The 51369-nt window shown below is 51.0% G+C and overlaps 1 protein-coding gene across 2 annotated transcripts; it reads left to right on the top strand.

Annotated features, from left to right (window-relative positions):
- Positions 1-812: 812 nt before the first annotated feature.
- Positions 813-50753, top strand: Anxa6 (annexin A6). 2 transcript variants are annotated; one of them, XM_006984873.4, is made up of 26 exons: positions 818-959; positions 12198-12241; positions 18488-18578; positions 20875-20969; positions 21410-21523; positions 23439-23529; positions 24938-25017; positions 25860-25916; positions 26547-26640; positions 27004-27099; positions 28571-28629; positions 30184-30306; positions 31667-31725; positions 32991-33069; positions 35009-35090; positions 36352-36446; positions 36738-36851; positions 36944-37034; positions 38504-38583; positions 39105-39158; positions 43116-43133; positions 43972-44065; positions 44979-45074; positions 47017-47075; positions 48696-48818; positions 50342-50753. In XM_006984873.4, exons 2-26 carry the CDS (start codon positions 12224-12226, stop codon positions 50399-50401), a joined length of 2022 nt encoding a protein of 673 aa, XP_006984935.1. In that variant the 5' UTR covers positions 818-959; positions 12198-12223; the 3' UTR covers positions 50402-50753. The 2 variants fall into 2 exon arrangements, with proteins under 2 accessions (XP_006984936.1, XP_006984935.1); XM_006984874.4 differs by lacking the exon at positions 43116-43133 and having other exon boundaries at positions 813-959.
- The last annotated feature ends 616 nt before the right edge of the window (positions 50754-51369 follow it).

Raw genomic sequence — 51369 nt, 5'->3', positions numbered from 1 at the left:
ATTTTTTAAACTTTAAAAATTGCGTTTTATTTCTTTATCAGAGCTAGGAAAAATGTACAACACGTGAGTCTCAGGGACCCAACTCAGGTTTGGCAGCAAGCACCTTTGCCTGCTGAGCCAGCTCACTGGCCCCTGAGGATGACGCTTTGAAGAAGCTCGGAGAAGAACCTGTTGACAAACAACAGTTTGCTGTCCACTCTGTGGCCACCAAGCAGGGAGCCATCTCTGTCAAAGCCGGGCCATCTGTTTCCTAGGGACTCCCAGAGATTGTGGCTTCTCCACACAGACCTAGACCACATGTTCTGATTTCCTAGATGGACCCTCTTCGTCCAGAATGCACTCCCTAAGGCCAAGGAATCCCCCTGAAGCCACCTGCCCTAAGTTCGATTTCCAACACCACAATCTGCAAGCTAAATGACCCGGGCGGGCGAGGCACTGTCTCCTCTGGGCTTTCCTTCCCCGCAAGGGAGGTGACTGTGCCTGTGACCCGATAGTGCCGGAAGGCGTGAAATCTGATCAGTCCGGGAAGGTCTCCACTTCGATTCTGACAAGCCTCTCTTTTCTGTTTCTCAACAAAGCTTCGGTGGGGCAGGAATGCGGGAGAAAGTGTCCAGAACAGGACCTTTGCTTGACTTCTAATTCTGATTTGCCAAGTCCCCTTCGCTCTGGAGGCGTCAGGTCTGGGGTCTCAACCGCCCCAGGTAGGAGGCAGCAGGTTCCCGGGGAGAGCGCCCTCCCCCACGCCCTTCCCCTGCAGCTGGTGACACCCTGACTCCAAAAGTGAAGCACCCGGGGTGGGGCGGGCCGGGGCGGGGCGGGCAGCAAGCGAACCCGATTGGCCCCAGCACGCCACGTGTCCCCTGCCACGGTGTGCCCAGTCTGCGCTGCGGCTGCTGCTAGGCTAACGGGCTTCGAGCTGCGCCTGTCTGTCCGCTCTGACCCAAGGCCTCCCCCGCACGGTGAGTGTGCAGAGTCGTTGCAGGGCACAGAGTCTAGGGCTGCAAGGACCCGGGACGGGCATCTGGCTGGGTCTCTGCCGGGGTGAGGCCCCTCCGGGAGAGTCGCGGTTGGGTGTGTCCCTGGAGGGAACCCGAGGTACAGGCGTGGGGTGACAGCGCCCCCGAGGGGGAGGGGAGCTGGTGGAGCCCCGGGCCCGCCGCGGGTGTGGTCCAAGTCCCCGGACGCCTGATCGCCTTAACTTCACGAGTGGAAAAACTTGGGAAGACTGGGGACGCGGGTCTGGGGGAGGCTGTGAGTTGTTGCCCAACTTTGAGAGCTTGAGGAATTGAATCCTCTGCTGAGCACCAGACGGCTTATTGAGTGGTCGCGGAGAGAAGCTCCCTGATGCCCACCGAGGAAGGCCCAGCTGTCCATCCCTAGGGTTCTGATGGTCCGCCCCCCGCCCCCCGCGCAGCTGCTTACCTGTCGGGGAGCCACGGAGGCCCTTAGCGACATGCAGAGGCCCCGCTCTTTCTTCTGCTTCTCCTAAGCCAACCCCTGTGCCTTCCCAAAGCTCCAGGGCCTTAGATGCTTTCTAATGACCTCGAACCCAGACCCTACCACCAACTTGCAGTGTGTCCTTGAGCCGGTCTTTTTCCCTCTCTGAGCTCCCTCTCCCAGGTGCGGATAAACCCCTCTTTCTAGGTAAGCAGTCGCTGGGAAAGTGGGTTGATCTGGCTGCTGGTACAGGTGTGGGCGGTGAAAAGCTCCGTTAGGAGAATGAATCTGGCCTCTGCTTCCTCCCTCCCCCCCCCCTCCTTTTGTCTAAACTCTGGTGGGTCTTCCCAGACACTTCCAAATTTGGGCATATGGCTCCTGGGTTTGTAAGGGCTCCTGGTGTCCCCTGAGAATCTGCCTTCCTCTCCTGCGTGGATCCTATCTTGACGCTGCTGTCCCCACCCCCAGACAAGACAGCCTGACTCTGAAGCCTTCTTGTCTCGTCTGCAACCGTTTCTGCCCCTCATACACCCTGCTGTTCTGGCTTCAGGCCTTGAGTCCTGCAGAAGACCCTGGACGGCCCTCTCTCATGTCCATGGGCTGCGGCTTGCCTGAGGCCCTTTGGATGGGGCCTCTTTTCTCTCTGGGCCCTTGTTCCCCATAGCAGTCTGCTGAGGAGGCTGCTACTTCCGGCGGCACCCGCCCCCCCTTGGCCCATTCAACTGCTCTGAGATTTGGGAGTTGGGTGTGGCCGGGCATGGAGGAAAGAGAAAGCCTTGCAGTCCCCTTGCAGCTGTGACTGTCGCTCACCATGTCCCTCTACTTCCTGTCCTTTTGTTCATTCGCCTCCCTCTGCTGGGATACCGAACCTATTTGCTGTTTCTGGGCAGGGGATGCAGCTGTCGCTGGACAGAACACGGGTTTGCCCCGAGAGTGGAGATGCTGGGGTGGGGGTGGGGGTGGGGGTGGGGGTGGGGCTGGGAGTGGGGGACTGCAGCACTGGATAGCTGCCAGAGACCATACATACATCTGCACTGCAGCTCCCAGAGGAGTCCTGCACGCCAGGCCCCGCCCCGCCTTACCTCTGCCCCGCCACCCACCAGCTGGGCACCTCCCCACCTTGATTCCTTCCTCCCTTGAGGAGGAGACCTGTACCCAAGCCTCCAGCTGGTAAGATGTGTTGGGCCTGGGTGATGGCTCTTGACAGTGCCATTCAGGGGTACCCCTAGCCAGCTTCTTCAAGAGACTTCCTGGGTGGGGTCAAAGCTGAGGATGTGGTCTCCACAGATTCCCCATATGGGGTGGAGGGGAAATGTATCCTAGCTTGCTGCTCCTTGGCTTGGACTCCAGCCTCTGCTATTTACATGCTGCATTCCATTTGCATTTGGAGGATTCCTCTCCTGGAGGACTGAGAAGCCCCCACGGAGGCTGGCCCTGCAGAGCTGTGTGAGCTTCTGGGTTCTATGAGCCCAGATGGCCCCATCTGTAAAAGGAGGACTGATACCTCCATGTGGTATCGCGCCTACAGATGCGAAAGTGCCTTGTAAACTGTAGAGTGCTCTGTGTAGAGAAGCTAGTGTTGCTGTGGTAACCTCAGAAGGGTGTGGTCCTCGGGAGGCTACCTGAGCCTCAGGTTCCTCTTTCTCAGGACTGGCATCCCGAGGCTCCTTCAAGTCTTTGTCACTGATGGAACCCCTCCGGCTGAGTGGACGCGGGGACCCCTTGTTAGATGCCTGCTATCCGACCGTTAAGAGATAGAGACACTCTCACCCTCAAATGTAAAGAAGTGGCTAGAAATAGGTTCCCCTACATAGGGGAAGCCCTGGTTCCTTCCCCAGGGAGACATAAACTGTGTGTGTCTGCAACCCCAGCACTCGGAGGTGGGGGCTGCAAAATCTGGAAGTTCAAAGTTCAAGGTCACTCTGAGCTGCATAGTAAGTTGGGTACAGGAGGCCCCCCCTTGCACACACTTCCTATGCGCAAACTTTCTGTGCAAGGTCCTCTTGTGCACACTCATCTTGTCTTCATTCTCACCAAGTGTGGTAGGCAATCAATGCCTTTGCTTTAATTCCAGCAGAGGCAGAGGCAGTTGGATCTCTGAGCTTGTGTGTATTATCATATGTATCTGGCCTGCTACGGAGAGAGTCCCTGTCTTTAAAACAAACAAACAAACAACAACAAAAAAAAAACCCTCAATTTGTCTTTATTCTTTATACTTTAGCCATAACCTTTATGAGAGTTACATTTTAAATGTTATTATTTACCTGTATTTATTTATTTGTATATGTACATTCGTGCCATGGTATACATGTGGAGATCAGAGGACATCTTTCCGGAAGTTGGTCCTCTCCTTCTATGTTGTGAGTCCTGGGTGGAACTCAAGTCAAAAGGCTCCTCACATATGCTGAGCCATCACGCGCAGCTGTTTTTACCCCCACTTTTTATATTTGACAAGGTCTCTCTTTTTGTTTGCTGCTGGCCCGTGAGCTATCAAGGATCCTCTTGTCTCTGCCTCCCATCGTGCAGTAGGATGGTAGAATTGGCTACTGTGCCGGGCTTTACCTGTGTTTTGGGGATTTGAACTCAGGTGTTTTGGGGATTTGAACTCAGGTCCTTCCCACCACGCGGCTTCTAAACAGCACCTTGGAGCTTTGACCTCAGGACACCTGACTCCTGTGAGTCCTAGACTTTATCATTCACGAAGTGACCTCACCCGGGATTCAAACCCACAATCAGGGGATTTCTGATCCTGGGGCAGCCTGATGAATGCCTGGGGCCCTGTCCAGCTAGGGATCAATGACGGTTGGTCGGTCGGGAGTTGGAAGGCACTGCTCTCGAAGAAACCTGAGCGTCTGGCGTAGGGGGAAGGGCAAGGGAGGGTGCTCTATCAGCTGCATCAGCTGGGACTGAGAGCTGCTCCTTCCGCCTGGAGGGAGCCCTTAAGAAAAAGAGAAGGAATTTTCCAGATTTATCTTTTCTAAGCGGTAGGACTAGAACCCAAGGACTTACACATGCTAGATGAATAGTCTACACTAAACTGCATACCCAGTCTGACAGGAGTTTTGAAAACCAAACCCTTCAAAGTACAGTAGACTTACCCCAGGAGGCACCAGACCTTTCTGGGGTACAGAAAATTCTCAGACTCTGTTATTAAAATGATTGTTTTTGAGACAGGGTCTCATGTAGCCCAGGCCGGCCTTGAACTTGTTATATAGCTGATGATGAATTTCTAATCCTCCGGCCTCCACCTCCCACATGCTAGGATTGCTTGTGTATGTTATCATGCCTGGTGTATGCGTTGCTAGGGATCAAACCCAAGGCCTTGTGCATGCTGGACAGGTACTCTACCAGCTGAGCTACATCCCAGCCTCCAACATGTACTTTTTCTATATTATTTTAAAAGCAGATTGAAGGGTGGGGAAGTGACTGCTTAGCAGGTAAAGGCTCCTGCCACCGAGCCTGAGGACCTGAGTTCGAGCCCCAGGACCCACATGGAAGAAGGAAAGAACCAACCCTCATAAGCTATCCCATGGCACATGTGTGCCCCGTCCCTGAAAAAAATTAAAAAGTTTATCATAATCAGTGCTCAGTTTTTTCCTCTGTAGTTACTGGGCAGACTTCAGTATTAGGCTGCCAGTGCCACGGGCACGGGAACCTTGGCTATCCCATTTTCTGCCCTTACCCCAGCTCCCACCAGTGAGTCTAGGTGCTGGTAGGTTTGTTGTTTTGCATTCTCATGAGTCCCAGTTAATCAGTAATTTTCTCTATGGACTTGGACAAAATTACCCAACTTCTCAGGTCATTTCCCCTGGCCACAGCCTGGGGACAAAGCAATTTGGTTCAATGGTTCCATTTTTTTCCCCCTGTGACTTCTCAAGGGTGCCACTAAAGAAACCTCTCGTGGTTGTAACTGGAGTTTTTATCCTGTAAACCCGGGCTTCTGCAGCCCTAACTGACAAGGCTCAGCCACCTGGTCCCAATAAACCAGTTAGAGACCAGTAATGGTGGTGGTGGTGGGGGGGAATATTCAAAGGAAGTTTATTCAATGTGACCAAGCTGGGAAGAAGACCGAACAGAGGGAGGCTGATCACCAAGCCCATTTTTAGGACACTGACATGAGCCTTCATAGAGAAAAAAGTGGGGCAGGAGATGAGCACAGTCAACTAATCCTGGTCCCGATGTGGCCTGGCCTTCGTTATCTCCATCTGGTCCTTCTGGGCGGTTCTTATCTCTCATCTCTGTCGTTATCAATGTCCTTGCTTTAGGAGCTCAATCTGGTTCCTACTGGCGGACAGACCACTTTTGCTGGGTGCAGCTTGCCCTCACAGAATGACTGTCCTCTTTTACAGGGAGATGGGTTCTGCGGAGTTTTGTTCTTTGGGAATCTAAGGTGACTCCAGAGGAAAGGTTCAGGACAGTACTTAGCTCTGTACTTTCAGCCAAAGCAAAGGAGACAGACAGACAGACTCCAGATAAAGGGATGCCAGGAGATACCTTGGATTTAGTTTCCTTGTGAGCAGAGTGGGGGGGGTTCTATGCTTTTGAGGAAAAGCATCCTGGAAGAATTGTTTTCTTAGCCTCTTCATGCAAGACAACCTTTAGGAAACGCCATCCCCGGCGGGAGGGTTACAGCAGGCACAATAGCTGTGCGGTAAAGTCCCCGAAAAAGGCCAAGCCATGAGTCACATGCAGTAAAATAAAAATGATCTTTCGCTCACGGTTTTATTCTACTTATAATCAATGAACTAGTCCAAGCGGTTATTAGTAGCCAGCTCAAAATGGAATCAATAGCCACCTTCATATTGAAAGGAATATGTACTCAGAGGCAAAACTGGTGTTTCCACCCAAGGGGGAAGGGAGAGACAGTGGAATGTGCAAGTTATTAGAATTGCTATGTATGAACATTAGTCACCTACAACTCACTGAGCTATAAAGAGCCTGAAGACAGAAAACTAGAATCAGATAAGATAGAAAACCCAGGAAGGTTTTCTTTGAAGATAGGGTTTTTTTTGTTTGTTTGTTTGTTTTTTGTTTTTTGTTTTTAATTCTTCCCCACAGTGCGTTCAGGGCCAGTGACCTCCAGCTACACAGAATGGCAAATCCTCGACAAGCCAGTCAAGGGAGAGTGATGTGGAACCTGTGGGGATTCCAAGGAGGGGAAATCTCCGTGGCTCCCCAGTTGAGGTAACAAGTGAGACCAGTCAGTTGGTTCTCAACTTTGTTGGCTGCTATGGCCCTGAAGTGTTAAGTCAATCTCTAGGGTTGGCCTTTGGTCATCTGGAAGGGGGGAAAAAAAAGTCTTCAGGTTGTATTCATAAAGCTAGAATGGAGAAACACTGGTCTAGGTTCCAGAAGGTTGGGTAGAAAAATGATAGTGGTGGACATTCCTGGCTTAGGCAGAGGAGTGGACAGAAGCCATGAAGGGTAGCCGAGGGCCTTGAATGCTGAGCCAAGAGACCTGGCCTTGAAAGGCACTATGGGAGGGAGACTGGGTCTATCCCTTCAAGTCCTCTGTCACCCAGCTAGATGGAGGGCTGTTGCAAAGTTTCCATCATTTAAAAAGATAATTTATTATTGGTGCTCTGTGTGTGTGTGTGTGTGTGTGTGTGTGTGTGTGTGTGTGTGTGTGTGTGTGTGTGTGTGAGAGAGAGAGAGAGAGAGAGAGAGAGAGAGAGAGAGAGAGAGAGAGAGATGCACGTGAAGGTCAGAGGACAACTCTGTGGAGTTTGCTTTCCCCTTTCCACCTTCCGTGGATCTAGAAATCAAACTCAGGTCTCCAGACTTGCACAGCAAGTGCCTTTACCTGTGAAACTGTCTTACTGGCCAAGTTTTGTTTGTTTTGAGACAGGATCACACTGTGTAGCCCTGGCTGTCCTGGAACTAACTACACGCACCAGACTGGCCTTGAACTTACAGAGATCCACATGTCTCTGCCTCGCCAGTTCTGGGACTAAAGACGTACGCCACTACTCCTGGCTCTACCTGCTAGTTTTGATTATTTTCAAATAATCTTTGAAATGAACTGAAATTATACAGTTTAGGAGGGGAAACTGTAACCATGTACCTCTGTTCATGTATTCATATGCATGGGTGCTAACATCAGGCACTCAAAGAGAGGCAAGGGAGCCTGCCTCGGGTGGGTGCACATCTGTAATCCTAGCACACAGTAGAGGATTACAGAGGGGAGGTTATCCTGTTCCAGACCAGCCTGAACCATATAGTCAGGCCCTGTCTCAAAACAACCAAATCAAAATGTGGGGCCAGATGATGGAGCCCTTCAGTGAAGTAAACAAATGGATAGGGTTGGGCTTCTAGGGGAAAAGAAGTGGCCCAGGCCTATAATGCAGATGAAATGTGTCAGGTCAGGGTGACCTGTGGTCATTTCCATCTGGGCCAATCAGACCTCCAGTGTCCTCCTGTAGACAAGATCTTTCCTGTGCAGAAAAGCGGGTATGAGAAATACCTCTGCCTGCACACACTGTCTACTGATGTGAGCAGAAGTAAACAGCTTCCTGCAAAAAAAAGCAGCATCTTGGAGCCAATGTTCTATCTGCAAAGGTCTGCAAAGGTCTGCAGTTGCTCGGAATGGCCGACTTGACATATGCCACGGAAATACATTTGGTTGGCCGTGGGTGTGGCTCAGTTGGTAGAATGCTGGCAGGTGCCCAGTCTCCAGCACTGTATAAACTGGGTGCAGTGATGCACACATGCAATCCTAGCACTTGGGAGGTAGAAGCTTGAGGATCCCCTTATTAGTCATCTGAGGATACATAGTAAGTTCAAGGATAGCCTGGCATACAAGAGACCCCGTCTCAATAAAAGCAAAACAAAACTGAGCTAAACAAACAAACAAACAAACAAACAACCTGAAGCCAGAGAGATGGCTCTGTGGTTAAGAGCGCTTGCGACTCTTCCAGAAGACCCAAGTCTGGTTCCCAGCACCCAGGACCTTTCACTCACAACTGTTATAACTCCAGCCCTATGGAAATCTAACTCCTTCTCCATACACACCTGCTCATGTGTGGCATGCGTTCATCCAGACAGACATACACACATAAGCATAAATAATAAAAAGAAATATTTTAAAAGTTGCTTTTGCAGGCCTAGAGAGGTGGCTCAGTGGTCAAGGGCACTTGTTGTTCTTGCAGGGGACCCAGCATCCAACGGTGGCTCTCAGCTGTCTGGAACTCCAGTTTCAGGGTTCTGATGCCCTCTTCTGACCTCTGGAAGCACCAGATACACAATGTGGCGCACACCCATACGTACAGGCAAAACAGTCACACACATAAATACATCTAAAAAACGACTTTTAATTACTTTCAGGTAGGCTATTTTAGTGCCCCACAGAAAGGGTGGTTTCTTGTGTACTATCTTGCAATATCCTAAGAAAACCTTACAAATTTCCCATTTCTAAGTGGGAAATGTCTAAACTGAAGCAGAGAGAAGTAACACACCCGGTTCAAAGTCCTGAACTAGGTGTTTGCAGTATCAGGATTTGAACTTGGGGATCTTGACTTCAAAGCCTTCATTTATTGCCATGTCAAACTTATCCTAATAGAAAGGATCATTTATTGCTTTTTTTTTTTCTGTGTGCCAGACAGTCTTGCTAAGCATTTTTCATCTGTTGTGTCATAGTTCACATTGGAATTCCAATATGCCTTTGCAGATGCGCAAACTGAGACTCAGTTTAAATAACTTATGTAAGTCAGCACTCAGGGGACACAGTGACCCTGTCCCATCCTCTAGGTTGGGCAGTAGGACTCTGCCCATCCCCCACTCCCAAAAATTCACAATGGTCACAAGCTACCTACACCTCAAGGTAGTGGTGATGACCACCCAGGAAAAAACCATCCAGGTCACTGCCTAGGAGGAGGAGTTTTCTGGAATGATCCAATTGGGTGGTCAGATGAAAGAGACTTAGGGCTCTTTCTGAGGAGAAAGGAGCCATTTTTAATCAGTCTTGAGCACCTTTTTCAGGCAAGTTGGTAAAACTTACAGACTGAGGGAGGGCTGAGGAGTCCTTCTGGGGAGAGCCTTCCCAGCATTCTGCTGTGGAAACCGCTCACCGAAATATAGAGAATTGTTCATATTGACTATGGGGCTTCCCAAAGATGGCGGCTGTGCATTGACCTTATTTCATTAAGGCCTGGAGAGGGAACCTAGCAGGAATCACATACCCTGGGGCTCTCCAGCTGTGTGGAAGCTTGTTGTGACCTGGGACTGTGAGGCAGGGCTGCTGGCTGAGTCCTGGCCATTGTGAAAGAGGCTGGGAGGACAGATGGTTCAGGCCTCCGCTAGGATCCTGGGCCGGTGGCTGCTCGGCCAGTCTGAGGCAGTGTGGTGTAGGTTGTCATGGGAGGGCCCCCCCCCCCCCCCCCCCCCCCCCCCCCCCCGTGCTCAGGCAGCAAGCTGCTGTGCTTCGACCTTGAGCTTTCCTGTGGGAAGGGACCGGCTTGACCCTCTGAACTGCAATCTGAACCTTAAGTTATCAAAGACAACTCACTTTCCACATACCCAGGAGGCAGGCCCTCAACGGGCCCACAGAAACTGCCCTTGGAGTTTTCCCCAAAGGCATGAGGGCCCCTCCTTGGAGCCGGCTCTTTGTGGAAAGGGGGCTCTCGTCCAGATGGGCCTGGGCGTCAGCCAGCTGCTGAAGTTTCCAGCAAGAAGGCCAAAGGAAAGTACCTCAGCCTTCAAGTGACAGGTCACTTCCGGGGCCTCTTTCACCCCCCTGGCTCTCTGGCAGTTTGGGGGTTCATTCCTTCACCCGCTGGCCCCTCAAGTCTCCAGATTTGGAGAAACCCCAGAGCTGGTTCTGGGCCCAATCCTAGAAGTCACCCCTTCTCATGTGAGGTTTCCATTTCCTGGTGAGAGCTGCACATTTTTACCAAGGGGCCCCCGGTTGCTAGGGCAACAGCAGGGTTTCCTGTAGCTGAGCTTCAATTGCAGGCAGATCTCTGTCTCCTCCACCCCCAGCTTCATCAGATGACTGACCCTTGCTGACTGCAGTACTCCGGCCGTGGCAACATGGGGGCAAACTGATAAAGCCCTGAACCCAACATCCCACCGCTTCAGTGAATACCACCACCCCGATATGTCCGCTCTGTGCTGGAAGTAATTCAGGCCCCATCCCCCAGCAGCCCTCCCAGGCAGTTTGTGCTTAGCGTAACCTTGAACTTGGAAATGAGCCCTAAGCCCTCGGCCACACAGCTCATAAGTGTCAGGGGAGAGGTCTTCTAAGTTGGGGGATGTGTAGGGCTGGAGACTGCAGAGTTGCATGTCTCCATGGTTCCATCCTCTTTTCTAGTTCATTCCTTGCAAGTAAGTTATTTTTCCTCTTACGAAGCAGTATGGAGCTGTTTTAAGGCAGTCAGCCTTCGTGTACCAGCCGCCCTTCGTGGCGTGTCCTGGCCCTCCGTCGTGGTTCCTGATTGCTTAACTTGCATCTCCAGCCTTTCTGCTGAGCGCTTGTGAGCTCAGCTCAGCTCTGCACCCGATTCGCTTCCCCTTTTCATTTATTTATAGGCAGTACACCTGTGTCCCTCTTTCTACAATGTGTCCCTCATTGTGGCTCTTGTCCCGGACACCTCCAGCCCATCATCCTCACCCAGTTTCAGTAAGATATTTCCTCCCATTTGCTCAAGTCTCTCACAGTGGTGATGGCCTTGTTCCATCAGAGTAAAGCCAAGTTTTCACAGCGGCCTCAGGTACTGGCTCAGACCATCCCGTCACCGTCCTTCTGTCTGCTGCCACCTCAGTCACATGGAGCTCTGTGTTGCCTCATACCCAGGCATCTGTTTGAGACCTCTGACTGGCCACCCAGGGTTACATCCTGTCACCTCTGGTCCCGCACACTGTCTTTCCTCCAGGTGCTTGTTGTAATCCATGTGGGTGCATTTATCCCTGGGACCCATGAAAACGGGACTGTCTAGTCTTGAGTATGTCCTGCTGTGGTCTCAGGATTCAGAGCACTGCTGGCTGGGGTGGATGGTGGGTGAATGCAACATACTCAAGCTGACATGATGTCCTCAGGGAGACACCTGGGAAGTCTTGCTTCGAGAAGACCTGGTTGGGAAGCCATTCTCAGTGACTTGGAAAGAGGGAACACAGGGGCTCTGGATTCTGGAATTCTAAGTGTCTTGATTTGGGACCAAATGTGGTACTCAGCCTTGTTCTCCCCCTCCCCCACCCCTGCTTTTGTGCTCTCTCTCTCTCGCTCTCTCTCTCTCTCTCTCTCTCTCTCTCTCTCTCTCTCTCTCTCTCTCTCTCTCTCTCGTTTTTTGGGTTTGGTTTGTTTTATTTGAGACAGGGTTTCTCTGTGTTGCCCTGGCTGTCCTGGAACTCGCTCTGTAGACCAGGCTGGCCTGGAACTCACAGAGATCTGCCTGCCTCTGCCTCCTGAGTGCTGGAATTAAAGACATGTGCCACCACCGCCTGGGTGGTCTCCCCTCTCTTACAAAGGGCACCTGTTGCCTGTAAGGATTGCTGAAAAGATAAGGGCAGATAATAGGCACACAGCAGGGCCTGGATCAGTGTTAGGTCAGTGGTCTTACCCAGCCTCCCTTCTCCTCCAGGTCCCTTTCCCACCCTGCTGTGACTGACTGTGCACTATCTAGTCCAGCCACTGTCACCTGAAAAGCAAAGTTCCTGGCTCCACCAGGTCTCCGGACATGAGACCAACAGAATGGAAAACAAGGAGCCAGAATGGAGAGTTACAGAGTACTAGGGTGGTCTCTCAAATTCTCTTTCTCTCTCCACAGCGTTTTTTGCTGCAGAACCCGACACCATGGCCAAAACAGTCCAGGTAAGGGTCACTCTTCCTCAACATCCTGCCCTTAGGTCTGGGAACCCCAGTATCAATAAGCCAGAGTCCCAGGTACCCTCAGCTAAGTCAGGTACCTTCAGCTAAGCTCTGCTATCTTCAGCTAACCCTTGGTACCCTCAGCTAACCCCTGGTATCTTCAGATAATCCCTGGTACTTTCAGCCCCAAAGGAATAGAGGTGATTCCAAACTCACAGCTCTCCATATGCAAGTCACCAGTGATGATACACAATATCCCTAGTACACAAGGATGTGACTTGGCTCAAGTCCTGGGAAGTGCAGGGCTTCGGGACTGGCTGGATCTAAGAGCTTAGATGATGGAGTGAGGATTCTGCTTCTGTGGGCAGCTTTTTCTAGATTGCTTCATTCCTGAGAGGTCCTTCGTTGCCTAGGATGGGCATCATGTACTTCCAGGCTTCCATTCTCCTGTCTTCATAGACCCAGATACAAAACTTATTTCCAGTGGTTCCAGGTTTTATTCTTGTTGGCTGGGCCTGGGTGACATGCTTTTTGGAGTGGGAAGTTGAACTGACCCCACCGGAACTGTGTGGCCCCAGGAAGGGAGATGGGCAACTAGACAGACACCACAGTGAGGTTGCTTATGCCCTGAAGAGGTGTTTTCCATGTCATACCCACTGGGGTTAAATTTTCCTGGCCAGGAAGACTCTAACCTCGGTCTTTCACACTGTCTGACCACTCTGTTGGGGGATAGAATTTGAGACCAAATGGAACATTCTCTCCTGTGTGGCTAAGGGTGGTGTGAGGGCTTCCTCTGTATTAGGGTTTGCCTGAGAGAGGTCACAGTTGGCTACCCTTACAGTGCAAACCTGGCATTGGAAGGGCAGGATGAGCTGAGGGATCCCCAGCTGACCCCCTTTTGTTGCTTAATCCATCTCTGGAACTTCTGATCACAAAGCAGGCCTCTTACCCCCTGGCCAAATTGGGAGCCAATTTCTTTTCTCATCCCTCATGCAGAGTCATGTTTATATGATACAAGGCAGACCCTCAAAATAGCTCTTGCCCAGCTTCCCTCCACACCCCTGAGGAGCGTGCTTTGTCCCACAGCCTTTCTGATCAGGCCGGTCGGGGAAGAGTGTTCATTGTTGTGGGCAAAGCTCCAGGAGCTGTTGCTGCTTCCCTCTTCGTGTGTGTGTGTGCGCGCGCGCGCGCGCGCGCGCGCGCGCGCGTGCGCACTCTAGAGTGCCCGTGCAGACAGTCATCTGTCTAGGTAATGTTTATCTGTGTTCTATGAGTCCCAGGACACCTGTAGTAGCTGGGGTGGGGCCTCACAAGCTGGAGCCCCAGGGCCCAGGCTGCTCACCACCTGGCAACAGGGTCTGCTAAATATTTCAGGGTGGAAAGCTTTCAACCCACTCCCTCCACCTTGAGTATCTGCATCCAGAATCCTATCTGCACGGGGTGGGACAGGCTGATGACAGGTGGCCTGGGCCGCTGCACACGTGGCATTTAGGAATATAAACTTCCACAATGGGGCGAGTCATGGCCTGTGGGAGCTAGGCCTAGATGGTTTGAGGGAATGTTTCTATACCTTTATGTTAGCAGCCAGAGCTAAGGCCCGCTCTGCTTGCCGTACCCATGACCGTGTGACATCCTGGATCATGGGGCTAGCACGCAAGCACTGAAAAGACTTCTCCGTCACTGTGCAGAGCAGCATGGGAGGCTGAGCTAGATCCCCATTTGGTTTGTCTTTCCGTGAATACGTTGGCCAAGCCTGTGCGGGCCATTGGCCTCTTGTCTCCACTCAGCCCCTCCAGGCAGCTTTCAATCCTATGATCATAGAGACCTTGGGTATGTGACTGTGAGCTTTTGGGAGCCATCTCAGAATCTATCCTGGCACTTACTGCCTCTAACACATCCCCTGTAATGATTCATCTCAGTTGTCAGCTTGTTGTGCTCTAGATCCACCTAGGGAAATGGTCCTCTTGGCATGCCTAGGGAAGGATTCTCTCCCCGCCTCCCCCTTTTTAATTGAGAGTCTTGCTATGTAGCCCTGGCTGGCCTGAACTCACTTTTTAGACCAGGCTAGCCTTGGACAGACAGAGGTCTGCTTGCCTTTGCCTCCCAAGTGCTGGGATTAAGGGGGTATGCCACCGTGCCCAGCTCTGGAGGATTACCCTAATTAAGTTCATTGAGGTAGGAAGACTTACCCGCTATGGGTAGCACCATTCCCTAGGCTGGGGTCCTAGACTGTATGAAAAGGAGAAAATGAGCTAAGCACAAGCATTTATTGTTCTCCGCTTCTCGACAGTGTAAGGAGCACGGCCAGCTGCCACCCCAGCTTCTCCATCATGATGGACTGCACCAAAATAAGCCCCTTCTCCCTTAAGTAGCTTCTGTTCAGGGTATTTGATCACAGTGACAGAAAAGAAGCTAAGGCATCCCTGCTATTGACCTTGAGAAAGTTTGAAATGGCTGCTGCTGCTTGACTGCTTTTAACCTACACAGAAGATGGGTTCCACGGTTAAGCTTCCCGGAAAAAAAAAATGCAAAACCCCAGAAACAGTATCATGAGGAGCATCTCTGTTGAATGAGCAGAGACAGCAATGCCAGGTGCAGGAGCCTTGCTTTGCCTAGGCCCTGACTTAGGTGGCATGCCCAGGGTAGCCAATAGGACTGTACTCTCCCTGACACGGCGACCCCATCTCCTGCTTCAGTCTCATTGTACCCCACACAAGTTGACAGACTCTGGGCATCGGCTCCTAAGCCCTGTAACCTGGGCTTCCCTTCCCCAATGTTCTCACTGTCTCCCAGGCCTCTGCCATGTCTCCTCTGTGTGGTAATTTCCACAGCCTCTCTCCCCAGGGTGGAGGGCCGCTGTTCCTCATCCTGTAGAACTCACAGGAACTCAGACATCATCTCCAGGAAGTCAGCTCTAATCTGCTCAGGATGTATTCTCAGTAATTCACTCGTCTATTTCTGAAGCAAATACCAAGGTGTGCCTAGATGTCCTAGGTCCTGTGCTGGGGGCTGGGATACCTCAGTGAGCAAGATAGATGCAGTCCCGGCCTTCACAGGGTTTCTGGTCCAGCCCTGTGCTACTCTTAGCTGACTGGATTGTGGCTGCATCTACCATGTGGTTCCCTGCCAGCTGTGAGTTCTTACAGGTTCCTGGGCTTAGCACATAGTAGGTTCTCATTGAGAGATGGATGGATGGATAGTTGGGTGGATGGATGGATGGGCATGAAGATACATGGGTAGCTTGGTAGGTAGATGGAATGGCAGATGGACAGATTGATAGATGTATGGACAGATAAACAGACAGTTAAATGGATGGAAAGATAGACTGTAGCATAAATGGGCAAATGGTGGATTGGTGGGTAGATAGGTGGATGAATAACAGATGGATGAGTGGGTGGCTCTGGTTTCCTTGGAAATGAGAATCTGTGTGTTGGGGTCTAGGCATGGTGGGGCACTGATGCCTGCTTATAGCTTGAAAGTGGGTCACCTTGGCACAGAGAGGAAACAGGTCTCCAGAAGCTGCCATCCCAGCAGGGGAGGCAGACAGTGCAGTACAGTAACTCCATGTTTGTCTTCAAGGAGAGGCAGGTGGGTGTCATTAGCTGAGGAAGAAGCCCTAGGCTATGTGATGGTCAGTCCTTCCCTTATGACCCGCCACACCATCCTGGCATCGGCAGGGAGGGTGAAAGCTGGGTGTGCTAGAAAGAGCCATCTTTCCCCTTCCCAGTCAGGCCTCTGACATGCTGGCTGGTCACATGTCACTTGTCCTCTCTATTTTGGGTCTTTGAAATTTGAAGGTGCATTGCCTTTTTTCTCCAAGTGAGCCCCAGGATCAGTGGCAAGGAGATTGGATCTAGAGAGATGTTAGACATGTGGGCTCAGGCAGGTGGAGAGGAAAACATCATGAGTCATGGCAGCAGCTGGCTGACCCGGATAGACAGACCCCAGAGGACCCGGCTCCCAGAAAGCTATTTCAAAGTTGGACATTCCAGTGCTGGTCCCAGCATCTCCAATGCTGAGCCATGGGTCTAGGAATCCATGCTAAGGAGTCCAACTGCTTTCCTCCCCACACCCTCACCCCACCCTCCACCTGTCTCCCTCTTTAGCATTCTTCACCTCAGAAGAGAACCTCTTCATTCCTTCATTCAACTCAGTTACATTTAGCAAGCCTCTCTGGTCTCCATTGCTAAGCCTGTGCTAGATGTGGGGATCCACTATTCTCCTATGCAGTCATGTCCCATTCCTGACGGCTCCTGTCCTTGTGGAGTCAAGAGTCAAAGAGCTGAGTGGTGTCACTCACATGTAATCCCAGCACTCAGGTGGCAGAGGCAGGTGCATCAGGAGTTCAAGGTCAGCCTTGGCTATATAGTGAGTTCAAGACCAGCCTTGGCTACATGAGACCTCATGTCAAACAAACTAGCGAACAACCCAAAAGGATCAAGAAGGTTAGACTAAAAGTCTTTAAGGCCCTTTGCAAAGCAGACATCCTGGTCCCCTCTGCCCCCTTTTTCTCCACCCTAGAAGCTGATGGCCATTCTTTTTTGACATTGCTAGACTAGGATATACAGAGAGAAACACCAAATGGTTAGGAGGTAAAATTCCAGCTGGACGCTGTCATTTTTCCGATAACAGGGATTTGAGGGCCTCTTCTGGTCAGGCCTGACACTGGACCCCAGGTCCCTGGATCAGACTCTCCAGGGTGGCACTGTGCAAATGCAAATGTGGCAGGCCTCCCTCAGAAGGGCTGAAGAGGGGGGAGGGAGTCTAGGCAGGAGGTAGGGCCAGCATGCGCCTGTCTGCTGTCTGGCCTGTTTTCTCCTTCTTTGCCCAGGGCTGAGATCAGGTTGCAGGGGATTCACGAATGGCGGGAAGAAGGCCGTGTCCCTTTCTGGCCACCTGCCCTTTGAGAACTTTAAATAGCAGCCCTGCACCCACACATGCATGCCTCTCAAGAGTCAGCTCAGTGACCGAAGGCAGAGGGCAGACAGATGTCTGGCTGGATTCTGTGGTAGGAGCCACCAGGGGACACCGGACCATGACAGGACTCCCGTTTTGCCTGTCTGTGTCTCACTCCTTGGAGGCATAATCTGTGGGCTCCTTGGTTTCCCACTGAGCTCCCCAGCCTCCCGCTGCTCCTCCGTCCACAGAACTATTTCTGGTCTCCTTTTGGAGCTGGTGTTGGGCTTAGCTGTTCTTCTGTAACTTACCTTTCTCCTTAGGTGTTTACTACAACCATTTACAGCTCATCTCTGCCACTGGGCGAGGGGCTCAACAAAATGAGATCTTTGGTTTTTCTGAATCCTTAGCCCTTGGCCCAGGGCCTGGCACGGATTATGTGCTGTGCGCCTGCCCAGTGACAGCCCCTGGTGTCCTGGATTTGCCCGGTGGTTCCCTCAGACCCCATACTTCTCCATACTGTGTGGCTGACCCACATCTGACTCCTCCGTGAAGCAGTCCATTGTGCGTTCAGCTTTTGATCTGATGTCGGAGGTCTCCTGGCTCTCTGCCTTCCTCTTCTGGCCTGCAAGGACCCTGCCAGCTTGTCCTCAGATGCCATTGCACAGCTCAGTTTACTGGGCCCCCAGGACCAATGCTCATCTTGGTATTGAATTTGAGAGCAGCTCTAGGTCCCCGTGAATAGCTGGCAGCTGAGGGGAGCAGGGAAGAGGGGCGGGTCCGTGGGGTTCCTTCTCATGGTTTGGTTGTAGACCTTAAACACTCCTGCAGTGGCTAATATATCTGTGTTAATGGAGAAAAGAAGCTTGGTAAACTGTAAAAATGCTGTGAAAAATGGCCACATAGTGAGACCCTATCTCAAAACAAACAAAAATAAGGAGGGGTGACACCTGAGAAACAACACCTGTGATTGACCTCTGACCTCCAGCTACACACACACACACACACACACACACACACACACACACACACCGCAGGTGGGGCTCTTGTCACTCACAGGGCTCATTTCCATCCAGCCACTCAGCCACACATTAACCTCTCCTGGTGGTGCCAAGTGATGAAGGGTGGGAAGCCTTGGCCAAGCTGCCCTCCCTTGGAGGAAAGGCACTGTCCTTTGAGCAGGCTGCATCTGATAGTTCTGAAGAGTCAGCCACACCCTTCCCAGGTGACCTCAAACCTTGTTTTGTTTTTTTTTCTCCTCTGGGGAACAGAGCTCAGCCTGAACCAGAACTAACGGTCTGTCCTGGGTCCAGGCCCAAGGTCGGAACTCACCCTCTGCTTCTCTCTCCACAGGGTTCGATGTACCGAGGCTCCGTCCATGACTTCCCAGACTTTGATCCAAATCAGGATGCCGAGGCTTTGTACACAGCCATGAAGGGCTTCGGTGGGTGTCGGCTCCCCAAGAGTGGGTCCTACTGGGAGGACGGTACATGGGAGATAGCCAGTCCCCCCAACATGTGGCCTACCCTCAAATCATTTTCGGTATTCTGTGACTTTTCCTAGAGAAAGATGAACAGACTTTACCCAGTTAGGGCACTAACAACAAACCAAAGACACCATTCCACTCATCTAGTTTGATAAACCAGTGAGTTTATTGAGGTTACTTACAGGAGCATAGGTGACCCCCAAAATAGCCACATGACTAAAAAACCCACTCACTGGAAAGCTGTGTCCTTAGTAATGCCTGTCTCCCTGCAGACATCTCCACCAGAGAGGCTTGCCTCTCTCCAGCCATTGTTACTGCTTTTAGAATCTTGGAGCCTTATGGTCCATGTCTCAGTCTGGGCTTTCTGAATCTGCTAAGGTCCCTGAACTTCTGCTGAGCCTTGTAAATTTCATGAGCTTCCAAGTCTTAGGAGCCTTCCTCCTCCATCTTTGAGAGATTGTCTCCTTTCCCTGGAAATGGATCCAACAAATAGTTGTTGGTGGGGGAGGAGCCTGGAATGTCGCAATGTGGTTTTGTTTTGTTTTGTTTTGTTCCTGTTGCTAGGGATTGGACCCAGGATCTCATGCAGGCCAGACAAGGGCTCTGCTTCTGAGCTTATTTAATTAATTTTTTTTGCCTCTTTTCATATTTTATAAATTTACAATAAAATGTGTCAAACCCAAAAAAAAAGTATGTGTGTGTGTGTGTGTGTGTGTGTGTGTGTGTGTGTGTGTGTGTGTGTGTGTAACCACTAAAGAGATAAAGAATACTGAAGCCTTACCCACAGACCTGAGCTTAAGGAATGGACCTGGTTAGTATAGCTGGGAACCTTGAGTTGGCACGCTCCTGGTGACTCCCTGCCTTTCTTCAGGGTGACCACTGACCTGAATTTGTGCTTATCGACACCTTTGCTTGTCTGCAGTTGGCAGAACACAAGCTGTTAGGACACCTGGGTTTTTCTAAGTCAAGTGCATCGTGAAGCCTTGTGAAAGTCCTCATCTGTCTCTGTGCTCACTTTCTGTATCTGTGCCACAGAGAGCTCAGTCAGGGACCCTCTGAGCTCAGGTGCTGTGAATGCAACCAGTCCTCTCTGTGGGGACTTAGGTCCCTGTAGACCAGTGGCTCTCAACTTTCCTGATGTTGTGACCCTTTAATACTTAAAATAATTTTGTTGCTACTTCATAACTATAATTTTCTACTGTTAAGAATTTTTTTGGTTTTTTGTTTGTTTGTTTGTTTGTGTATTTGGTTGGTTGGTTTTTGTTGTTGTTGTTGTTTTTAATATTTTTTAAACTTTATTTTATGTGCCTTGGTGTGAAGGTGTCAGATCCCCTGAAACTGGAATTAAAGACAGTCTTGAGCTGCCATGTGGGTGCTAGGAATTGAACCCGGGTCCTCTGGAAGAGCAGCCAGTGCTCTTAACTGCTGGGCCATCTCTCCAGCCATGTTTGTTTGTTTTTTGAGACAGGATTTCTCTGTATAGCTTTGGAGTCTGTCCTGGAACTCCCTCTATAGACCAGGCTGGCCTTGAACTCACAGAGATCCGCCTGCCTCTGCCTCCCACTTGCTGGGATTAAAGGTGTGCACCACCACTGCCCAGCAACTGTTTTGAATTGTAATCGAAATATCTTATACTCAGGATAGCTGATTTGAGGGGTGGCCCACAGGTTGAGAACCAATGCTGCCGCCTCCTTGTTGAGAGCAGAAGATTTCTGCTGATAACCTGCAGGAGCTGTAAGGCCTCTGCTTGATAAAGGAAGCAGCCCCGGAGGGCTTCCTGGAGGCAGGCTGGGCACGGTGACAGCATAACCGAATACAGTAGGCTTGCATCTTGCCGAGCAAGTCGAAATATGCACAGTAGAGATTGGTGGAGGAAGATTTATTCCCTGCGGCAGGTGAGGAGGCTGGCAGTCATTTTCAAGACAGCGCTCTCGCTGAACAAACCAAGCATGGGCATTTTAATGCAGGCCTGTACAGATTCACACAGCCATGGGAGTGAGCGTACCCTCGGGTTAGGGGTACAGTCCCAAGCATGCTCACTTTAAAGTGACATAAATGCCTCTGGGCATGCTTCCCTCGAACCATGAAGCCTTTGGTGCAAACAGTCGAAAGGACATTTTTTGGGTTTTTTTCATTTTTTTGTTTGTTTTTGGTAAAAGGACGTTTTGAAAGCGCTTGAAGTTAGCACGGGAGTCTGAGCCTGAAGGCCCTGTCTTATTTAGTCACTAACAACAAGTGCCCTCAACTCTTCTAGGCAGTGACAAAGAGTCCATACTGGAGCTGATCACCTCCCGCAGCAACAAGCAGAGACAGGAGATCTGCCAGAGTTACAAGTCCCTCTATGGCAAGGTAAACATGGTGGCTGGAGGGCCAGGGGGGAAGGGGACCGTCACTTCCTGTCTTGTCATTGAGGATCCTTTCCTGGCATTCCTCTCCACTCTGCCTGCATGCTGGCTCTTCCCACCCTGCTCTTACTTGTCCTTCGGTCTCTCGCGTCATCTGAGTACCCTGTGCTGGGCACTGCAGGTGTTAGGCCATAGCCACTCTCTGCACTCCCCGATCCTAGAAAAGACAGACAGTGGAGGGGGAGGATGTTGAGGGCATGTTGAACCTGCGTAGCCCACATGCTAGCTACATGACTTGGGGCAGCGGCCTGAAGTCTCTAGAATCTTCTGTAAGGGGCGATGGTGGTGTCCCCTCCCGAGAGCTGGATTCAGCAAGGCCTTGGACCAGACACAGAAAGCATTCACTTATCACCCATTCCTACCGTGGTGCTCCTCCACCCCCAGGACCTCATTGCCGACTTGAAGTATGAGTTGACCGGGAAGTTCGAGCGGCTGATCGTGAACCTGATGAGGCCGCTTGCCTATTGTGATGCCAAAGAGATTAAAGACGCCATCTCGGTAAGAAGCATGGGTCTGAGTGTGCACTGGGGGCGCAGACAGGGGTGATAAGTTCTTGGCTCTGCCACAAGCCCATCCAGCCCATGTGTCCTGCTTTAAGAGGCAGCCTGTCCCAGATGGGTTTCCTAGTCTTCTGCAGCCTGACAGATGTGGACAGATGTTAGGGAAAAGCAGACCCTATAAAATGGGGCCTTTATTCTGATCTGCATGCCAGAGGTTATAGTCCTGAGAAGGTGGAGACATGGAGACAAATGCTGTCCAATACACTAGAAGCTTAAGGGCACAATAAAAACTAATTATTGCAAGACACTGGGTCTAAGAGGACCAAGTTGAGCCCAAAAGCCTGCAGAGGCTCTGGTGGATAGGAGTGCAGGGGACATTCCAGGCTGGGGGCTGTGTGTCCAGGTTTCAGCAAGACTTAGCCTGTTTAAAGCAGAGGGATGTCCTCTAGGAAGAGGGGCCAAAGGCCCTTGATTAGGTGTGGTAGTGCAGGCTAGCAGTCACAGCACTGGGGAGTGGAGGCAGGAGGATGGTAAGTTTGAGACCATAGCCTTGGTTACAGAAAAGACCAAAAGGGGGGAGAGGGGAGTGGGGCGTTGGGAAGATGGCTCAGTGGGTAAGTGCTGGCTCTTGCAAGCATGAAGACCTGACTTCAAATTCTCCATAAAAGCCAGGCACCTGTAACCCCCACCTTGTAGAGAGTGGGAACAGAGATCACCAGAGCCTAGTGGTTAGTCGGCCTAGCCAGAACAGCAAGTTCTAGGTTTAGTAAGAGATCCTGTTTGAAAAAAACTAAAGTGGAGAATGGTAAAGAAGACACCTGAAGTTGGCCTCTGACCTCTGCATGCATATACTTGCTTGTGTACACACACACAAAGCCCCCGATTTAGGGTGTGTGACTCTGTGGTAGAGTGCCTGCTTTGAAGCTCTGGGCTGGTTCCATCCCTAGCATCCTGAAAAATGTACACAAAGCCCTTGATTATACCTGGCACTTTATAGTTTATAAAGTCTATGACCTCTGCCATCATTGAGTTCCCACACATAGGTTCAATTCATGAGTGGATACACTTGGCTATGCGAGAATGTATTGTTTTCTTGGTCAGCCTTAGAATTTGGCAGCTCAACAAAGAGCTTTCCCATTGTATGGATGAGAAAATTATGGCCAGAAAGATGAAGTCATTGTTGTTGTTGTTGAAGGTTTTATAAACGTTCCCTTTATGTACAAAGTGCCGGCATGCTCCCTCCATTGGGTGGGTAACTTGGAGAATCCATTCAAAGATCACTCAGTCCGACTTAATGAACACCATGTACTCTACAGACGGGACTCTGGCAATACACATTGAGGCTCTATTTTCCCATCAGGCTGTGAGGATTTGTGCAGGAAATGTCAACCCTGGTGTGATCTCTGCAGTAAACTTTTACTATTCTAGCAAAGTTGCCAGTGCCCCATCTTGCTTTCGGTGGTGATTCTAGAAGGAAAAGAATGCAGGATTGTGTTGGTTTTCGAATTTTTATTTATTTACTGAGTCAGGGTATCATGTAGCCCAGGCTGGCCTTAAACTCCTAAGCCTTCTATCTCTGTCTCCTAAATACTGGAACTAGAGGTTTGTGCCTATTATGCAGCACTGGGTCAAACCCGGGACCTTATTGCATGCCGGGTAAGAACTATACCAACTGAGCCACATCCTTAATCCCAAGATTGCATTTCTTAGTGAGAAGTCAAGACAGCTGCTGTACACGTGGGACTAGAACCCATGCCTTGAGTCTTAGGGTGTCATCTCCCAAATGATGCCTGAGAGCTGAACCAAAGACACCATGACTACAGGAGGTGTCACAGCCCAGGCTGCCCCAGGGTCCCCTTGTGGCTAAGGGCTTCCCATTCTGCTCTACCCCACATGTTCCTTCTCTCCTGCAGGGCATTGGCACAGATGAAAAGTGCCTCATTGAGATTTTGGCCTCCCGGACCAATGAGCAGATGCACCAGCTAGTGGCTGCGTACAAAGACGGTGAGATGGGTGGGAAGGACACTCAGACTGCAAGGGTGGGGACACTGAGACTAACCACCCACCTTCCCTCTGACCATCCATCTCTCTACCCATCTATCCATCCACTCATCCTTCTAGCCATCATCACACTACCCATCCACATACCATCCATCCATCCAACATCCTTTATCCTCTCATACATCCACCCATCATCCATCCACTCACTCATCCATCCATTCGCCATCCACCCACTCATCCATCAACCCATCCATCTACTGTTCATCCATCTATCTTCCCATCCATTTACCACCTACCCATCCTTCTACCCATCATCTACCCACCCATCTATACACCTCTTTTTTTTGTTTTGTTTTGTTTTGTTTTTGTTTTTCAAGACAGGGTTTCTCTGTATAGCTTTGCACCTTTCCTGGAACTCGCTTTGGAAACCAGGCTGGCCTCGAACTCACAGAGATCCGCCTGCCTCTGCCTCCCGAGTGCTGGGATTAAAGGCGTGCACCACCACCACCCAGCTGCATCTATACACCATTTATCCATGCATCTAACACCCATCTATCTTCCTGTCCATACACTCATCAATCCATCTATCCACCCATTCATTTATCCATCTACTCGTCCATATCCATCTTCCCACCCATATATATTCCTCTATCTATCCACCATCCTTCTGTCCATCCATGCAGTAAGTACCTGTTCTGTGCCGGACAGTGTTCAGGTTCTCAGGAGATGGTGGTAGATAAAAGCAGTGTAGTCTCTAATAGCTGGAACTTGTAGCCTCGTGAAATAACAATGAGTCTCAGAGAAAAATAATGACAGACAGTGGTCAGATTTTACGAAGGAAATGAACAAGAATCAGACATTCCCAAGAGAGGACCAATGTCAGAAAACCTTTCTTAGGAGGAAGTGAGGTGCTTGTTGTATGGAGAATGGGGTGACAGATTGTCCTTCTGGCAGAGGGAACAGCGGTACATAGACCCCTCTGCAGAAGTGAGTTAGGTGGCCCAGATGAGGCTGAAGAGGTAGAGGGTCAGTTAGCATCCCAGAGGACTTTGTAACCAAAAGAGCACTGACATTTTACTCAGAGTCCAGTGACAGGTCAGGGGTGGGTGTTGCAATCAGATATGAACTTTATGACAGCTGCCTCGTCACTGTGGGTGGAAGAACCCTCTGTCCAGGTGAGGATGATGATCCAGTGGGATGGTACAAGGGGACAGAAGTAGGAAGAATCCACTTCATTGTGTCCTAGTGCTAGCAGCTGTGAAGAGACACTTGTCAGGGCTGCCATGCAGATTGGATTGGGGTTTATAACAAAAGCTAATCATACGGGGTGGGGGGAGCAAATGACCTCTGTTCTGGATCCTAGAGGCTTGGGGTGGGGGAAGAGACTAGAGCCCCTGTGTTCCTTCCACAGCCTATGAGCGAGATCTGGAGTCAGACATCATTGGAGACACTTCCGGCCACTTCCAGAAGATGCTGGTGGTGCTGCTCCAGGTGGGTCTGTGTGCAGACGTATGCCCCTTTCTACAGCTCTCCCCATGCAAGCCACAGGGTCCTTTCACTGCTTCTCAAACAAGTGGCCCTGGAGGACTGCAGGGTGTGAGGGCCCCCTCTAGGCCGGCCTCCTTCACTGCCCATTCCCATTTGTTTTATCCTCTGGAGCCAGAGAGGCCACTCTGAAGCCTAGGCTCAGTCTGTTGGTCTGCCCTTGTCCCAACGCCATGCTTTACACAGGCTTGTGCCCTACGGAGACCCAGATGCCTCATTCACAGCCTCCTTCCCCTCCTCATGTACCTTGAACTCCCTTCTGGGATTTCAGACCTTAGAATACAAGTCCCAAATCCTCATGGGTAAATTCTTGGGTTAGGGGGATGGGAGGCCCTAGTTTTAGCACACAAATGTGCAGTTCTAGGCTGGACATGATTATATGTCTAAGATTCCAATGCTCAAGAGGTAGAGGCAGAAGGATCAGTGTAAGTTCTAGGCCAACCTGGTCTACGTAGTAAGTTCTGGGTCAGCCAAGGCTACATAGTAAGACCCTGGACCATCCTTTACCCCTTGGGCATTATTGCCATGAAATGACCTGGAGAGTGCCAAGACCTGTGGCCTTGCCCTCTAGAGCTCTGTCTTCAAAGTACAGGGCTTTTGTCTGCTGCCCTGGGATGGAGGTACCAGAAGGACTTCAGTCTTTCCCAAGACTCCTGTTTGGTCAGGGAGAAGCTCCCTACAACTCTCTACAAAATAGACACTGGGCATTTCTCCTGCTCAGTCTCTCTCATGGGCCTCCCCCTGGCTCCATACACTGGAAACACACACTCCCTTGTCTCTCCATCCAGGGAACCCGGGAGAATGATGATGTTGTGAGCGAGGACTTGGTCCAACAGGATGTCCAGGTAAGCGATACTGATGGAGAGCTCTATGGCTCCGCCAGGAGCCTTGTGGGAGGGGAAAGGTCAGGGGCTTTGAGGTGGGGTGGGGGTGAAGTCTTGTATCGAGCACCAAAAAATCCCTGAATCACAGTGTGGTTTTTATAGGATTTCACCAGGAAAAGAGAGGTAGGGTTTCTTTCAGAGGTAGCATGTAGTGTGTGAAGTCAGCAGGTGTGTTGGAGGGAAATGGTAACCTGCATTTGATCCCCAGCACCCACGTAAAAAGCTGAAGACATCACCTCAGAAAAACCAAAACAAAAAAAATCAAGCAAACAAGGTGGACAGTTCCTGAGGAACAAAACCCGAGGTTGACCCTCTGACACCCCTCCACCACCCATGCCCACCCACCCAGCCACACACAGAGAGAGGAAAGCATTCATCTAACAGACCACGGGGGTATTTCTGGAAGAAGGGAGGATGTCCAGCCTGGGCAGTGAAGGTTGTGTGGGAGCGTCCACAGAAAGAGGGGGGTGAGCAAAGGTCAAGAGGTCACCCGTAACTGCTGCGTTCCGGATCAGGTAGCTGCTCGGAGGGTGTCCCGTCTCCCCAGGTTTGTTCTTTCCATTACATCTCACCCCACTTCTTCCTTCTCAGGACCTGTACGAGGCGGGGGAACTGAAATGGGGAACGGACGAGGCCCAGTTCATTTATATCTTGGGAAACCGTAGCAAACAGCATCTCCGGTTGGGTGAGTTCCCGAAAACCGCAGCTCCTCCAAGAGGGACACCGAGAACCCCTTCCTCTTTCCCTTTTCTACTGATGGAGCAGGGGAGCCACTTCATCTCCAGACCAAATACTAGCCCTGCTGTGGCTGTGTCCTTCTTTACCTGAGTCCTTGCCAGGACAGCCCTGTCTCAAGAGTCCTGGACAGCAAATAAGACACAACTGTGTCACCTCCCAGCCACCGCACCAAAGTGCCAGCCCCAGCCTCCCGCTAGCATCTGATTATTGGCTATTATGTCATCCCCTTCGAAAGTCTCTGGTCTTTTGTTGTTGCTATGGCAACACTGTTAGATGTCATGTCTGTCTGTCTGTCTGTCGTCTCCCTCAGTGTTTGATGAGTATCTGAAGACTACGGGGAAGCCCATTGAAGCCAGTATCCGAGGGGAGCTGTCTGGAGACTTTGAGAAGCTGATGTTGGCCGTGGGTATGTACTGGGGGCCGCAAAGGAGTCTGGGATGTCATCCCAGAAGTAAGGGGACAGGAAGGAAAGGGATTCCCATGGGGGTGGAGTTAGAGAAAGCAGGAAGTAGAGGATTGATTGAGCAGCATGGCTAAGGCTGGGGATGGGAAGGAACTCAGCCTTGGACACTGGTGTCCTGTGTGATAAGGGTAGAAAGCATCCACCTTAGATTGGGAGAATCTGCTCGCCAGGCACCACGCTGTATTAGGTATCCCGCTCAGCTGGGGCAAGTCACCTAGCCTAGCCGGACCTTGGTTTCCTCAGTGATTAAATGAAGGTGAGGGGGGATGGCTGGATTTACTGAGTTCTTCACCAGTCTGGTATTTTAAGAGTCGGCATAGACAGGCCACAAGTTAGTTGGTTTTTGCTTTTGAGACACGGTCTCATTTGGCCCAGGTTGGCCTTGAATTATGAGGTCCGCTGAGGCTGACTCTGGACCACCTACTTCTGCCTCTGCTTGTGCACACACGACACCATGCTTGACTTTGTTGGTGCTGGGGACTTTGTGTACAAGGCAAGGACTCCCTCTGCCACTGAGCTGCATGCCCAGCCTCGTTTCCTGCTTTCTTCTCTTTTCCTTTCTTTCTTATGTTTTTTTTTTCTTTAATTTATGTGCATTGGTGTTCGGCCTGCATGTATGTCTGTATGAAGATGTCAGATCTGCTGGAACTTGGGTTACAGACAGTTGTGAGCTGCCATGTGGGTGCTGGGAATTGAACCTGGGTTCTTTGGAAGGGCAGCCAGTGCTCTTAACCACTGAGCCATCTCTCCAGCCCTCTTCTTTCTTTTGACTTAATTAATTAATTAATTTGTTTGTTTAATTTTGAGGCAGGCCTTAACTCACTGTGTAGCCAAGATGACCTTGAATTTCTGACCCTTTTCCCTCCATCTCTAGAGGGCTGGGATTATGGTGTGCATCACTCCCAACCAACCACACACACACACACACACACACACACACACACACACACACACACACACTCACACACACACACAGGCAAACACGCTTCCCTTGTGTTTAAAGCTGGAGGTACTCTTGAGGCTGAGGACAGTCAGAAGCCAGGACTCCTCCTGCCTTTGAACTTGGTGGCCCCCAAGAGTTAGGAACAACTGGTAGCACCATGTGCAGTCCCATCACTAGAGACACCTGAGGCAGCCAGACTGCAAGTTTAAGGCCTGCCTGGGCTACAAGAGTAAATGTGAGGCTAGCCTGGGCAATTTAGCAGAGACCGTCTCAAAATAAAAATGGAAGGATGTGGACTCTGTCTCAGTCACTTCCCAGCACACCCATGGCTAGAAATGGAGGAGAGGGAGGGAGGAGGGAGGGGGAAGGGAAGAAGGAGGAATGGGGGAGGGAGCCCCCATAGGTACCTTCCCTTTTCCGAGGCAATGGAGATAACTAGTCCTCATCTCCCTTTTCCCTCCCTTTTTCCAGTGAAATGCATCCGCAGTACCCCAGAATATTTCGCTGAAAGGCTGTTCAAGGCCATGAAGGTATGTGGTGGGGTTAGTGGAAATGAGGTTGGGGGAGGGAACCCTCTGCCTGCACCCTCAAGACTGCTGCTGGGATTTTACCAAATTCTTGGTGTCCAGTGCCTAAAAGAGCCTGTTGTGTGATAGAATACTGTGACCAGGGGTGGGGAGCAAAAAAAAAAAAAAAAAAAAGATTCTGACCAAAATCAACTTAGGGCAGGAAAGGATGTATTGGCTCATACTTCTAGGACACCGTCCATCGTGGAGGAAAGCAGGGCGGAACTGAGTAGAAATCATGGAGGACCTGCTTGCTGACACACTCAGGTTCATGTTCAGCTAGCTTTCTTATATAGCCCAGGACCATCTGTGTAGGAAGTGGTGCCTTCCACAGTGGTTAAGAGCACTGGCTGAGCCAGCAGCGGTGACACGCGTCTTTAATCCCAGCAGAGGCAGAGGCAGGTGGATCTCTGAGTTCAGTGCCAGCCTGGGCTACAGAGCAAGTTCCAGGACAAGTTCAAGGCCACACAGAGAAACCCTGCCCCCCCCCCCCAAAAAAAAAGTAATTAAAGCGGAGCAAAGTGGTCCATACTTACAATCCCACAGCTTGGCATGGTGAGGCTGTGGATTAGTAGTTCAAGGTCATCCTGAACCTGGTCACAAAAGCACAAAGTCAGGCTGGCAGGTACTTTAGTTCAGTCCTTGGAGCCATCATGGTGGAAGGCAAGAACAGTTTGCCAAAGGTTGTCCTCTGACTTCCACACACACTCCATGGCGTGTGCGTACCCACCCACACAAATAAATAAATGTTATTTTTAAAAGTTTTATGAGTTGGAGATATGGCACAGGGGTTGGGGCACTTGCTACTCTCCCAGAGGATCTGAGTTCAGTTCTTAGAGCCTATATCCAACAGTTCACAGCTGCCTGTAACTCTAACCTGATCTCATGCCCTTTCCTCTTCAGTCTCCTACACACATATGGCATGTATACAAATAGATACAGAGATAAAAATCAAAATATCTTTGAAAAGTTTTAAACTAAAAAAATAAGTAACAAATCAGAATATTCCTACGTGTATCAGACCATTTTAGAAAACACTTTGGTGGGGCTGGAGAGGTGGCTCAGTGGTTAAGAACACTGACTGCTCTAGAGGTCCTGAGTTCAATTCCCAGTAACCATATGGTGGCTCACAACCATCTGTAATGAGATCTGGCGCCCTCTTCTGGTGCACAGGCAATCCAGGCAGAACACTGTAAATAGAATAAATTAAAAAAATATATTTTTTAAAGAAAAAGAAAACATGTTGGCATCTGTCAGTAATCTCTCCACATTCACAATGCTGATCATTGTGACCAGGCGGCTGGTTTCCCTCTAGGCATGTTCCAAAGGACAGCATTTCCCAATCTTTCTCTCATATGACACCGAAACCTGTGACATTTCCTTGGCACATTAGAGTAAATGAACATTTGCTATGAGAGATCCAGGAGCATGCGCTGTCCCAGCCCTTCTCGGCTACTCCAAAAGTGCAGAGCGGATGGTCAGACATTCCCCGTGAGCACTGTCCCTCCTGTCCTCCAGGGCCTGGGGACTCGAGACAACACCCTGATCCGCATCATGGTCTCCAGGAGCGAGCTGGACATGCTTGACATTCGGGAGATCTTCCGGACCAAGTACGAGAAGTCGCTGTACAGCATGATCAAGGTGAGCAAGCTTTGGGGGGTGAGGAGGGGAGCAGAGAGTTCCCACCACCACCAAGGTCTTGGGAACCTTTACACAGGAGCATGCAGGTCTTGAGCCTTCCAAGAGCTTTTGCTTTAGGGCATTTTTTGAGGAAGTTGAAGCCCCAGGGGAGCTGCTAGCAGGAACAACTTGAAAGAAGGCACGGAGGCTGGAGAGATGGCTGGGCGATTAAGAGCACTGGCCCCTGGCGGTGGTGGTGCACACCTTTAATCTCAGCACTCGGGAGGCAGAGCCAGGCTGATCTCTGTGAGTTCGAGGCCAGCCTGGTCTCCAAAGCGAGTTCCAGAAAAGGAGCAAAGCTACACAGAGAAACCCTGCAGCCAGGTTCGGTTCCCAGCACCCACCTGAGGGGTCACAACTATCTATAATTGTAGTTCTAGGGGACCCAGTGCCCTCTTCTGGCCTCTGCAGGCACATGTGGTGCACATGCGTACATGCAGGCAAACACTCGTACATATAAGTAAAGATAAATAAAACTTTAAAAAGTAAGGCATGACTGGATCGTGCAGGGCTTGCAAAGAGATTTAAGGACCAGGATGCTGTCCCAAGGGCAGTGGGTGTCCACAGTCTCAGCAGAGAAGTTCACTGAAGAACACAAGTGAGCACTAATTAGAGAACCCTAGAGCCCGCTGGGTAATTAGTACTATCTCAGGGGTGGCCATCCCACGAGGCCTTGCCAAGGTTTTATAGGCCGACAGGGGAAAAGATCCAATTTGTACTCATAAATGGTGTCTAAAGAGGATTTTTATGGGTGTCATGCCCTGGACATTCCACGGGGAAATAAGTCTGGAAGAGTCCAGAATAAGCAAAGATACTGTCGCACAGGGTCTCTGCCCTAGAACTTCTCATAGCCGTTAATATTTTGAGGTCCATTCCAAAGCCTCAAGGACTAAGTCATCTACATCATCATATTTGCTTGACTTTGAGCATTTTCCCATGGGTTTGTTCATGGAACTGTGCTTCCTTGAAATGTTTCCCTTGGATGTGATGCACCAGGGACAGTGGAATGCCAGGGCCATGGGAAGACAGCAAGTATCTCAGAATTCCATGATTAGTGAAGTCAACATGTCAGTGAGTCGTTATTACCGGAAGTATTCATACCTCAGGAAATGTGGCAAATGGCATACTCCAGAGACTCGCTCCTTCCTGTCTTTCCCAGAGAGCTGGTGGCTGGATAGTGACCGGCCCTGCACTGTTCGGTGGCCTCAGCCACTGCAGGCGGGAGGAGAGGCAGGGCTGGTGTGAGCGTTCTGCCCCTCCCCCTCTTCTTGTCCAAGAAGAGCCAGGGCTGTGTTTAAGGTCACCTTTCCTCTCTCCCCAGAATGATACCTCTGGTGAATACAAGAAGGCTCTACTCAAGCTGTGTGGAGGAGATGATGAGTAAGTGGGTCCCGGACCCCAGGACGGAAGGATGGCCTGACCCTTCTGGGGACCATCCCCCACGGATGGGTCGATTGCAGGAGCCTGGGTCTCCTCTGAGGCTGGAATGCCAAACGAGGAGGAAAGTGGCCTTCAGCATTCCAATCTCTGCTGTCTTGGGGTCTGAGTGTCTGCACAAGTGTGGTCTACTGTACGCGGATCTCTGCTGAGTGAACTTGTAAGTCAGTCTGCCGTCTGGACCAGGGATTAGAATTCAGGGGATTTAAGCTGGGCATGGTGGCACACACCAGAGGTAGACAGATTTCTCTGAGTCCAGCCTGGTCTATGTAGCAAATTCCAGGCCAGTCAGGATTGCATAGTGAGACCTTGTCTCAAAAAGTGAAAGGAGGAGGAGCCAGGAGAAGAGAGCTTTGAGAAGCCGCCTCTCAGAAGGCCTGGTGATGAGGACTGGCCTGGCTTCTTCCTGTGACCGCCAATGCATTCTGTGGAGAGCTGGGGAAAGAGGTGAGGAGGCAGGCGGGCTGAAGGGCCCTTCCTAGAATATTAAACTAGGTGACTGTGTCATGACATGACGATATTTATACCAAGAGAATCGTGGGTGCTTTGACTTCCTTCTCCAGGGTTCAATGGCCAGTTAAGGAAGGGACACGAAAGCTTCCTGTTGATTGCACTCAGGCCACAAGTCCCGTGCCATACACACTGGCCCCTCACATGTCCAGGTGCCTTGCAAAAAGAGATATGGGAATGATACAACCATATCGGGCCCTTGGCTTATGTGAGAGGGGATTTGGACAGATGTTACCAAAGGACTATAAGGAAGAAAGATGAGATTGAGGGACTCTCCTACCTGGGCCTGGGACCACCGAGGCTGCTGAGGAAAGCCCCGCTGCACAGGTTAGAGGGAGCTCAAGAGAGGGCAGGAGAATCTCTGGACTAGAGGCTCCTCTGATGAGCTCAGGCTGGAGAAGAAATAAAGCGAGAGAGGTCTGCGTTGGTGTTAGAGGGGTGTGTGTGTGTGTGTGTGTGTGTGTGTGTGTGTGTGTGTGTGTGTTAGGATACATGTGTTGGGGTGTACATTTGTGGTTTCACCAAGAGTTCCTGTGTGTCCTTGGGTTAGAATGTGTGTGAGTGTCTCACCCTGTGTTGGTTGTACTTGTGTGTGTGTTGACTGTGTGTACGTGCTGGGCAGAAGAGTGTGCTAGGAGCGTGGGGTGTCGCCCCTGATGACATTCCCTCCCATCCTCTCCCGAACCCCTCCATTCCAGTGCGGCTGGCCAGTTCTTCCCGGAGGCAGCACAGGTGGCCTATCAGATGTGGGAACTTAGTGCAGTGGCCCGAGTCGAGGTCAGACCCTCCCCACCTCCTGCTTGGCCTCTTCATCACTGGCTTCCTCTTCTGCTTGCACCTTTCCCGCTGAGCTGGTTGGCCCTCGGCTGCCCCCTGGTGGCCAACCTGAGCTGAGGCGTCTTTCTTCTGAAGCTTCCAGGTCCTTGCCTTGGTTCTAACAGCCCGGGGAAGTGTTCTGCCTGCTCTCTACTAACAGGGCTTCCTCTAGTGAGACTGACTAGGTTGGTTCCTTGGGGGCCTCTGCATCCTGGACCTGGCAGCTGGGCTTTGCATACTCGGCTGCCCCCAGGAGAGGAGAGGGTGCTCCTGGGTATATTCCTACAGGGGTCAGGGATGTACTCCTGAGCACCCTCACACCTGGGGGTCCACGAAGGACAGGATGAACGATTTCACAGAGGCTCCTGGCAAACCAATCTAGACACTGTCGGGTCCTCACCCTCCTCGTGGCCTCTATGCCTGAACCTTTCAAAGGAGGGCCTTATACACAGCAGTCCTGGTGGCCTAAAGGCTCTTGACCTCTGATGTTCTGCTCTCCCCTAAATTTGAAGGCAAACACTAGCACTGCAGGAGATCTCAGGTCATACAAGGAAGGAGCTTGGCCTGGCAGACGGAGGTGCCTCCCAGGGCATTAAGTAACACCCAGCCTCTCAAAGAGAGCCTACTCCTTTTCAGTTCCACCAGCCTCTCTGATAAGTAAAGAGAAATCGGCTTGGTGCCACACTGGTGCTGTGCAGGGTGGCTGCCCTTTTACACAGAGAGCCGAGGGAGCCGGCCTCAAGTCCCGTGGTCTTGGCAATCAATAGCGTCTTAACTTTGGTGACCTTTAACCTGAGTGGGGGCGGGCATTACATTTATTTTTATGGGTGACCATCTGTTAATGACATGGGATACATCCTTTCTAGTTTGTGATAGTATATATAAAGTATAAAATTATTTTTATCTCAAAACTGGGGATAGAGCTCAGGAGTGTTTGCCTAGCAAGCACGGGGCTTTCCGTTTCATTGCTACCATTGAAAAATATTTTTTCACCTATTTATTAATTTGTTAAGTATTTTTTTAAGTGTCTGTTACGTGTCAGGCACTTGTTAGCACACAAGAGGATATAAAAAGTATATACAAAAGTTTAGGCATGGTAGTACATGCCTTTAAACCCAGTACTCACAAGGCAGAGACAGATCTCTGTAAGTTCAAGACCAGCCTGGTCTATTTACACGTACTTGAAGATGGATCTGTCCGGGCTGAGATGTTGCTTGGTATGTCAAGCACCCCGCCCCCGAATTATTCTAAATAAAGCTGCTTAAGCAAAGATCAGGTATGATGGTGCCTACTCTAATTCCAGCATTCAGAGAGGCAGAGGCAGGCAGCTCTCTGAGTTTGAGGCCATCCTGGACTCTTTAGGGAGTTCTAGACCAGGCAAAGCTACATAGTGAGACACTGTCTCTATACAAAATAAAAAAAAAAAAAAAACAGTAAAACCCAAAAACCACTGAAGCAAAATAAAAAAAGAAATATTAAGACATAGCAAATACAGGAATGTTATTGAGTAATGACTAAATTTTGCAAACTATTCTGCTTCTGAGTCTTTTGGCCTCCTTACCAAGGAGCCGTGGCTACACTTGGCATCAGGGCACCGGGGCAGGGTGGGTGGGATGCTGACGGGGCGTGGTGGGGGGGAGGGCACTTCAGTCTCCGGAGCTGGGACTAAACCACGTCCAATTTCAGGAGCTGCCCCTTCCCTCTCCAGCACTCAGCTGCCCCCAGGCCTGAGACTCTGCTCTCTCAGCCCTGAGTGGCTTTGTGTGCTGTGCCTCCTCCCCCAAGGCTGCTTGGCTTGGGACTCAGCCTGGACGGCCTCTGCCACTCTGCATGCTCCTCTCTGGACCTGGTTCTCCAGGGGCCTCCACACACGTGCTGAACCCCATCCCTCTTCTCACAGCTGAGGGGTACCGTGTGTGCAGCCAATGATTTCAACCCCGATGCTGACGCCAAGGCCCTGCGGAAAGCCATGAAGGGAATCGGTAAGGTGACAAGGACCAGAGAAGACCCCTAGGCAGTGGTCCGGTGGGTTCGGCAGCAAGGGACTAGACAAGGGGAGGGATGAAGCCTCCAGCCAGGCTCTGCAGGATGAGGAGGAGTCTGTGGGGGCTCCCTCCACCTCAGTGGAAGGAAAGATAGGAGAGGGTTTGGAATGAACTTCATTGGAGTCTTTCCTGGACACCTGAGTGTCTGACCCCCAGCTTCTGAGCAGGAGCTTGGTGTAGAGGAACATACTCAAGCTTCAGGTGTTGACTCCGTAGGACTGTGGATAAGTCCCTAAACAGCTCTGGGTCTCACTTTCCCAGTGTGTAAAATGAGGTCCATTGACCTAAGAACCCAGAGCCCCAGTGCTGGGGTGACAGCACCCCAATTGTTGGCTCCTCCAGGCGGCATTGGCTGACTGTGGGAAAAGCCACGGCATGACTGGTCAGCAGCCTGCTCCCAGCTGGGCCTGTGCTTGGAAAGCCCTTGCTGGGAAGGAGAATGGGGGGTTGGTTTCTGTTGTCTTTCCTCCTCTCATATGCCCAGCAGCAACTCCCAAGGGGTCTTGCACCTCCTGGGTCTCAGTGAATTCTTCTCATGAGAGTAATGCCTACCGAGCATCTCAATGACTGGGAGACTACAGGGGAAGGGCGGGGGAAATGCTCTGAAAATTAGATCCCTGTGTCAGACCCGAGGTTGGTGGCGCTCATGTGACAGGCAGGAGGCGGTACCCCAATGCCTTCAGCCAACCTGCTATGCTGAGAGGGACTCCCTGGGAGCCACTGTCAGGGAGTTGAAGACCAAGGAAATACAGTCACTAATTGTGCTGAGATCACAGGGTTGGAAGGGTCCCTTAGTGGTTACTCGACCCTATTCATGTTAGAGATGTGGAAAATGAGTCCCAGAAAGAGAAAGGGACCTCCCCAAGGTAGGCAGCCATTGCCAGAGCCAAGGTTAGAACTCAGAGGCTCTGATACTTAACCCATGGCTTGCCACCCCAACTGCTAACCAGGTGCTCATCACGCAGTGCCCGCCACCCCTCCTGGTTATAGTTTAATCTCATCCGGTGGCATGTCAGAAGAAAGCAAGGAGCATGGGGCCAGGAGGCCACAGGGGCCAGGAGCCCACAGGGGCCAGGAGCATATGGCCACCAACCCAGGCCTTTACCCTGACAAAGATTGATGGGAACTATCAGTGGGGGGATGTTGGGGAAGCTGAGCCACAGAACCTCCTCTGAGGCATGTGGCTTTGGTGACCCAGGAACTGACGAAGCCACCATCATCGACATCGTCACACACCGTAGCAACGCCCAGCGGCAGCAGATCCGGCAGACCTTCAAATCTCACTTTGGCCGGGTAAGGGTCCTTCCTCCCTAGTCTGGGTCTCACATCGTTACACCTCCCTAGTGAAGCTCAGCCTGTCACCGCCAGCTCTGGACAGTTAGGTACCAGAGGGCTTCGTGGTAGTGAGACCTCCCACCTGGTTGTGGCATCTTGGAATGTTCTAGTCTTGGGTCACTCTGTTCCCAATTCTTTGTGACCAGTGAGTGGTGATGTGTGTGAGATGTCTTGGTGGGGACACAGTCAAAGATGGTGGCAATTCTGTGTGGATCTGAGACCGGTGTGACCTTGGGTCTGTCCTTGCAGGATTTAATGGCTGACCTGAAGTCCGAGATCTCCGGAGACCTGGCAAGGCTGATCCTGGGGCTCATGATGCCGCCAGCCCATTATGATGCTAAGCAGCTGAAGAAAGCTATGGAGGTACGGTGGCAAGAACTAGAGGGTGAGATGGGGAGGTGCTGGTAGTCAGGGTCAGAACCGCAGTGGACATGTCCTTTGTATGGACTTCCTAGGGAGCTGGCACGGATGAGAAGGCTCTCATCGAAATCCTGGCTACTCGGACCAATGCTGAAATCCGGGCCATCAACGAGGCCTACAAGGAGGGTGAGTGGGGGGGGGGCAGCTGGCCCAGTGCTGCTGGGGAACAGGGGGTCCCCCACCTGTCGATATCAGCTCACAGCTCTGACCTACCGCCTCCATGACGCTGTGATGTGTGGATGGAGACCAGGGTTCAATCTCAGGTACCATCCACCTTAGTTTTATAATTTGTGCGTGCATGTGCAAGAGAGAGAGAAAGAAAGAGAGAGAGAGAGAGAGAGAGAGAGAGAGAGAGAGAGAGAGCGCACGTGCATGTGTAGGTCAAAGGACAACTTGTGGGGTCAGTTCTCTCTTTCTACTGTGTGGGTTGCAAGTATTGAACTCGGGTCATCAGGCTTGGCAGCGAGCACCCTTACCTGTTACTGGGAGGTGACTGAGCAAGACCCACAGGTGACTGAAGGGTGCATATGGGGAATGTTTGGGGACTGACTTCATTGGCCTCACCTTACTTTTTGAGACAGGATCTCTTCCTGGTCTAAGGGTTGCCAGTTTGGCAAGGCTGATGGCCGAGAAGCCCCCGTGATCTTCCATTCTTCCCTCACCAGCTGTAGGATGACAAGTAGGCACGGCCATGCCTGTTTGGTTTGTTTTTGCCGCGTGGGTCTGAGGATCCAGCTCAGGTCCTCGTGTTCCTGTGGCAAGCCCTTTACTGGCTGGGCTCTCTCCCCGGGCCTTCTCTGGGGCTTTAACAAACCTCTTAGTGTACCCAGCTCGGCACCTAGGGAGAGTCGGCTGCCCCCACGAGAACAGTCCTGGTGGTAGAAGACAATTTGCATAGAATTTGGGGAGCAGAGAGAGCGTTTGGCCTGCTGGGGACGGGGAGGGTGGCTTCGTGGGAATGGGGCCTGAACAGTTGCACAGAGACCCGCCCTCAGAAGGGTCTCCTCCCCCCCCCCCCCCCCCCCCCGCCTCATTGTACCCTGCACTGCTATAGTCTGGAAATCCTTGAGCTTTAGTCAAGTGGCCCTGGATTGTCATTCTGAAACACTGTGACTTCTGGTCAGATCTCGAACAGCTTTCTTTCTGCAGGGCTTTGAGTAAACAGTCATTTTAAGTAGGGGACAGGAGGCACGAAGGTCCCAGATATACTTTGGGGTTCGGTGGCTGCTGGGTAGGAGGGATGGTAGAGAGTAAAGGAAGGCAGAGAGGTTCCACTGGAAGGTGTTGAGGGCTCGGGGTATAGCTCTAGATCCCTTGCCTAGCATGCACAAGGTCTTGGGTTCAATTCCTAACAATGCACCAAAATGAATGGATAATGAATAGGAGAGGTGGGGAGCTGGTACAGGAGTGTAGAGGGGCAGGTGCCAGTACCAGCTGCCTCCTGAAATCAGCAGGAAGATAGCTGGAGGCCCTCAGGAACTGACTGCACACCCCTTCATCCCCACCTCCCCTGCCGACGTGGCCCTGGCTCGGGTGTGACTCTCGCTCTCCAAGCCTCCCGCCTGCAGCTGCTCACACCTTTCTTCCTATCTCAGATTATCACAAGTCCCTGGAGGACGCCCTGAGCTCAGACACATCTGGCCACTTCAGAAGGATCCTCATTTCTCTGGCCACGGTGAGTGAATTCATGGTTCTGAGGTCCATTCATGCACAGACTACGAGAGAACATGCCCCGCCACTCACCCCCTTGCCTCCTCGGGGTTCCCCCTCAGATCTCTGCGTTCCTCTTTTTTGTCGTTTTGTTTTTCAAGACAGTGTTTCTCTGTGTAGCGTGGCTGTTCTGGAACTCAGTCTGTAGACCAGGTTAGCCTAGAACTCACAGAGATGCACCTGCCTCTGCCTCCCAAGTGTTGGGATTAAAGGCGTGCGCTACTACCACCCTGTGAAAATTCCTTTTTGATGGTTGGTATTGTGACTTTTTTGGGTCTCTTTTGTGTATCAAAGCCACATGGGTGACTCTGTCCTGTGATCCTGTAACCCAGGGCCCAGACCACGTGGCCTACCCTGGAATTGTTTCAGTATTGCAAAAGATGAAAAGGGGTGCCGGGAGGTGACTGAGCAAGACCCACAGGTGACCGAAGGATGCAAGTGGGGAATGTCTGGGGACTGACTTCTCGATGGTCCTGTGTGTGACAGGGGAATCGCGAGGAAGGAGGAGAAAACCGAGACCAGGCCCGGGAAGATGCTCAGGTGAGACTCCCGCCCATCTCTACTGGACAGCTGGCGGGTCCCTGCCAGGCAATGGCTGTAGATGGGGCAGGCTCCTGGCTGGGACATGGCTGGTTCAACTGACAGATGCTTAGTTCAGACCCCTTTACCTCCACTTGTAGAAGCAAAGCAAATGCTTGAGGGTTTTCAGAGTGGACTTGGGAGGGTGGAGCTTGCTTCCTGGCACTTCCCACGTGGGTAGTGGGCCCCTCAGAACTGTAAGGCAATCATAGGTCACCCAGGTTCAAACCTCTCAGCCTGCAGTGGGAAATGCAAGTCCAAAAGGGTGACTGATTTCTCAAATCACACAAGCAAAATCTGGCCCAGGGAGAGCTGACCCAGAAGGAATGGGTTTGGAATCTTGCTGGGCAAGAGGCCTGAGAACCAAATGTCTGGGTTTCCTATCTGAAAAATGAGACCAAAGTGAATACAAGTGACTTGGCAAAGTGTAGCAAGCTCCTGAAGGCTGGTGCTGCTGCCACTGACTGATGATGGATCCCTGGTACCCTGTGTCCAGTGATGACTGGATACCGCCGAATAGCGGCAGAGGAGGGGTCACTAGAGTCCTGGATGCTCTGCTTCTCAGGCTTCTCTGAAGCTGAGGCTGGGCAACCCCGTGCCATTTCCCCTGAGGAGCACTAATGGCTATGCGGCCCCCACTGAGGTCCTCACTACTGTCCCCGTGGACCCGAGCCAGGTCTCCATCTGTTCCATCCCCACCTGCTGCAAGAGCTGCCCCATGCTGGAGATGGGCATAGATGCCACCCACTGTAACGCTAGCATCCTGGGGTTACAGCTGGTCACTAGAAGGAGCGTTAACAAACCCAGAGTCCCAGCTTCACCAGCAGACAGGGGCTGAGACACCAGTGGCAGCTCAGCCATCCCTAGGGTAGCCTGATGGAACTGAGATTGCAAAGTCAGGCACACCCCTGTACTAGCGGGTGTGGAGGCTGAGGCAGGAAGAGCAGGAGCCCAGCCTCAGCTCCCCGAGGCCCTGTCTCCAAAAGAACAACACAAAACCCCAACAGCCCCCAAACCCTCCTTACAGTTTGGAAGGTGAGGCCTTTAATGCCCTTCTGTGCGCCGTGTTGTTTTTCCTGGGGAGGAAAGCAGCCTTAACCTGCCCACGGGGACAGTTTCTGAATGGCTTCAGTTTGATTGGCACTGAGGTCCAATTATCTCCAGTCTGGCTTACACAATACCCTCCAGGACCCAGGACCCTTATCTCCAATACTCAGCTCCTTGCTCAAGAAACTGTGGTCCAGTTGCCCAATTCTTTTCTGAAATACAATGTCAGAAGCTCCAGGGTCCCAGCCAACAGGGTGTTCTCAGTTATATTTAAGTACAGACGTTCATAGGAGCTAGCCATGGGGTAACCCCACCGTCGTTTACTGAGCTGAGCCCACATTTTACACACACACACACACACACACACACACACACACCCAGCAGGTGTTTATTTAGTATTCATGAGCAGCCTCTGGGTGTAGCAGGAGGCTTTTGATCATCTTAGGTTTCACCAGCATCCACCCTGTACCCTGACATTATCTCTAGGTAATGCTGGTGCCTGGTGCCTGGTCTGCCATGGATGTTCATGGGTCAGTGGTGGTCCTGGCCCAGCAACTGCTTTGCAAGGGAAGGGGAGAGAGAGAACCAGGGTGGAGGCAGTGGAGGGGACCCTTTGAACCATAGCCCTGACAGAGGCTCAGTAGCTTCTCCATGAATAAGGAGCAGATCCTGGTGCAATCTGTTTCCTGACAACTAGCAAGTTTTTGTCTCATAAGTAAATTGACTGCTTTCAAAAAAATTTAAAAAATAGAGCTAAAGGAAAAAAAATCTTACTCCTGCCCCCCCCTCCCGTAGTCATCACTTAATATTAATATAGCTATTCAAATTGGGCTTTGTTTTGTATATATAAATAGTTTCCTGCTCTGGTAGTTAAAATAAGCAGGCAGAATAAACCTTCCCCATAATCCCAGCACAGGCAGGAGGCTCCATGCAAGTTCAACGCCAACCTGTTTTTGCATAGTGAGTTCCAGGACTATCAAAGGCCCTATTGAGAGAAAGAAGGGGGAGTGGAGTGATACATGGGGGTCAGAGGGCAGGTACGGGGGTCAGTTCTCTCCTTCCACCTTATCCAGGCAGAGTCTCTCCTGTCTCAGCACTGCTAATGGCCCTGCAAGCTTTCACCAGCTCTCCCTGTGAGAGTGCTGGGATTACAGATGTGCACCACTGCATGAGTTCCCGGGATCACTCAGCAGGTTTTCGTGGCAAGAGCTTTGGCCAGCTGAGCCGCCTGGGGTCCGGCCCGAGTTAATCGTTCTTCGGTGGCATCCAATCCGTTCACATTGCACAGCCATTTGCTGTTACCCCGCCCCCTAGAACTCTTAACCAAACTGACTCTCTGAGCCCATGGGCCAGTGGCTCCTCACTTCTTCTCCCTCTAACCCACAGCAGCCTGCTTTCCGTCTCTGGACTTGACCCCTCTGCAAGCACCACGGTAGGGGCTTGTCTGCTTGTAGCTGGCTTACTTCACCCGGCACAATTCTCCCCCATGATTCAGCTACGTGATTGAAAGTATCAAAAACCCCGAGTAGCCCATAAGCCTTCTAAACGGGATCATCGTGGCTTGACATTTAAATCTAAGTGAAATAAAATATTTCTATAATGGGGAATATGATTGTAAAATTCCGGGGTGGGTAAAGGAGCCACCTAACTCTGGCCTGATCGAGAGCCACATTGTCCATGCATGTACTGCCTGGTGAATATGAGTATTATTTTTCATCTAGATAAAAGAAGCACTAGTATATACAATGCATATGCCCATACGGACTTGTGTAAATCATACAGAGAAGTCTTGTTTTTATGGTGCTGGGGTTCAAACCCAGGGCCTTAGTCTATCTGAGCTTCTCCCCTTTCCCAGTCTTAACCTTTAAAAAAAAAAGGGGGGGGGGATGTGTGTATGTGTTTCTATGTGCACATAAGTGCAGTGCCTGCAGAGGCCAGAAGAGGGCAGCTCCTCCCCTGGAGCTGAGGTTATGGACAATTGTGAACCATCTACCATGGGTGCTGAGAAGCAAATTCAAGTCCTTTGCTAGAGCAGGACCTGCTCTTATCCACTGAACCTCCTTTCCAGCCACCTTAATTTTTTTTTTAAAGCTTCATGGGACCTTGAACATGGTATCATCTGTAATCCCGTAACTCAGAAGGTGGAGGCAGGAGGATGGCTGTGCAGTTAAAAGGCCTACCTGGGCTGCTATTTGGTGAGCCCTTGTCTCCAAAGAGAAGAAAAGAAGCCAGGTGTAGTGGTGCATACCTGCAATCCCAGCACTCAGGAAGCAGAGGCAGGCGGATTTCTATGAGATCCAGTCCAGCCTGGTCTACATAGTGGGTTCCAGGCCAGCCAGGGCTACATAGTGAGACCCCGTCTCAAAGCTAAATAAATAAAGCCTGGGCTCTGGGTCTATGCAGGAGAATACGAAGGCTGGCAGGATGCTGGGGAAGGGACTAAGGTGACAGTTCAGGTACATGGAGACCAGCTGCATTTATTCCCAGACTTCCTGGGTCAGAGCATCCTGGCTCACAAAAGTCCTAGTCACAGCGTTCCCTCCATAGGCTATTCTTCTTAAGGAGAATGCTCCTAAGGTGTAGTGCCCACCTATGCCACGAGCCTGTGACTCCCGGACCTCAGCTGCCCTGCCTTTCTGTCTGGGACCTGAGGGGCTAAGGTGACAGTCTGGTAGTCTTCCGCTCTGAGTTCTAGCCCAGAGATTAGAGAAAGGATGTGTCCCCCACAGTCCTTCACTGTGACCCTGGAGTCTCTTGGGACCTCTGCCACTCTGAGCCAGGCCTTGGGGCTCCAGGGTCCTCCGGCCGCTCACTTTGGCCTCTGACTCTTGCCTCCCCTCTCTCCCTCCTCTCTCTCCTCCCCGCTCTCAGGTTGCCGCTGAGATCTTGGTGAGTGTTCTGTTCTTCACGGGGAGGTACCAGCCTCTGAGTCAAGTCCTGCTGTGCTTGGGCTGGGCTGAGTGGGGCAGGATTGGGCAACAGTGGGGCCTTTCCCTCACAGCTTCTCTCTCTCCCCTTCCGGGCCTTTCAAGGACTCCGTTTTAAAAGGGCCCGGTGTGATAGTGCAGGATTATAATCCGAACACGTGGCAAGTAGAGGCAGGAGGATCAGGAGTTTAAAGTCATCCTCAGCTTCTTAGAGAGTCTGAGGCTAGCCTGGACTACATGAGATCCTGTCTCAAAAAAAACAGGAGGCAGGAGCAAAGCAAGTGTTTCCCATGCTTTGGACATTCATCTCTGGCTTGATTTATGCCGTATAATTACCAGCTATGGTTGTTGCCTTTAAATCGATTCATTATCATTTTCTTTTTTAACCCCAAAGTGGGTTTTTAAAAGAGAATCCAAATAGGATCATAACTAGCTAGGGAACTGTGGAAACTTTTAGATGGTAGAATAAAATGTATTTGCCCTTGACCCCAACTGAGGGAATCTGGCTAGGACATTTTTGCTCCTTCACACACATGTCCATGCTCCCCAGAGGGATTATCTGGTGACTGGGGAGAAGTACCAAGTCCCTATACCCAGCTCCAGTCCCATCTCTGGGTCCTGAGGACTTCAAAGGGAGATGGAATGACCACTATGCTCCAGAGTTGAGAAGAGAAGGGACCAACCTCAAGCCCCTTGGATAGCGGGTCTAACCCCACCCTGCCTGCTTTGAGCCTGGGCAGAGACAGTCAGACTAACCACGGTTTTCTCATGTTAACCCTTGCCCCAACTGGGCTCTGCAGGAAATAGCAGACACCCCCAGCGGAGACAAAACATCCTTGGAGACTCGCTTCATGACGGTCCTGTGCACCCGTAGCTACCCTCACCTCCGCAGAGGTGAGCCTACCTGCAGAACCCCCACCCCTTCCAGTGTGGCAGTGGGAGCCCCAAATCTGACCTGAACCTGCCAGCCCTCTCCAGAGCCCGAGGCTGCCCTCAGCCAACTCCCTTCCCCACCTTACAGAAGCAAGCGGAACACCTAGGATAAGGAAGGAGCAGCCCCTTTCCCCTCAGAAACAGGCAGTGTGAAGGATTCTGAGGTGTGCTGTCATGGTCCGTTGGTGATGCTTGCCAGGGACAAGGCAGAGGGGGGGTGGGGCTGGCCCAGGACAGGCCACAACAGCTGTGTGCAGTGGCAACCCTGAAGTCCCCTGTCGCTGAGACTCTCGCTGCCTCGCATGTGTCTGCTCAGTCCTTTTCAACACCCAGATACTGGGAGCCTGATGCTCCGTCGCCTTGACTCCCATCCCCCACTTATCAGCCGTGTGGCTGAGCAGATGACTGAGCCTCTGTTCCTGGATCCCCTTATCTAAGAATTGGGGTTTTAGTTGTACCTCACATGGTTGCTAGGATACCAAGCCTACAATAAACATAAAGCAGTCGGCCTGTGCAGGGCACGCAGAGCCGCTTGGGTGCCATTTTGATTATTATATAGTAAGCGTGTCGGGGAATAAGAGGGAACCCAGAGAGGAAGACCACCCTGGGTGGTCCAGGTATAGTTCCTTTTGCATATCAGCCTGCGATAACAGACCTTGCCAAGCCCTGGAGCTATTGGCCAGACCTGCAGGTGCTGCTGTGACCTAGTTGGCTCCAAGCCTTAGGACAGCCCTGGGGCCAGAACCTGCCTGTCACCCCAGCCTTACCCAGTGCACAGCTTACACTGTGACCGTAGTGTGAGCATTCATGGGGTAGGTAGGTCAGGTGACCCTGCCCAGCTGGTGTTCACCTCTCCCTCACTTCTCTTGGCCAGTCTTCCAGGAGTTCATCAAGATGACCAACTATGACATAGAGCACGTCATCAAGAAGGAGATGTCTGGGGACGTCAGGGATGCGTTTGTGGCCATCGGTAACTGGCAGGCCCCAGGGGAAGGGGCTGGGGCATTGCTGAGACTGTGGGCAGGTTCCCTAGAGGAATGTAACCTTAGCATCATTCTGGGAACTAAACACCTTCTCAGGTCACCTCTCCTGCCAAAGTGTGATTGTAGGGGACAGCCTGAGGACATCTTCAAGGCTCTGGGGGTAGGGTGAGAAAAGGGCATCCCAGGGAGAGGACCAGGAGAGCAGAGAAGGGCAGTGCTCTGCAGGATTGGAGTGTGTGTGTGTATGTGTGTGTGTGTGTGTGTGTGTGTGTATCACACAAGACACACCGAATTTGCACACATGAGATTCACAGGACATGCAAGATGCATTCATTCACAGGGCACACACTGCATGTATACACTAGACACACCTTAAGCATGTTCTCTCATACCACATTCTGCCGCCGAGCTACCACTTTTTTCATTTGTTTCCCCCCCCCCCTTTGGTTTTTTGAGACAAGGTTTCTCTGTGTAGTTTTGGTGCCTGTCCTGGATCTTGCTCTGTAGACCAGGCTGGCCTGGAACTCACAGAGATCCACCTGCCTCTGCCTCCTGAGTGCTGGGATCAAAGGTATGCGCCACCGCTGCCCAGTGGCTTTTTGGTTTTTAATTTCTTGTTACATTTTATTATTTGTTTTGTGTGTGTACACATAAATGCATGTACAGGTCTGTGCGTACCAGAGAATGTGTGTGGGGGTCAAAGGAACCAACTTTATAGAGTTGGTTCTCTCCACTGTGTGGGTGCTGGGGATTGAACTCCAGTCCTTAGGCTTGGTTTCAAGTCCATTAGCCTGCTGAGCCACCTCACAGACCAAAGACGTTGACTTTGAAAAAGTGTCTTTGCCTTTTGGGTCTCATTTCTCACTGTGTAAATATGGATCCATACAGAGCTAAGCATAATATTGCATCCTGTACTTACCTTATTGTACCAGCAGGTGGCGATAGAAGGCTTTCAGAGTCTCTCTATCAACTGCAAAATGCGTCTTGAATTTCAGGAATTCTAAAATGTGGAGGAAAAGTGTTTTAGATTAGATAAATGGAGGTGTTGCTTACAACGGCTCTTTACCACCTACAGCAACACCAGAGAGAAAGGACAGCATAGAGATTGGAAGCTGGGGAGCTAAGTAGGAACTGCCACGTCATTGCTGTGTGTCCCTGGGAGAACACAGAGCCTGTCTCAGCTTCTGCACTCTGTGACAGGACATGAAAACTGGCCTTCTACCCAGTCCTCAAGTGACACACAGTTGTTAGCCCCCAACACACACATCCCACTCCCACTCAGAATATCTCTAGAGTGGAGTCTAAAACTCGTGTTGTTTTTAGGTTTTGGTTTTTTGGGGTGTTTTTTTTTGTTTGTTGGTGTGTGTGTGTGTGTGTGTGTGTGTGTGTGTGTGTGTGTATGCCACATTTGTGTGGTAGCCTGTGAAATCCAGAAGAAGGTGTCATGTCCCCTAGAATTGGAGTTAATAGGCAGTAAGTAGTAAGTGGCCCAAAGGAAGATTTGGGAACAAAACTTGGGTCCTCTGGAAGAGCAATAAGTGCTCTTAACCCTTGAGCTATCTCTCCAGACCCAGAAACTCAGTTTTTAGCCATCTTCTCACATGCTTTTAATGCACTCAATTGGTGGCCCTGCATCCAGCATCCCCTAGGGCTTAAATCCCATTTATGCATTCTGCTGCTGACCTCAGTCAGCTTCAAACATCTTCACTGTAGGAAAGACGCAGCACATGACAGAGTGGGAGGTGGACATAGGGAAGAGAAAAGGGAGTAGCACCATGGATTAAAGTGACAGCTCTGAGCCAGGCAGGTTAGCAGTGACCTGCAGACCCAGTCCATTAGTTGCAGTAGATAGAGAAGAGCCCTGCCCAGGGTCTGAGCGGCACACAGCCTCTGACCAGATTCCCTGCTTCTCTCTCCTCTTCCCTACAGTTCAGAGTGTCAAGAACAAGCCTCTCTTCTTTGCTGACAAACTGTACAAGTCCATGAAGGTATGGCATCTGACCTGTTCATGAGCACTGTCTTTCCCAAACCAACAGGCACAGATGTGCACCATCCCCCAGATGAGGACTTCAGGCTGCTGTTTCCCCCACTTTGCTATTTACCAGCATCTGCCTTTGGCCCAAGGATAGTCTTTCTCAATCGGGGTGATTTTTGTACCCCTCCACCCAGGGATATTTTTAATATCCAGATAAATTTCTGGCTGCCAAAATCTAAAAGAATATTGCTGTTGGCATCTGGGGGGAGTGACCAGGGACGTTAATATACCCTGTTGTACACAAGCTGGATCCCCATATCAAAGAATGATCCAGCCCAACTGCTTGAGAACTCACTCTGTGTCAAAGCCTGGGCCTTGTGTCTACTTCTGACCACAGCTGACCCCCATGGCAATGCTATGGACCCATGGTAACCCCCTTATTTCCTAGAACAACAAAGACAGTACAGGGCAGTTAAACTTGGCCCACGTCTATACACCCGATGAGTGGCAGAGGTGGAGGAGATGAGAGGGAGCCCTGGTGCTCACATATTCCAGATCCTATGTTAGTTTCCAAGACTTTTGTAGTGAATTTCCATAAACTGAATGACAAGAACATAATCTCTGGTTCTAAAATCAAGGCATCGGCAAGGTCTGTTCCTTCCTCTCCCATCCCTCCCCTGTCCCCTGGGGGCTGCCAGGAGCCCCTGTGTTGTGTGCCTTGGGTTTGGCTGTATCCCTCCAGCCTCTGCCTTCATCTTCGTGTGTATGTCTGTGTCCCTGCTCCCCTAAGCTGCCACCCCGTGGGTTTAGGGCCCTAATCCAACATGACTTCATTTTAACTCATGACAATGGTATGTTACTTAGCTTTCCATCTCGGTGGTGCAGTATCTGGGAGGAAAATCAAATTAAAGGATGAAAAAAAATGGATTTGGGCTCAGAACTTCAGAGGCTTCAGCCCATGGTCTTCTGGTCCATTGCTTCTGAGCCTGTGGTGATGTAGAATGTCATGGCAGGGAGCACACGGGAGAGCAGAGCTGCTCACTTCCTGGTAGCCTGGAGCAGAGAGGGAGGAAGGGACCAGGGACAAAGTCCATCCCCTAACACCCCCAGGACTGATTTCACCTTCCCCGCTTCCCAGCAATGCCACCAGATTGTATACACATCAGTGCACTGACCTATCGAGGAAGTCGGAAACCCGAAGATCCACTTCCCCAAAGCTCTAGCTCTGAACACTGCACTGGGGACCAAGCCTTCGGTGCATGAATTTGGGGAAGGATGCATCCTCCAAACCACAAAACACAAAGACTCTGTTCCCAAGGTTACATGCTGAGGTTCCAGGAGGATGTGAATTTTAGAAGGGCCTGCTCAGCCCACACAGGCCCTCTGTCTGGCCATTCCTCCACATAAGGAAGTTTGATTGGTACTTTCTGTCTGTGGAAGACACTGGGAGTTTGATTGGTACTGTCTGTGGAAGACACGAGGGAGTTTGATTGGTACTGTCTGTCTGTGGAAGATGGTGATGGAATAACCCGCCTGGTTTGGGAGGGCAGAAGCGACAGGCAGGCAGACATCTGCTGACCCAGCTCTGCCTCTCTCTCGTGCCCCATGTATCTCTCTTTCTTGACTCCACCAGGGTGCTGGCACGGATGAGAAGACCCTCACCAGGGTGATGGTCTCCCGGAGTGAGATAGATCTGCTCAACATTCGGAGGGAATTCATTGAGAAATATGACAAGTCTCTACACCAGACCATTGAGGTGAGGGAAGGGCTTCTCCTCAGGCTCTTGGATTACCGTGTAATTCGGGGAACTGCTAAAGGCAGACCCGCCTCGTTGTTTTTGCTCTGAAAATATTTCTTTTATTTTATGCGTATGTGTGTTTGCCTGCACGTAAGTCTGGTGCCCTATAGAGTTCAGAAGAAGGTAACAGATCCCCTGGCCCTGGAGCTGCCGAGTTGTGAGCTGCCGTGTGGGTGCTGAGAACCGAACCTGGGTCCTCTGCAAGAGCATCAAGTGCTTTAACCGCTGAGCCATCTCTCTGGCCCCTGGTGTTTTAGTTCTTGTAATTTTGTTAAAGTATAGTTTACAAATTGGTCAGGTGGTAGCAGATTATCAGCACTAATTGTGGTGTCAATCATGCTAAAGTTTAACTTACATACCACAAAACTGATCTTTTTTAAGAACACAACTCAATATTTATTTTCTGTTTACTGGTAGTGGGGACTGAAACACATGCTAAGTATACACTGGACCACTGAGCTATAACACCAGCCCTTCTTTAAAAAAAATTATTTTGAGACAGGGTCACTATACTGCCCAGGCTGGCCTTAAATTCACTTTGTAGCCCAAGCTGATGTTGAACTTGCCATCCTCCTGCCTCCACCTCCTATTTGCTGGGATTACAGGTGTGTGCTACCACACCTGGTTCATACAGTGCTAGAGATCAAACCCAGGGCTTCATACTTGGTAGACAAGCAGTCTGCTAACCGAGACACACTCCTAGCCCCTCTTTTAGAGTTTTGATTTATTTGATGTAGTGCTCTGCATTGAAGCTAGGCCTTCACGCATCCTAAGCGAGTGCACTACCAATGAGCTATATTCCCAGCTCTGAATTTTCCAAGTAGCCGTGTATCCTTAATCTGGAAGTATCGATAGATCAAAGTCATTCTTGACTGTATAGTGAGTTGGAGGCCAGCCTGGGCTACATGAGACCTTGTCTCCAAAACCAAAAACATTCTAAGTAATAGAAGCCCCTTCTAAATGGGGATCTGTGCCACTCGGGAGGGTCTGGCTTCCTGGCCTGACTACAGACAGACTCTTGTGGTGTATCAGAGTAAGTGGTGTTTACCAGCTTGGTTGCTGGCCTGGGCCTTGGTGCAGGGTGGCTCTCTCAGATGATGGCTATAGACAGTGGGTACCAAGGGCTGAGGAATGTGCCTGGCTTCCTGAGGCAAGATGGAGGCCTCAGGCCCTTCAAGTGGGAAGCTGCAGGGCTGGTCGGACAGGAGCTGGGCTGGCAGATGGGATCCAAGCTGCTGCCAAAAGGAGAGGAGGCACTGTGCCTTGCAGCTTTGCTGGGTCAGGTTCTAAAGGGCCGATTCCTGGAGGTACCGGGTGTGTGTCTGGAGAGGTCTCGCTGGCCTTGGTACAGCAACTGGGTTGGTGACCGAGATGCTGACCGAGATGCTGAGGGTCATGTCGAGACTGATGGCCACTAGGAGGCTGGGGGATTTGGACCAGAATTCTTCCTTTCTCACTCTGCTTTCTCTCTGTCCTGTCAGGGTGACACCTCTGGAGACTTCCTGAAGGCTTTACTAGCTCTCTGTGGTGGAGAAGACTAGAGCTACTGGTCTTGGTGGCCCTCTGCCAAGCAGTGGCCAGCAGCACCAGCCACCGTGACCTGACCAAGCCATCGTTCCAGCTTCAGAGACTAAGGAAGGAGGGGTGAGGGGTGGAGTTGGACTGTCATTCAGCTGGGCCTCTCTCTAGCCATCGAGGGTCCCGGGCAGTCCCTTCTGTTATCCCTCCTGCTCGTGGCTGAGTGGCAAGAGAACCACAGCCACCTATCACATTCACCCCTGCCTCCCTTCTACCTCCTCCCCAGCCCTCCCTAGCTTCCAGCCCTCGACATAACCCCTGCCCTGATTCCAGCTTTGTCACATCTCAAAACATACCCAGCCTCTGGCTATAAAATGAGTGATGTGTGTGCTTTGAAGGGCGGGCTGTGGTGGCTGGTGCCAGGTGAGCGTTCTGGGCTGAAGGAGATAGATTAGTCTGATAGAGTGGTGATCTCGCCTGCTCTCACCATCCGATCTGCTAAAATAGTGAGGAATTTCCATGCCCAGGTTTCACGACACCCGGGGCTCCAGACGTTGGGCCCTTCCTTTCTGTTCTCTGGCCTCAGTTTGGTTATCTGCAAAATGAGAGGTCCAAATATCTTGGCTTCCCTTCTAACTCTGACCTCCTAGACCGAGCCTGCAGCTTGAATCGTATTCATCCTCTTACAAGGGGAAGAAATGGGGCTAAGGAGATAGTTCACTTCAGCAAGTTCTGTGCACACATGAGGACCTGAGTTCAATCTCCAGAACCCATATTAAGAAAGCTGGGTAGCCACCAGGCAGGGTGGTGCACGCCTTTAATCCCAGTGCTAAGGAGGCAGAGGCAGATGGATCTCTGTGGGTTCAAGGCCAGCCTGGTCTACATAGCAATTTCAGGCCAGCCAGGGATCCTGAAAGACCCTGCATGAAAACAAACAAGCATATATAAACAAAGAAAAAGGTGCATTGTGTATTTATAATCCCAGTGCTGG

Source organism: Peromyscus maniculatus, chromosome 8, assembly GCF_049852395.1.
Source record: "Peromyscus maniculatus bairdii isolate BWxNUB_F1_BW_parent chromosome 8, HU_Pman_BW_mat_3.1, whole genome shotgun sequence".
Classification (NCBI taxonomy): domain Eukaryota; kingdom Metazoa; phylum Chordata; class Mammalia; order Rodentia; family Cricetidae; genus Peromyscus; species Peromyscus maniculatus.
The sequence above is the reverse complement of the archived record's forward strand: the minus strand, read 5'-3'. Positions and strand labels throughout refer to the sequence as shown.

Coding starts and splice junctions, on each gene's coding strand:
- Anxa6 (XM_006984873.4), top strand. Junction 18,579..20,874: donor CACAGCCATGAAGGGCTTCG/GTGGGTGTCGGC, acceptor CAACTCTTCTAG/GCAGTGACAAAGAGTCCATA. Junction 30,307..31,666: donor CGCTGTACAGCATGATCAAG/GTGAGCAAGCTT, acceptor CTCTCTCCCCAG/AATGATACCTCTGGTGAATA.